General features: G+C 40.5%; 1 protein-coding gene across 1 annotated transcript; it reads right to left on the bottom strand.

The window, feature by feature from the left end:
* Window positions 1–9143: 9143 nt before the first annotated feature.
* On the bottom strand, window positions 9144–41402 carry nkd1 (NKD inhibitor of WNT signaling pathway 1). Its single transcript, XM_031746573.2, has 10 exons — window positions 41227–41402; window positions 41079–41111; window positions 40702–40841; window positions 22178–22235; window positions 17630–17733; window positions 17409–17504; window positions 15630–15777; window positions 14691–14772; window positions 14113–14240; window positions 9144–13345 (listed from the first exon to the last, which is right to left on the bottom strand). Exons 1-10 carry the CDS (start codon window positions 41249–41251, stop codon window positions 12813–12815), a joined length of 1347 nt encoding a protein of 448 aa, XP_031602433.1. The 5' UTR covers window positions 41252–41402; the 3' UTR covers window positions 9144–12812.
* Between the last annotated feature and the right edge of the window lie 9207 nt (window positions 41403–50609).

Raw genomic sequence — 50609 nt, forward strand, 5'->3', positions numbered from 1 at the left:
TCGCAGTTTGGTGTTGTAACCACTTGATGGAACTATTGCATAAGAAAACAACATGGTGTCGGCAGAGATTTTCCACTTTTAACAGTTTCTTTTAGTATCACTAAAGCTGTCTTCTTCGAATCAATTCAATCAGAGCTCTAACTGTGTCTGTGGGCACAAGATACTGCGGTTTAATTAGAAATCAAGCAGAAAACCCCAGCAGATTCATAAAGAGGTTGTAGGGAATCATTTTGCTACGGTATCAGTTTTACAATGTTAGAACAGAAACTGAGAACCTGCAGTCTAGGCGTCATGCTGTGCATCTGATCTAAACTTCAAAAAAACCCAACCCTAAAACCGCACATAATGCTCCTTACTCCCTCTGCATTCTTTGAAGCTGAGATAAAATAGGTGCGAGAGTGGCTTTTCGGGCAGTCATATATTTATCATTTTCATTATTACAGCTCCCTCCTGAGTAACATGATTAGCTTATTGTGTGTGTTCGCTGTGCCCTGTTCGAGAAAATCCTCAAACACTCAAGGGCAGGAGTAATCAAAGACAAACTGGAGTAAAACTTTCAAACGGGAGTTTCTCTTCTTCTTTTTCTTGTTCTTCTTGTCTGAAAACAGGCAACTCCACCAAGGGGAGTGTAATGCAGAGTGCTCTCTGTCAGGCATCTTACTTGAAGCTTTAAGGTGGAGTTCTGTTATCCAAATCACAGCAGGGGGTCGAGAGAAGTTTCAACACATAAGAAAAAGGGTAAAAAAAATGTCGAAAATAAAAAAATAAAATACACACACGGTCCCAAAAGACATAGCTGTATATTTCTGTGCTCTGTTTGGAGACAGTTCCAAACACTTTTTTTATTGCAGGAAAAATATGTAACTCCACTTCATTTGTTTGGGCTATATAATATTCTTCATTATTATTATTATTTTTATATTATTAGGAACAGTTTTGTTGTTCAATCACTTTAAAGACAACTCTATATATAAAAAAAAATCTCCTTGGGCAGTCTTTATCCTTCGAGCACAGGTCCTCTACCAGAGGCCTGGGAGCTTGATGGTCCTGCGCAGTATCTTAGCTGTTCCTGGGACTGCGCTCTTCTGGACAGAGATGTTGTTCCTGGGATCTGCTGGAGCCACTCACCTAGCTTGGTGGTCATGCCACCAAATGCTGGGATTGCCACTAAGACTACTGTTGCCTTCATCCTCCACATCTTCTCGAGTTCTTCTCTTAGCCCTTGGTACTTCTTCAGCTTCACATGTTCTTTCTTCCTGATGTCGCTATCATTCAGTATAGCTACATCTATCACTCTGGCTGTCTTCCTCTGTATGTGTGTGTGTGTGTTTGTGTATGTTATTTATTTATTGATTTTTCATGACAAGCCTGAAATCGCAAATTACATCAAATTACCCTTGAACCACAGGATCTAATCCCTATCTTGGACTTTATTGGACATGAATGTTAAGTCTTGATCCACCCAGCACTAAATAACCTCATCCAGTAAATCAGCTTTAAACTGTATGTCTATGAGTAAGAGTGCAGCTCAGGGCTGGATCCTTCTCACTCTCGTAACAGAGATGGAATACTTTGGCTGCAGCCATTTTATCACTGTGCATTCTTTCTGTGCAGATATCAAAAGCACATGTTGTGAGCTCAGTGTTAAGCCAGGTGCACTGATGGGCTGTTTGTGTACTGATTGCTTTACCAGAGATTCAGAACTCCCAGAAGCAAGCCGTCATGTCTCATTTTAGTGTAGTCTTACAGTTACACAAAGTGTGCTTGTTTTTAGAACATATGTAGTGAACTTTGAAAGAACTATATTGCAAAAAAAAATAACATAACATGATATGATATGACAAAATCAAACAGTCAAATAATCAGAAGCTGTAATTGATCACTGTCAGGGAAATTCGGTACAATGACACCACAAACATGAGCACACCGATTTGCATTATTGTTAAAAACTACATGTATTGACTTAAATTCAATCAGCTAACAGTTTATGTGTTTGTATCAGATAGTGCTTCCTTAGCAGGTTAGTAAAATTATAGTGGCACTTTGTCAAAAAGACTTTGAAAAACAGTCATATCTCTTTTATAATTAAAATTTTAATAGTTGTTTCAGAGATCAGTTCCCATAACTCCTAAGCATAATTCTCTAGGAAACATAAATAAGATGGAATATTAGAGATGTTTTAATAAAAATACAGAGAACTCCAAACCAGTGATGCAAAAAAAAGCATTCTTCCCAGTGTGCTTGTTTACACAAGCAGTAAAACCTTTATTTTAACAGGTTGCAAACTAAAAAAACAAGGCAGCCATATTATCTGTGGTATTGCAGGTTAAAAAGCTGAGTGTATGGTATATTGACATGCTGTAATATTGCTTTCCACTGAGAGAATGGCTGAGTGAATTACCTCATTCAGTTTATAAAGTTAAAGTTGGAGGACAACTACTGCAGCATGGATGGATATAAGACAAAAAATGCCTTTTATATTGGAAGGATTTATGTATAATTAGAAATAGCCTCTTCAAGCCAGAAAGACAAGTATTCAGCAGAGGAAGTGGATGGCGTCGCTTTCAGAGCTGACTGGTTAAAAGGAGCATGTGTCCATGATGATGTGTGTATGGGTGTGTGTGTCAATCAGGATTTAATTGACAGGAAGATTAAAGCTCACATCTGAGAGCTCCCTTTTTGCAGGAGCAGCCAAGTTGAAGGAGTCTGGTCTCCGGCATCTGCCCGAGGTTTAGGGTGCTGCGCTCAAGGTTAGCGCAAGCACCCTGCTGAGTGTGCGCTGTCTGAGATGGGTCCTACTTGTTGGACATTCATTATCAAACTCTGTTTGCGCCTTTCATCTGCAGCTCTCTGCAGCACTCAACGTAAACTACAGAGGCACCTTGCAGCTTGACACCTCTCCATTCAGTCTGTACCTTAAACAGCATGCTGCCACATCAAAGAGCTGCGTCTGCCTTTGATGTTGCAAAAAGAAAGAGCTCCAATGATCTACTAAAAACCAATGCAACTTTCTGGAGCCTTGTTTTATTCATTTGCTATCTCGAGAAGTCTGGAGTCAGCCTCTGGAAGTCCAGACAGCAGATTTGGACTTTGAAAAAGTTGGACAGTGCAATTTGCAGAATGTACTGAAAAGGAACACGCTGCTGCCTTTTATGTTGTTGTGGCGGGGTTTATATCTTATGGTGAGCTATTTAATTCATAAGTTAAAGCTGATAAAGACTGAGTTTGGATATAAATGTATGTAAAATGGCCAAACTTTGCTCTCTGCGTTATTACATCAGTTCATGCAGTGAAACTGCAAAGATCAGGCTACATATCCATATCCTGGATCCTCTTCCTAAATTAAACCTCTCATGCATATTATAGATTGCTGTAGATGCAAAACAATCTATTTTAACTTTTCAAAAATGGACTCACTGTATAGCCTCACAATCTCTTTTACCTTGCAAAGGAAAAATAAAGGATGTATTGTTCTTTACTTACCATTCATTTGACCAAGTTTTTAAAAAACATAGGGATCAGAATATACAAGACAAAATTAAACTGTGATCCTTGTTTGTTGATGTTTTATTTTTTTATACCCAATACTAAATAACATAATAGTAACTTAATAAACAGATTGTGTTTGCTTAAAATGCTCACATTGTTCTGGAGGTATGATATATAAGAAGTGGAAAATATTGGACTAGTGGAAAAATAACTTTCAGTCCTATATATACCAGCCACCACAGCACCAGAGCTAAACAAAGTCATTGCCATCTTAGTAATTATAGGGTGAATTAAATCCTTCTAATTATGATTTCATCAGCTATAACAAAGGAATTGTCCAAAATGAAAAGTGGCATTTAATGAAAATGAGTTCTGGGTCAGTCACACTGAACTTTAACACTTTGTCAGCTTGTTTCCTAATTGAATGAACTTGACAATAATTGAAGTGTTTTATTTTTGCCCTTCTTTAGACACATAAAAGACTGCCATGGCAATTAGCTTTAATTCTCTATTTCCTCTTTTTCTTTTCATGCTCTTGAGGAGGCTGGGACCGGCATATTCCGATCATTTGCATTATCCAAAGCAAATCTGCTTTGAAGTTCTGAGATTCTGTAAGAAAAAGGATCCACTTATCCCACATGAAAAAATGTTCAAAGCTCATAAATTCACTGGAACAGATGTACATTATCATTGGATTTGCCTTTTCCCCCCTCTTTGCTCCTTTATTGGTAATAGACTACCTCATGTCCTTCTCATCCTTTAGCGTTTAGCATCTTCCCTTTACAGAAGCTAGCACCCTGCTGTGCCAATCCACACTTCAAAGCTTTTTGCCTATCTGCTGGAAACAAAGCACAGAGGACATATTATGGCAGCCTCTCATTTCCCCATATTTAAGTCAATATCATTGCGTCTTGCCAGTGGTATCACAGAGATGGGGTTTATTTCTATCCAAAAAGACCATTCCTTGTAACCCATGTCTCCCAACAACTCAAATATAACACAGTACACATTCACAGCAGCTGTTTATCCTATTATAGTCCCAGCTAATGTGGATTTTTTTCCATGACAATCACCAGACTCTTCATAGCCTTAAATATGGAATAACCACACACATGGTTATTATCTCAGTAATGACATTAAACTAAACATAAAAAATAATCAAGGTTTAGAAAAGTCACTGTGTCACTATTAGGAAGTATACTCTACTGTGCTGAGCTCCTCACCTTTAATTACACTAAGCAACTGTCACTTTGAATAATATCCTCTTAGCCAACAGCACACTTAAATACCTCTATGATGTGCAGTGCTGAGAGAGTGCAGCTCTTTATTTTCTTCTGTAAGCTGCTTTTCTTGGTAATTGTTAACTGTAATTGCTGTTAGTAGAATGTATGTATAACTGACACTGTGCCACATGCTCAGACTTTCTATATATGGTGTAAACCAGAAGCTGACCTTCCATCCATCAGTACCTCTACATCACTTGCACGTATTTATATCGACTATTTATATTAACTGGACTTTAAACTCATATCAGCACACGAGTTTGCACAGCATATGGCAAGTCAGATCTTTGTCATTCAAGGATAGAGAAGACCTGATTGTAACTGTAGCAATTAGTAAAATGCTACTACTATTACTATTAACAATAATAATAATAATAACTGATTTATAACATTATGGTTTCACAGCACAAAACAAACTTTTCAGGTGGATGAAAATGTAATGAATCTGGTTGTTAGACTTTCCTATCCTTTACTGTAATTTATCTTAATTTACCCAACAGCCAGACTTTTTAAAGCACCTCATAAGCTCAGCAGTTACTCATCCAAAAAAGGACAACTAGAGTTCATTACAACTTGCCAATTAGTATTAATGGAAATCAATACTGATATCGCCTGACACCTTGCATAATTTTTGCTATGACTGCTTGCAGACAATAACAAGTTGCTAGTTGTTTAAAAAAAACTGTTAGCAAACTAGACATCTGGATTGCATCTCACAATGGAAAAAGTCTTATATTTCCTATTGTCATATGACACAAAGCCCATATCGGCCAAGCTAAGAATAATGATATAATGATATCTGTTTCAAGTTTGGCTTTTTTGGAAGTCACATGATAGTAGCCCAGCACATGTGAGTGAATCCAAAACCTTTTTTTAACAGCAGGGCAATTATTGCGCTCAACAGAAGAAGTAAGAGTTTCATAAAAAGCACAGTGGGCAGCACTGTAAAATGAAAAAAAATAATGTATTAACGAGCTTATAAATAAAGAAAGAAAGAAAAAGAAAAAGAACTGCAAAAGAACAAAGGTGGCAAATGTAAGACCACATATTTATTTTGCTTGGCTGGATGATAAATCAGTTGAAGAAGAACAATGAGAGCGCAATAAAAAGGGGAAGTCATTGCATGTCGAAAAGCATATCTATAGATATGCTTGTCAACTATAACTGAGCTGAGAAATGGTGATAGCCCTCACTGCAATGACACTGCAATTTCAAGTTTTAACAACCTTCATTTGTTGTATTTTTATATACTTGGACAGGTGGTGGTGCTTTTTTGGGGGGGTGGGGGTGGGGGTGTCTTTGAAAATGTTTTATTGTTTATATAACATAATACACAGAGGTATTAATTCAGTTCATTTCAGTTACATTTCTTTATCAAGTGGCAAAAAATCATGGATGTTCAGATCTGTAGAGGTTAACAAAGTTGAAATGAACAGACAGTAGTAGATCACCTTTCTTAAGACCTCCAAAGCAAACTTTATTTGGAACTTGTAAAGCATGTTCTACATCCTTAACACTTTTACCTGCCACACTTATGAAGTGTCCTGAACCAAAGAGATTGAGCAGCAGAGACAGGCTTACAGATGGGAAGAAGGACACTGTCTCAGTGCCGTCATTTCAAAAGGCGTGAATGCATTATCCAACCGTTGCTCTGCACTGGAGGAGAAAATCTCCATGAACACCAAGGCTATTACCAACATATGTGAAGAGTTGAAAGGAGTGGAGATCAAAGTCAGTAAAAAAAAAAAAGAAGAAGAAGAAAATGTCAGAATAAAAGAAGAAGCAGCCTCATGCCAGGCTACAGAGAAAAGATGATGCAGTAGGATACAGTAAGAAATGGCCCTTTCAGCTATGTGGCATCTGAGACTCGCAATGTAGATGTATGGACTGTAAGTTTTTGAACACTTCTTCTTCTTCTTCTTTTGAGATTGCTGCAAAAAGGACGAAAAGAATTTCAGGGTTCATGTAACGAAACATCCATCTATGAACCCAGTCTGAAATTCACATGTTTAGATTAAATTGCAGTTGGTGGTTTGTGAATTTTAATAAAGGGCCTGAAAGCTTCAGTCAAAAATGGTCAGCTGGTGTTTCTTTTGCTGATTCCTCTTCTCTCTTGGTTTTCATTAGTTATGGACAATACAGCAAGACATCTTTACACAGAGCAATTATGGCATTCATTAGCTTTGCCAGGATCTCACAAAAGATTTCTGTTTATGATGAGCGATGCTGTCCGTGATGCTCACTTACATAATCTTTAAATCACTTCAGAAATTTTTATCTGTATACAATGTGATTAAAAGCTTGTGGCTAACAAACTACAGCTCTGCAGGAACTATTAAGCTCTTTATTATACTTCAGAATTGATTTCAGAGGATGACCGCTTTGAGTTCGAGAGAGTTTCTTTAGTTTGTATGCACCTAATGATACACCTCAGGCCAGGACTATACTTTCCCTTCCATCTTTGAATTTTAAAAATCACTAGAATAAGTACAAGTAAGCCTGTCTTATCTCAGGTGGTGACTTTAAAAGTGCATCTGATATAAATGGATGACCATGTGGAGATTTCTCAAAATCTTAACACTTGGAAGGTTAAAACTTTTCGTGTGATCTGTTGATGGCTGCAAACATCTGAGTTCAAAATATAAAAGAAAAAAAAAATCAGTTCATTAACTGATAGAACAAAGCAAAAAAAACAAATACTGTTATGTATATGTTCCTATGTATGTTTTTCCTCCTTAACCTTACGCAGGAAACATGTTAAACATAAGCCGAAAATTAGCTTCATAATTCATAACATAACTAAATATATATGTTTCCATCTAAAAACAAAAAGTATTTCTGTTGTATGTTTTATGTAGTTAAAGCTAGACATAGCTCACTCTTTACTGAAAATATTTAAGTGATCACACTGTAACCACTTACTACTTACCTCTGATTGGATGTCTGATGCTTTTAATAGCCAATCTTTGAAGCAGTAGTAACAGTAACCTGGTAAGCCGTTTTAGGATAGAAACCATTTGTAATGATGATACATACAAGTTCTGCGGGTTACACTGGCTCGCTCACACAAATAGCCATGTTCGTGAGAGGAAGCCGTATCACATTGCCAAGAGGCAGACTCTCTGCAGTTGCCACGACCAGAGATAAGCTGCTAAGCTGCAGATGAAAGTGCGTGTACATGTCGAGAGTGTGGCATGGTGAGCAGCTGTCTGTGGTCAGCCTGATTTGGGAGCCCTCTGTGACACCACCAGTTAAGATACAGTGGAGTGGAGGATTTACTGTATACATTTCACCCACACCCTTTTTCATCAGTCCAGTTTAATTCTTGGAAAATAAAAAAAAAAAGTCAATCCACCAAAAAGAAGAGCAAATTACAGGAGATATTGAATTAATTAGAAGCAGTCTATTGAGACAATATGGAACTGAGCGCTTTAAGATGTGATGGGGCCTGATTATTCAAGACTTTGAATGTGAGCAGAGGGATTTAAAATTCAATTCTGAATTTAACAGGGCTGCATGGTGGTGTGGTGCTAACCACCACACCACAGAAGATCCTGAGTTCAGCCCTGGCTGTGGCCTTTCTGTGTGGAGTTTTCATGTTCTCCCTGTGTTTGTGTGGGTTCTCACTAAAAGTAAGGAAACTGTAGAACCTAAAATTAGAGTAACATTAAATCATTCGACTATTTTGTTTTTGTATATGCGCATTATGGCGCCTTGGTAATATATGCATTTTACCTTTTCTGAACATGGATAGAGGGCTGGTGATTATATTGTGCTTTTTCATTCTCATTGACCATTCAACACACTATTTACTCCAACCCTCATTCACCCAATTACACGCACACACTCTCATACAAGCGCTTTTAAAAAATCTAGTATTCACACTACTTCAGACACACTTTGATGGATATACTGGGGGTAACTCAGGGTTTAGTATTTTGACCATAGATATTTTGACATGCAGTTACCTTGAGGTCCAGTAATTTCCCCTAGGAGGTACACAGTTATGTAGATTGTATCTATAGGGATATAGATACAATCTACAGTTTTTACAGTCTACAGAAATTGTGTATCACTATGGAGGAGGAAGAGTAGTAGCAATCTATATACACTGAGAAAAAGAACAAACAAAAAAAACATATCTATACATCCCAACTGGTTTCTTACATTTCAATGCACAAAGTGTACATAAGACAAAGTGTTAAGTTTTTATGAGTGCTTAATGACTACTTAATGAAGACATTGGTATAGTTTCAACGGAATCTGACATGTAGTCAAAAAAAGAGGAAATTGACACAGCTTTCCATACTGTCCTGTGCATAATTTTAAAAACATTAAACAGAAAATATTCTTAAGTAACTCCAGAAGTCATGCAGTTTAATAGGAACAGGTTCATACTTTAATAAAAGGGTATTTTCCCTTGGCACAGATCTGCTATCAAATAAATAAAGCAATTAATCAAATACAATCTAATATGAACTAAATGTCATGAAAATGGAAAAAAAAAACATTAGATGACCATGGAAGATGGGAGAAGACAGCTAGAGCTAAACAGGTTTACAGCAAACAGCAAGTGAAAGTGTATATCTCTGTGGGTGAAGAGACAGATTTCCTTCCAGATATGTGGGACGGTCACTGTGGATACTATGGGACACCAGGAAAGTGAAATAGCTTGATAGTTATTTAACTATAAATAAACCCTATCTTTCTATATGATGCTGGTTTAACCTTTCTGCAGTCCAATATATACATCAGGTTAAAAACAATGATGATACATAAATCTTATAAAGCAAATTACTGGTGCATTAGATACTACTGTGACTCAGAATACTGACAGTTCAACAGGATCAAAGTGGGTGCATCAAAAGCAGTTTGTGTGACGCAGATTAAAATGTTATGTCTGAGAAGCGGCATTCATACATTGAAATTCATGTTACACTCATGCCCACATAACAATCTGCCAAACAGAGCAATAAAAAATACATTTTGTTAGATTTTGAGGAACAGCTGAGGACTTGGCTGCTAAAAAAAAACAAAAAACAACAACAACAACAAAAAAATCTGAGTTTTCTTCCTCACAAAATATAACTCTGTTACCTTGGTGTGATACAAGAAACCAAGAAACAATAGAGATAGCAACAGTGCTGGTTAGAGAGGGAGGTTGTGAGAACACAAGGTTTTCTTAGAAGTTGAGGTACGCTCCCTCTAAGAAAGTCTGCTCAACAAACCAGAAAAGCAATTGCTTTCCCAACCCTTAACAAATGCTGTTGAGGCACACGCTATCAAGAACATTTGAGGTTTTTAGTGAAGGTTAGTCTATGAATGTGAATCAGGGCATTAAAAACATTCAAATGAAGGGAGAGCTCTGTGTGTTCAGTCAAACACTCTCTGGGTTAAAAGAAATTTAAAAACTCCAACCTGGCTTTGGGTCTGACTCAAATTCCTTCAGAAGCCCTCGTCCACCATGACAAATTAGACCACCCTACAGTCGCCTGCTCACAGTCCATTACCACAGGAGAACCATTTTCACACTCGTATTTGGAAACTAGTATCTACAAACCTACAGTGTTGAGAGGGCTCCAGTAAAAGTGACTTTTTATCTGGGAAAAACAGTAAGAGGTGAGGAAGCTAAGGCATGGAGCACAGCTGTGACCCCCGCCTGAAAATGAGGCCGTCATTGCCACCAGGTCCCACGAGATGGCCCGCCTGACCGGTGCCTCTGCTGAAGACAGGCTACAGCTGTGAGGCAACAACACAGGGCTAAGGGCAAGACTGGCATACGCTGCATTCCTGTGTATTACAATCACACACACACCCTTACAACAAACTAAGACAATCAAACACAATCCTTTCAGTGTACTTCAAGTGGATACAGTGTGGACAATTATGAGCCCTGAAGCCTGATTTGCAAAAGCCATATGGTGAAAACTCACTTCCTCTGAATGGAGTAGATTTCCTTTGCACAAGGCACTTAAACACAGAAAACTACAGCTGCACAGAGGCAAACATTTTTCAGTGTGACACTGAAAAGTGCTTACCTAGAATTAAGGAAATCAACACCCTCATACCAGCAGCTAGTAGTTCACTGCTTCTGTCAGAGCTGAGATGGCACAGGTATGGTGATGCTAGTCCCCTCGGGCATCCGGGGACAATATGAATAGACAGTCCCCGGTGCTGGCAGGACAGCAGCAGTGAGCGGTGAGTTATGGCTCCAGTTGAGACTGCAGGGCCCTGTGTTATCCAGCACCAGAGGAATGAGACAGCTGAAAGAGCACCACAAACAGAGCCTTGTTGGCTGAGCGCTGAGGCCACATGGCGGCACGGTGAAAGACCTGCTGACAGCTGAGGGACAGGAAGATGCCATGGAAACAGAAGGAGAAGCCGTGTGACCCTGGGTAAGGATGACAAAGCTGCTACCAATTGGGGAAAGAACTAGACTTGGAGACAGAAAACCAGAGTGCGCAAAACTGTGGACAAATTCTGGAAGTGTGAATATGTGTCTCTGCTAATAGCTAAAACACAATACTTCGGAAATATTACATGCATGCTCAGCAAAGCATTTTTGCTGCATAAATAATAAACTGCAAAAAAGTCTTGTTAAAGGCCACACTGCACAGTGATGAATGAACACACCCACCTCATGCTGGTAACAAGGTTTCAATTTATGCAAACATGCCACTATGTGATTTATCTCTAACATTTTGAATATTTAAATAAAGAAAGAGCTTCTTGGAGTGCATCGAGATCTTTACACCAGATATATTCTAAAAGCTAACTGCCGTCTGAAAAAATCACAAGACATAACATAAAACAAGATAAAATTTTAAAAACACTGGCAACTCAGTTTTGCTTGTGTCATGAGTACGAGCTTCTGAACAGCACTGTTGAGGGTTGGGATTTTAGTCACTTGCCATAATTACAGGTTACATTTGGGTGAGAGTTGAAAGTCAGTGTGAAGGAGTGTGTGACGCTGGATCACTAACAGAGTTTAATAGAAAAAATGAGGCTGCTAGTGGTCTTAATAAAAATGCAGTTGTGAAGGAAAACACAGAGCTTCAGATAGTGAATACAAAGATATCACATTATCAATAAAGCTTATAAAATTGACAACAATATTTACTTTATGTACAGAAAATGTTAGTTAATAAATGTAAGGAGCTATTCGACATTTCAGTACTGCAGATTGTGACAAAAATGTTTAAGTACATTGAAAATAACCTCTGAATACTTAGTCAAAGTCACCTTTACAACAACAATTAGGATAAAATTAGAGGTAGCAGCGGATTTAGGATCGCTCTTCTTTTTCACTTTAGAACATTTCAACATTTTCTTTCCCATTTTTGCTGACGGGGCGTTGTATGCTTAAATCAGAATCTTCATAATCATCTCTACAGCCTACATTAAATACTCACACACAAACGAGTGCACTTCAAGTGGTTTTCAGCAGACACCAGTGTTGTGACACTCAGACACACACACGCAGACCTTTGTTTACCCACGCATTCACACAAAATTTCGCTCTCACACACACACACACACACACTGCGCCCTGCTCTGCAATCACTTAAATTCCTTCATATGTTTTCATCTTAATGTCACTCTTCCTCTTGTCCCTCTTTTCCTTGAAAACCTTTTGGCTTAGTGGTCTGGAAGGATTGTGGTGCTGGTTTGGAGTTGTACAGTTCATCCAGTAGAGGAGCAGAGAACCAGGGCAAGAGCAACAAGTGAGCAGCTCCTCTTTGCTTCCTCTCAACCCCCCACCCTCAAGCTCCTTAGTCTTATATTACTGTACTGTGGCCTCCTGCTGCATACCCAACCTTCTCCATGTTTGGCAACCTCTTTAATAATACTGATTAACAACATGTCAGCATGTGCACCTGTCCCATGATCCTCCTCTCCACCTCAATGTCTATCAGCATGCCACTGCATGGGTAACTGCCCAGAATCTTAGGAGGGAGCAGCCTGCACTCTGTGTCTGCTGACCGGGATGGGTTTTGTGGCCTTACAGGAGTGCTGAGCTGTTCCAGGCAGGATGGAAATTCAGGACTGGTAAAAATGGTGGTAGTGGTGATGGTGTTCATGGTGATGGTGATGCTCATGCCGCTGCACAACTTGTGCCAGACCCCCCTCATAGAGCAGCACGCTAGGTAGGTCCCTCACCTGCTCCTTCTCCACCACTGGCCCAGGTGCTGGCAGAGGGCCTAAGGCTCGGTAGCCCTGGCTCTCTTTGGACCGTTGCTTGTGTTTGCGGTACGGAGCTGTAGACTGATGAGGAGGAGTCTGACTGGGTAGAGCTGGAGGAGGGGGAATACCTCGGCTCCTCATGACTCTGCCATTGATCTGCGCAGGAGGTGTACGGCTGTGTGTCTTTGGAGAACGGAGGGCATGTTTCCCTGAGTCTTGGCCTCGCGGCCGGGCAGAGTGGAGGTTGTCTGGAGCAACGGTGTCCACAACAGTCTGTAAGCGGCGGTGATGGGAATGGGAGTGACCGTTTTCTGGTTCATGGGAGCGAGAACGAGTCTGGTTAGATGACCTGGCCTGAGGCTCTGCTTTAGTCATCTCTGCAGCAGGGGCTGTGAAGGAGAGACAAAAATGTTTATTTTAAACAACTGCAAACAACTAAAAACTATGATAGGGTCACAGAACTGACATTCAAAGTGAAACAGGCCCTTTAAACTCAGTAATAAAAAATCAGAGAAACTGGAGCAACTCAACGACCGAGTGCTTAGAAAGCATATTGTGTGGCAGAGAATGGTATAACTTCCCAGTCTGTGGCATCTCATTCCCCTGCTCTCTTTACCCAAATTTCCCATCTATTCCAACTCTGCTATCTTAACAATGGCAAATGGCAAAAGAAGAATTTGATAAAAGTAAAGTGAACCACAGTGTAAAAAATGCTGTGTGACCAGCTTTCTAATAAATTTTGACTTAAGGTTTGACAGTAGGATTCTGGCAGCCACGTGTCAGGTTCTTTCTCCATGCAGATAACCCTGAAACAACTTGACAGAGAGCAGATCTCTGTTAGCACTTTCCTGACAGAGCTAACATTAAAATAATCACATGTCATCACTAACCATCAGATCAAGGCTGTTGCTCATTACGCCTAATACTTCACTTAACAACAGCCCACTCTGTTGATGGGCTTTAGCCTTGAACACTTGATGTATTGTGCTTGCCTGAGCCCAGATGTTTGTACTGGCGAGGAGCGCAGTGGGCTGGTAGTTCCGTCTAATGGCTCCAAGCAGGTGCCGCAGTAATGAGGGCCCCTGGATGCAGCTTCAAAGGGCCACCGTCTGCATTTCTCCCTCCCCTCCCCTTCCACTGGCCCCTGTCCACTCACCGGCTCCGAAGCGGGACGTGTAGTTTTCGATGCCTGCCAGGTCCAAGTAGTGGTTCCTGCGTTCCAGGTTCTCATCCACACAGTGGCGCTGGCAGCCAGGCTGGGTGTGGTGGTCACTGTGGTGGCGCCTGTGGACACAAGCGGCACCGCTCATTAGGTAGCAGTTTGGGCCACTGAGGTTCACTATGGTAATGTTTGGAGAAAGTAAAACAAGTGTTCCTTATGATCAGGCTGTGGCACGGTAATTGTTAGAGAAGTGAGATTGTGATAGGAAAATCACTGGTTTGAATGTCAACTGGGAGTACTTGAACAGCACAGAGAGTGAAGTGTCTCTGCTGTTTATTCTTCCTCATTGCAATGCACTGGGCACAGCTAATTAGAGAGTAAAGGAATATTACAGAACCCATGTAAGAAGTCCTCCTAAAACAAACTCTGCCCCTAGATGTGTTTTGTAGGAATGTCTCTACTTTTAGATTAAAAAATCAGTGGCACAAGACTTAATATGCTATTTCTTCATATACAACTGTATACACTACAACCAGCAGACACCGAGACACGTACAAGAGAGATGGGTTTACCTTAGGAGTGCTCGAGACTTCTTCTCTGCACTCTTGGGGTCTTCAATGCACTTGTCATTTTTCTCTCTTGGGTGGGGTAAGTCTGAGTATGTGTGAAAGACAGGAGGCTATTATCAAAGAGAGCAACACAGAGCTACCACACGCACACACACGCACGCAAGCACGAACGACAACAGTCACACAAGCCTCAGAAGAAAGCAACCTTTGTTTTGGGGTTTTACTTTGAAGATCTATAGAAAAGGAAAAACAACAGTGCTTCATTTATTCTATTTTCAACTCCTAGTCTTTTATAAGGCGTGGAATAAAAAAAAAACATGCAGACTTCAGAAATAGTTTATTAAGGACGTGAGATCTGATGCGGTTTGAAATTAGCATGAAGTCAACCAGCAATCTTTTCAAAGCATGCTCTGCCTCAATCTCTTGACAGATATTTATAGCTGAAACAATAGGACGCAAACACACAGGAATATATACTTTTTGAGATATTTCTCCCTGACGACTTGTTTACCAAGTCGTCAGTGAGAAAAGTTAAGTTGAACGCAGCTATATTTTCCCAGCAGCTCTGAGAAGGGGGGACGAAGAGAGGGGGAGCAGGGGGGAAAAAAGGGAACTTTGGAGAAAAGAAAAATGGCTGTGGTTATCAAAAGGACTCAGCACATCTCTTAAGGTTTCTTTCAGAGTATTTGAAGGCGCTGAGGGAGGGGGCTCTCTCTTGGCTCTGTCACTCCCCCCATCATTAAAAATGAACCCCATTGAGTGGGAGAGATGGAGCGACGCCGAAACTGCAAGGAACAAAGCGCTGACAGGCCTGAAGAAGCCGCCTTTCTGCATGACAACAAACACATGTCTGGATGAGCTGACAGCATGCAACACAAGGGGGACCCCGAAATGCCCTCTCTTCTCCGCTGCTCCCACCCACCGCGTTAATGCGAGCTTTACCTGTGGCACCCTGCGTGCAGCTCCTCCACCGCTGGCTGGAGTCAGGAGCCACAGAGAGCTTGACACGTAATGTCTTGCTGCTGCCAGGAGAATGGTTGACTGAAGCGTCTACAACCTCGTAGATGGTGTGCAGCAGGCTGGTGATATCCTGCAGGAAACAGAAGATGAGAATTTGTTAAATTCGAGAGGGTTTTTTAAATCTTTCATTAATTAAATGTTCAATCTTGCAGATTCTTAGTCACACTGGTACAAATACAAATTTTCAAGAGAAATGGAACATGGGAGAGTATTCTGATGCCGACACTCTGAATCCAAGAATCTTAAGCTTTAAGCATTTAGACCATGCATAATAAATATCATGCTAGCGAAGAATTTACAGAAGTGTCTTAGACAACACTGAACAGAGAAACTGACATCAGTTACTTTTGCTTTCCAAGTGAAGCGATCAAGTTGGGTGTAAAGACAAGTTATAAATTCATAAAAACAAATGTCTTGTCAGTGGCACGGAAGCCTGTCAGGCCTGATATGAGTTGTATTAAGCTGTGAGCGCCGCACTTTCTATATTTGCTAAATTTGTTGAAGATACATCTACAGTAGCGGCAACGTCTAGGCATAGTAACACATACAAACAAGGATCAGATAAATACTATGCTGAAAAGTGGAAAAGCTAAAACTGTTAATACAAATTAATAACTTTTGTTGTCAATGCTGTAAAATTAAAAATGTTCACAGAGCAGTAAGCCGAGTGACCACACATTGTAACACAGTGCTAGCTCTTGTGGCTCGTTAATCGGTATATTTTGCACTGAACTAATGACTCCCGCTTAAGTATCGGAAACTATGATGAATCCTTTCCTAGGTATAGAAGTAAAATGTCCAGAATCGTATCATGTGCTGCATCGCAGATGTCTTTAGGAAGTAAACAGAGTTTCACTATAACTGCTAAGAATCAAGACAGAACCACACAAGACTGCAAAAGCATGATTTTTACTCACTATACCACTATGACTCATAAAAAGGACTATTATAAATTCTACAGGGATCAGTTCCACATACTGGTTTCAGACACAGACAAAATGTAAAAAATTTCAATTAAAATAAAATAAAAGCTTCCCGTGTCATTTTTGGGTTTCCTTTTCTTTGTATTTGTGTGAATGGATTACAAAAGAAGAGAGAGAGAGAGAGCTGGAGAAGAAAGCTTTTCTTTCCCCCCTCCAAGCCGCTGTCTCATGAGCCGTGGAGCCACAGGCAATGCCAAAAAAGCTGCACAGCCAACCACACAGAGGACAGCTCCAGTCTCTTTGCGCTGTTTCAAGTTGTTCTCAAAAAACACGGGCCTTTCTGGATGTTCTCTCAGATCTGTACCAGGCAGACGCAAGCCACAAGGTGCCTCACAGGAGCGGAAACACATAGACTTTGCTGGATTCAGTTCTTACAAGTAAGACTGGGTTAGAGGCTTTTTCTATCCACGCTTCCCTTTCGGGTGTGGTGATACCAAAAAGAAGTGAACAGGGAAGTTATTGATTTTGATTCCAACCTAAGGTGGGACATGATTCAGGATAAGCAAACTGCCGGCCAGGCTTTTTCTGTGCAAATCTCTTTAATGTGTGAAACATGAAGGAGAATAAACAAATACGGATTTCACGTTTTAAGGATTTCAATTTAAATTTAGTGCATGTTTTTGGCAGTTATTTGGATGTATTCACTGTCTTATTATCACGTCTTCTTTTATTTATTCATTAAGCAATTAAAGGCTTTTCCACTGAAGCAGACGATTACCTCTCGCGTTACTTTGCCGCTGTTGTCAAAGTCGTAGAGGGTGAAGGTCCACTCCTGCCTGTTATCCTCCTCCACAGACACAGCGCACTCCAACTCCTGAAACAGCCCAGCACTGAATCAGTAACATACAGTGTGTGAGTGTGTATTTGTGTGTCCTGCTATTGCCCTAGTTTCATCCAGAGGGGGAAGTAATAAACGTCCTGTTTTGTGTTGACACTCACTTCAAACTGGAGCTGTTTCTGTGGCCCTGCGGGAGATTGGCTGTCCCTCTCCTGCATCTTCTCCTCCACACAGCAGCTGTCTGTCTTCTCCGGGGGTAAAGCCACTGCAATGGCACACACACAGACACACACGCACACAAAGATAAAAGAGAGAGCCTGAGGATGGCAGCATCGGGTGCAGCCACAACCTGAGGATATGTAGTCGCAATCAAGTGCGCCTTGTAAGCTCTGACTTCCGAGTTTGGCAGCCACAATTAAGACATGTCACCCATTCAAGCGCTCCTGGATGTAAAAACACAGCCAAACTCTTAACCGTTTTTGCCTTACAGTTTTTATCATGAAATTGTATTTTTATTTATTTGATCCCAGTTATATATTTTGCAAGCAGAACAGCACTTTGATGAGCTTAGGAACAACTTGCAAATTAGGTTGGGTTTTTTTTGTTTGGTTGTGTTTTTTTAGGATTTCACTGGGCTGCTGAGATGCACTGAACTTGTAGGTTTTATTTACACTGTTTGTGATCATGCTCAAAGGCTGCAGAAAATCAAAGCACAGTTTGGTTCTCACAGTTCAAAAATGCTTTTTGGAACATTTCATGTTAGCAATCAGAGCAAACTGATCTGTGACAGTGTGGGGTCAAGTCCCTACAGTGATAAAAAAACAAGGATGTGATTCTTGTTTTTTAAAACACATTTAAAGGAGCCTCTACCAGAAACTGAAAATACACTTTTGTATTTTTCTGCAGTTAGTTAGGCAAAGAGTTCATTACTTCATCATTCCATTGAGCAGAAGTACTACAGAATCAAAACAATAAAATCAAGGCTGGAAGATGAAACGTTGAAACTGTGACAGCCCTAATTCTCTAGTGGCAAAAGCTCTTCCATCATCCACACACATAGTAATAGTTTTAAGCTGTTAGCTACAATATACTGCATATCATCTCAGTGGGTTCACCCTGAGAGGGGATGTTAAACATGAAACTGAATGGCATAACATGCCTAAAACATGATAGAATATGGCAACCAGCATTTGAATATAAATGGTGAAAGTGAAAGAGCTGAAGGTCTCCAAGAGGCCCCCGAGCCCAGCTCAGTGCAGCAGAGCTCACCATTTTATTGGAAAGATATATACCGTACATCACCATCCAGGCTCACAGTTAGACAGTCTGTGGAAAATGCTAATCTGTCGCATACATTTTACCAATTAATCTGACATCGTTATTCACCTCTTCACTGTACTATTCTTTAGTGAACACAGAGTCACCTGGACAGGGTTCAAAGTAACAGTGCTGTGCTAATACAAACCACGAGACCTAAACTTTCTTTCAACCTCAAATCAGTGAGCACAGGTAAGGCTATGTCCTGCTGTTTGATCAGAGGTGCTCAAAGTGAACACTGTGTGTGAAAGCAAATCTACCACTGATGTGAATGCATCTGCACTGGCTCCATGACTCTGCCTTTTGATGAATCAGTTGGCACAAATGTCTGTATAGAGTGCTTCAGGGATGATGTGTTTTTGTAGGCCAACCAGGAAGAAAGCATCGCCATGGTTACCTGGTAAAAAAATCCATTGAGATTTTTCAAAGATTTTTGGTTTACTGGAGAAAATTTGTTTATGATCTTAAACATATTCTCCTCAATCTAATTCAGCTGTGACAGTTGTGACATTATATGCAATCACCAAAAGTCACAATGCATTATTAGCTTATGAAGAAACAACATGACAACGTCAGCATCACCACCACCACTAATCTCTAATCTCATTTGGTATGATGATGTTAAATGTCTCCAACAACTTGTTTAGTTTCATTTAACCCTGTATTATCAAGCGCCTTTTCTGGGATACATAAAAGCTCTGAAATTCACCAGTAGAGTATTTAAATGATCAAAGAGTTATGTTAACCACTCTTTGTATGTTTTGGCATCTAAAGAAACACAAATTCATAAACCTTGACTTTGAAATGAGTAAAGTGGAAGTGCCTTTAAACATGAGGTCAAAGTTGAGGAAGGAGTTTTTTGTTTTTTTACTATATTACAAGGTTCAACTGTCGCTGTTCAGTTCAAAGTCTAACTTTCAGTGTTGGGTGTTAGCCCGGATGCAACCAAAATTTTTTTCTATGCTTTGAAATCAAGCATTTGTTTAGAACACGAGGCCACAGACACAAACAGCATGTAACTGAGATTCGGGAGGTGTATCTGTCAGGATATTTACAACTATGAATTACCCAGACACATCATTACCTTATTCTCACAGATGTATTCAGCCGTAACCCCTAGTATGTTTCACCTCTGGTCATTTCGGTTTCCTCCCCCACCATCCCCATCATCCAATCACAGCCACGAAGGCTGTATCCACCCATAAAGCCACACCCCTCTCCCCCACCCTCCCCAAACCCCTCCCACCACACTTTGAAGTTCCATTCTCAAACCTTCTGGAAGAGGATCAGACCGGCTGTAAAACAGAATCACTAATTAATTAAGCCAAGTCAAATCTGAAACACTGTTTGTTTGCTCGCCAACAGAGCAGACACAACAGCCCAATTTCTTTCCTCCTGATCCAAAGCAGATCAAAGCAGACCTGTCTCATCCCTGGGTAGGGGAAAATGCCAGAAATGAAAGGCATCATCCCAGGGAGCTTTTACCAACTTTTTGGAGAGAAGCAGCATTTGGGGTCCTGCTGTTTGATCATCTGAGGTGCTCAAAGGGAACATTGTGTGCGAAGGCAAATCTGTTCCGAAGCAGGCTCAATATGGTGGTGAGATGCTTATCTCGCGGCTAATGAAATGCCGGGAGGAGTAACAGTAATCTGCTATCACCCTCCTCCCCCCTCTGACCCCTTCCCAATCACAGACATAAGCCCACTCTTTATGAGTGAAGCTGCCGCTAAGGGATTGGCTGCACATCAGATCTGAGGGGCAAGATGAGGGCAGTCGAGTCTGGCACCCTCCATGCCAAGGCCGTTCCAGTAACTGCGTTACACTTGTGCATGCATACGCGTTACGCACACACACACAGAGAGAGTCACAGGCAGGTTGGGAAAGCTGCCACACACTGTGAGCAATCACACTCAGTCGGCTTAGCTAAAATACTGTATTACACATAGCAGCCCCCCACCCCCTCCCCTATATGTACAGGCAGAACCAGGGTGATTTCAGGAAGGCCTGGATGGGATGCTTCTTGTATTGAAAGGTAACTTCTTCTCCAGCTTCGACTCAAACACTCACCTACTGATAAAAAAGGCGTGTAATAGTCCAGCAGTTTTGTGACCAGCTGTAATCGCTTTGTATCCCACACGTGAGCCAGATGTGAAAGGAGGTGATGATGGAAAGGATTGTTTCTCTTTTTTAACAAAAGGTTAAGGAGTATATTAAAAAGTTTGCAACGGTAGGTTTTCTTGAATCCTAGCAGAACAGATGTAAATAATCCTTAAGCTAATTTCATCACTGAGCTTTTTTTCCTCTTCTCAATTTTTGCTGCAAGTTTTCTTTAACTTACTTCCTTCAGACAAAAGAAGCCATTTCTCTTTGTTGTTTGTGCTGTCATTTCTTCTCTCTCTGTTCCCATTTTATCTGTATTCATCTTTGTGAAATTTATACATACTGGATCTGATCAAACTAAATGGAGTTAATGCTATAAAACCTCCACAGCTACTTGCATTAGGGACCTAGTAGTGTCTTTTAATGTGTACAAAAGGTCAATTTATTCCAGACTGAAAAAAGACAACATGAACATATCAAATGCCTATAGAAATATTTTAACAATTCAAGTTATAATCAGCTTTGCCCAACCTGAGATCTAAGTAAGATCTGTAACTGCTCTGTTTCTCAAACAAAAACAACATTTTTTAGAGGTCAGTACTACGTAGATATTCACACATAAACTATGAACTCTTTTATTAAGCTGTCTTGAACTGTGGCTATTAATCAAAGTGAATGAAGAGAGCAGCATAGTCTAATTAGCAACATCTGTCTTGAAGGGAGGACAGGCTTGGCCCATACACAGTTTAGCCCAATCGCTAAAAATCATTTCAAACTCCATTTATCAGTCACATTATCTCTAGTCTCTCTGCTATTATCCACTGAAGTGAAACTGAAGTAAAACGGAATTTTCTGACATGCCTCCAGATTCTGGCTTGGTCTCGTTCGACCCTACATTTTTGCCTGCACCTCACGTCCAATCGTGTCTTTAAATGGGAGGGAGAGACTTTCTCCTCCCAGAGCTCTTAATCCAGGATCACATCACATCAGGGAAAAAACATGGGGGAATGGAGGCACTTTGCAGTGCACCGCTGGGGAGGGGCGGATGAGAGATGGAGGAGGTGAAAAGGCAGGAGGGAAAGTAAAAGGGACTTCATCAGCACATTGCTGGGGCTTAGAGAATGGGCGTGGAGCAGAGGAGGAAGGGATGAAGCACTGGATCAAAGAGCCACACAAATACCTGAAGTTCAATTCCAAATAGTGTTTTGGGGATAGGGTTTTTTTTCCATTGAACTCAAACAGTACTCCAACTAATTTCACCACAGAGAGGAAAAAGATTGGGAGTGACCTACCTTCTAAACGATAGTGTTCATTACCAATCCCCTCAGCACATGCTTCATCCATGGAGTCCTGAGCAGAGAAAGAAAAAGACGCATAGATCATTGTTTTAAGTCACATAAAGCAAAAGTCGTCATATTTTTGTCACATAAAAACAAACATCTTTAACGATGCAAATCCACACCACTGCTTTTCAACGCAGAGTGACATGGCCGAATCGAAATTACAGCTTTTATATATCTATATATGAACAAAGTTTGACAAGTGTGCGCTGAGCTTAAACAGCAGCGGAAAGTTTAAGAGGTTGGTAATTGCAGGACTGAAACAAACTAAGCAAAAGACTGGCAGTCAGATTTGAGACTATGAAAGAAATTTTTAAATTACTACCACTGACCCTGCAGCGGGTTCTGAGACAGAGGATTGGCTATTTCAGTGTCAGACTCTCACTACAGCAGTAGGCTTGGGGATTTCTTTTTATCCTGGGACATTTTCACCTGGGATCCCTCTTCTGGAAGCTCAAAATGTTAGTGCATACCACAGAGGCGGGAGGGACATGTGATCCTTAGATTTTACTATGGAAAAGTCTGGCTCAGGTATCTATGTGGCAACACATTCATTCAGCTGAAAACCATTACTCACAGGCTGACAAATGCATATAAATGCATGAATGTTTTTCATTGCACATAAACTCCTGCAAAAGAAAATCTGCTCGATTGTTAAAACACAAAATGTGTTAAAAAGCAGACTTATCACTGGCGATGATTAACCCAGACAACTGTTAACAAACTTTATTAAAAAACGTGCATGTTTATTGTGCCTTCTGTGATCATAAATGTGAGAAAGACAGGTGTGTTACAGGGTGAGAGCAGATTTCTGAGTACTTCAGTGTAGTAAAGGGTCAAATTGGCTGATCCTACTCTCCTCAGTCTACTACTGGCTAGGTTACAACACTGTGGGTGGCCTGAGGAAGAGAAAACAGCCAACCACAGGACTAGGGCTGATAGACTAACCCAAAGCAGAGACCTGGGAAAAATCTGTTTGTTATTGGTATGAATAGGTCAACACACATTCCAACTTGGCTTCATGACCCTTCTCTACAGAAGATGTCTGCAAAACTGGGCAACTCACACCTGGCTGATTCACAGGAGAATCAGCCAGAGGAAAATTATACGAATTTGATTTTGAGGTTACTTATCCCTGGGATTTCCAGTAAATGTTCTAGTAAGCTGCAGTTATCTTAAATAAAGTATCATTATAGGTCTGATAATACTAGTGTTTACTAGTGGAAGTTTTAATTTCTTATACAAAGTCTCTTGTTTTAAAGAAAATTATTCAGCCTGAGTTAGGTTAATCACTACTTTCCCCCGTCACAGAGACTCCCTTCCACAGTACACATATCTCACTACTAAACTGCTAAAATAATACAGAATAACATTGCATGATTACTAGATAAAGTATTGACTTCTCTTTTTATATCAGTATACATAATTCCACCTCATTTTTAAACTCAGATAGTGAAAAAGCCACAAAGGAGTGAGCCTGTTGATGTGCGCGAACCCATTCAGATGGTTTACAGACACTGTCACAGTCACTTAACCCCAGAAAAACAAAATCAATCCACAACAAACATTCCTTTAATTCCTTACGCACCAAAAAACAGACCCTCACGCATGCACACAAACAGCATCTTGAATGTGTTTCAGTTTTTTGATGAATGATCCAGAATTATTGAGGGGTTAGCCAAGAACATGAGAAAAAGGGGGAAGAGGAATGTACTAATTGGTTGTTGTCTGTGGTGATGGATGGGAGCTATATTATTAGCATGCTGGGGTTACTCTCTGGGATTTGCTCTGGTCAGTGTTAAGAAGAAAATATCCCAGGATTTTTTTTCTTTTTTTTATAATTTCACATACACACATCTACACACAAGCAGATCCAAACACATTCGCCTTCTCCCCTGATCAAAACTCTCTAACCACAAATAGATGTGAAAATACCAAAAGACCAAACAGAAATAATTTTAAAACTAGAACAGAACAACCTTCTTTCTCCTCTTATGTGCATTTCCCTTTTCCATGTAGCATGTCAATGATTATTTTTGACAGTCTAATTAAAAACTTCATGTTGTAAAGCTGTCAAGTATAAAGATATAAAGGTTAAATCTGAATTACAGAAGTACTTTGCCTTGAAGCATAACTTCTCTCTTTGGCAATGATGGATCAAATCACCAAAATGCCATTTAGTTCTAAAAATAAACATTGTTTGCTTCAAGGTTTCCCACCACTCAATCGGTCACAAGAACAATAAAGCAAATCTTTTTTGTTTAGCAACAGAAAAGGGAAGATTTTTACTGCAAAACTAAGATTCTTGGATTATCTGTGCGTTTTATGTGACCTATTTATATAATATGGAGTCAAAGTTTCCAAATAATGAGGTCAGCATATGTACAACTAATTCTCACAAGCCAAAACCTCAGTAGACTCTGCTCTTCAGTCTTTATAAGGTCATCTCAAACATACTGCTATGGATGTAACAACCAAAGCCCCACCCACCTGCTGTTTAAACCTTCTGTTTGCAACAGGCGGCCAATTAGAAGAAAGTTGGCTTTATGAGAGGGTGGCCTTAAAATGGAGAGAGTGAGCTGAGGGAATTCACAAACGGCCAATATGAGATAGCCAAGATTATTCTGAATAATTGAAGGAAAAAAGGTGGAGCTGGAAATGGAGCCTGTTTAACGTCCTCAACACAACCGTTATGTCATTCCAAATAAAAGATGATTGTTTCTAGTTATCTTTTCTTTTCAGCTAGACAAATGTCCTTTTTTGTTACTTTGTCACCCAATTCTAGATGCAATACGAGTCAAAAACTCCACCAAAAAACACCTGAAATAGAAACAACAAATACTCATTTGCACACAATAAATAAATAAAAAAATACAATTAAAACCACATACTACCAGCTATAGTTGATCTTAAATATAAAAGTCACATTTTTCAAAACCACAGAAAATAAAAGTTTGAACTCATTCGTGCTGGTTGGATTTGAAATGAAAAAGCTCAACATGGATTTGCCCTAAACTGCGATGCTGGTCATCCTCTTGAAATGTATTTCTGAACTAATGAGTGGAGACGAGGCTCGACTGATGCAACATTTACAAACACGTAATGAGTCTGAATGCTCAGGGCTATCAAACGAGAAGACCGTGTCTCATTAAATTCACACACGGTGCGTGTCCGCAATAATCTTGAAAATGCGTGTAAAACAGTAACCACAACAGAGCCATCAATCTTATTTGGACAAGAAATGAGGCAGTAATGGGCTTCTATGGGACTCTTGTAAATTCAGAGGGCAGAGGTCACTGTGACAGAGCGCTTCAAAGAGAAGAAGCCCTTTCACCCCTCTCATCTACAGTAGCACAACCTCAGCTTAGACAAAATTTAAACCTCCATAGTGCCATAAAATCCACACTGACGCACTGTTGATCTGACTCTGTTACACAATAGGTGTTACAGCGTTAGGTGTTTGCACTCCTGTTTCTCATTGAGGCGGTTTTATGAAAACTCAATCATGGAGTTACTTCCCAGTGTCTCTGTGGGATTCAGCCCAAACTGCAGCCTCCAGGGCACAAACAAGCATTTTTCTTCTCGACTTGGGACCAGCTAAAACAATTTCCTGACATGATGTTAAATGTTCTGTGGAAACCAGAGCATAAAGCATTTCGCTTTCAATAGCAGCCCGTTCTTTCAGAGCTTCTTCAAGCGTTTTAGTACAAGCGTACACGTGTGAATCCTGTGTGCTTTAAAGTTGTTCAATCCCCTTCACCAGAAAGTGATTTATTACTGGACTGTAACACAGAACACAGTGTGCCGGTCCCATTACAACATCCCATCTACATTGCTCGCTGGTCTGAAGGCCTGTTTAGTTTGGCCATTGGAACAGTTTTGAAAACCTCATCAACGGTACACTTTATAAATATGGATTTGGAAGTGCCAAAGACGGATGAAATGTTTAATAATATTTACTGTGCTAACATCATATACAGTGTTACTACTTTAACTCTCCTTAATATGTTTTATTTATTAACAAAAATGTCAGCTGTAAGATGTTAAAGAAAGGAACGCCAAATTAACATCAGCTGTTTCATTGATTAAGGTTACATTAGTATAAAGCAAACTAAAAATAAAATATTATCTGGAGCTAAAACTGTGTTGAAAAGATTTCAACCTTCCAAAACCTATTAGTCAGAAAATGTGTGTTTAGACAGTCTAGACATAGACGGCAGGTTTACACACCTGCTTGTTCATGTTTAACTCTTTATCAAAGATGTTTTATATTTTACTACTTATTTTGTGATTCTGGCTGTTAAATTACAATATAAGAGAGAGAGGGTCAATGGTAAAAACAGGTTAACGTCACGCTATTTTATTTAAATTGGCAATATATGTAAGATGGCAAAGTCCAAGTTCAAAGGTAGCAAGCTACAAAAAAAGGATGACTGATAGAAATTTCCAATATTTATGTGTTAACTAAAGGGAAAATGATGAGGTCACTGTTTAGTAACTTCATAGCAATGTACCTCAACTACCTTACAACTTACCACGAAGACAGCACTTGATTCAGCAGCACCTTCTGTTCAGCTGTGATGTGTACTCGGCTTCATATACTGCAAACAGTGCTTAAGTCTGTTGTAAACAAAGCTGCCTGGGTAGCCTTCGCAGGAGGCAACACACATGAAACCACTAGCTCCCTGTGAGTTCACCAGACAGTTCCCACACAGATGCAATCAGACATCTTTGTACAATGGAGCTGGCAGGCTAAAGACTGTTTAAAGTTTTTATAGCAGTGTGCATGAGACAGAATCAAAGCTAATATGGATATATTTGTCAAAGCCCAACCTGATACGAAGCCAATTTAATTCTAAATAATTTGTTGTAGCGCATTCTGAAGGAAATTAAATAAAAATGCCACAGTCCTATAAACACATTTTCCACATTATTTTCATCTTGCTTCGGGTAGACAACCTCACGGTACTAAAACGTTAGCTTTGTTGGCAGTTAAAATAATATTTTCTGAGATTAATGTCAGTGCGGGGTGAGACACATGGATTGTGTTTTGGCTAGACCCAAACGTGGCAAAGACCTGACAATGGGTAGGAAGGGGCACACAGTTTACTTTAGTAACACCCGGAGCGCTAAAGGCGGATTTGGAAAGGAATCTGCGTTACGAACGGACCAGGACGTCAGAGTGAAATGAGAGACAGCAGTGATGGAACCAACGGAGGCAAACGAAGGCTGAAGATCAGAAGGTATCGGAGTTCCTGACGTGAAAGGAACGATATCTGAGTAGAAAGCAGGTGAGGGATCTTCCTTTTGAAGCCATCCCCATGGTCACCTGACCACTACCTGAAAATTAAAAAAAAATAAATGAGTCAAAGGATCCCTTATTTGATTCCTGAAATAATCAGATAAGTCCCTAATGCAGCGCGTGATGTCTGGGCAGACCTTTTATCCAGCCTAACCCGGATAAAAGGTCTTAAAATACCTACTGGAGGTTCTGTACCACCAGATTCATATCCACCATGCAAAATCATCGGGAAGTCTGACTGGCAACAGTTTTATTTTTCAGCATGAGACTAATCCCAAACATATATCAAGGCAGTAAAGGCATATCCAGATATGCTTTTACTGCACTGGCAGTAAAAGCATACCTGGATAGAGAAACACACAGTGGAACACTATCACTCATGGATTGGCCTCCCCAGAGCCTGGACCTCAACATTATTGATGTAGTGCGCAATCATCTTGACAGAAAATGAAGGAATAGGCAGCCACATCCAAAGAAGAGCTTTGAATGTCTTTCAAGAAGCCTGTAAACATATTCCAGAAGACCACTTAAAGAATTTAGAAGAAAACTTGTCTGAGTTCAAAATAATAACAACGGTGGTCATATCAAATATTGACTTTCTAACTTGTTACAATCATACAAACTCTTTTTTTGCCTCATATTCTGTTTTTCCGTGTTGTTTTCAATCATTTTTGCAGTAACTGAATGGATTTGGTCTTGCCTCCCTGGATAGAGCAAGGAGACAGCGAAAGTCAAAAGGTGAGCACATGTCAGCACAGAACTTGCAGAGTTAAGTTAGAAAGTTGCCTCTAGTGTCATTCTTACACGGGCACTGCAGACATGGACCCCACTGGGCCACTTTTTCTGCAAGTCTGTGTTTGAAGCAAAAGTGTACATTAAAGTGCAAGTAATATGTACTTGTATGTGATTGTGGGGAAAGTCCCACAAGGCTTCTTGGACTCTATGCTGTCTGCCTTCATGACCCACCACACAGGCTGACAATTTATGCGGCTGACGACAGCTCTCCCTGATCGCGCGCCAGGGCTCAGTGGAGTCAGGCCTCTAGAGCAATGGCAGCACTACTGGCACTCCATCAAAACCCAGGAAAAATCTCATTAGAACTGCGGCCTGGTGCCTCCTCTCTGCCCTCCCTCCGTTCCAAGAAAACACCTTCAGAGCTGCACAGTTCTGAGCAACGGTGCAGACTTGAAGTGGCGAGCAATGCACACAGACAGCCATTTAGCCAAACAGGCAAGACAGGCAAAAAGTGGAAATAGCAGCGATGCTTCTCCAAGTATGGCTGCTTCCCCTGAGTCTTTCAAACACGGGAGGGCTGAGGTCACTGACACACACTTACATAAAAGCCACCAGGCACTGGAGGGGGTGAAAAAGAGTACTGCAGGAAGTGAGAAGTGATTACTCTCACTTGTAAAAGATTCGTTATAACCACAACATGTTCAATATTTGCATTTATATATGTTAATTCACAGGCCGTATCATAGAATACAAACATATGACTTGCGCGTCCTCATACCAGGTATGTGAAGACACACTGAAGTTGTCACCATATATTTATACTTATTTCCATAAATCTAGTCCACTTGGCAACCGGAATGATTTTGACTGATTCCGACTAACCTGGACTGAAGCCATTAGGAAAGTTCATGAATTACTAATGGAGAAAACAGCTGTATAGCATGGGGATTTTTCCGAAGCTCCAAAGCACACACACACAGCCCCAGTGCTGAAAACCAAGAGTAAAACAACCACAAAAAAATCTTATTAGTTTTAGAGCTGCAAATTAGCTTATAGGTGTAGTGTTACCTCAAGAGAGGAAATACCCATCCCCCCCTCACCATCCTAAAAAGTAAAGTGAGGCAATTTCAAAGGACTGAGCTACACACCTCTTGGAATCTGGAGCAGAACCTATCCTGCAATGTATGCTAAGCGTCATGGTGGTGCCGCTGAAGAGAAAAAAATGGACCACCAATCATCATCAAAAAACAGTTTAGACCTGGATTCAGGCTTCTTTTTCAGCTCTTTATGCTGGAGTGCTCCTCACCTTCCAGCAACATTAAACAGCCTCATTCAAAACACCACATAGCAGTAAAACATGACGCTCTGAGATGGAGCCAAGATAGAGGGTGTTGATGTGAGGTAGTGAAGCAATGCACTGCCTCTGAGTGAGGCTTCAAAGGGGATCAGTTTTCACACATGAAATAAAGATCTCAGATAATCATATAGCATAGCAAAGCTGACGTGAGACGGTCCCATTTATGAAGGGTAGGAAGATGGGGCCAATTTTTAAACCACCTACAGCCTGAGAGCCATGGCAAATTAATGTCTCTGCATTTCTCTCCAGCCAAACATGATAAATCTGTTTTTTTGTTTTTACAAAGAGACTACCAGGCTTATCGTGATATGACGAAGTAGTTTACTGAAATCACTCCAGTAGAACAGATGCTTAGGCTGTCTAAAATTTCAGAGCACTACAGCACTCTGAACAAATGCGTAAAACACATTTCATGAGTACTCTGCAATGCCAAAAGGAAGTCATATCTGCTCTGTTTTACAATGCAATTTTATGCCTTTGATAAGAAACTCAATGCCTTTCCAAGGGGTCACAGTCTGCAAATCTTTTGATGCTGAGCCTTTCACATGCACCCTTTCACAAAATAACTGCTATCTGGTGGATGCTTTTAATCTGAAGCACCTTACGGTACATCTAGCGTATGCTAGACGTACTGTATAGTAAACATACTACACAGCTGACCAACACTGTTACCAGTTTAGTGAGAAACAAAAACACAGCAGAAGGCTTATAATCAGATTAGACAATGTGAAAAAGTGTTTCCTCTCCTTCGTCTCAACCACTTTGTCTGCGTTGATTTTTCACCCCCTCTACAGAAAGTGCAACACTTAAGTTGAGTGGATAACAAACCTAAAGAATAATTGAGCAATTGCACCTTCTTAAACTTTGTCGACTAAAGAGGGCTAACGTGTAATTTGACGTCTCAGAGGGAGCTTCAAAGACATACACACTCTCTGCAGACTCGGCAGCCCCATGCCTGACACCCCCTCAGTCACGGCACACCCACCTCTCTTCCTGCACCCCAGGAAGGAAATTATAGCCACAGAGTTTGGATCCATCACCAGGCAGGTTGGAGGAAGCAGCTCTATGATTAAAGTGTGCATGGTCAGCAATACACAAAGCTGGAAGGGTTTGAGGAGGCTGCACATGCCGGAGGGCTTACCGTGTTAACTCCAGTTCACAACACAGGTCATGGAGAGATTCTCCACACACAAACATACACCCACACACACCAGGCTAAAAAAAAAAATCCTTGCATATGGTGTGTGTTGTATGTTAAATTAAATTATATGTATGAGTAAATGAACCCTCTGACATTGCTGAATAAGAGTTTGGAAAGCCACGTGTCTGTGCGGTGAAAGTGCAAATTTTGCACACGTGTTGGCTTTCTCTTCAAATTCATTTGTTGTTATTGCTTTTTTGTTTTTGTTTTTTACACCAGCATCAAGGGCAGCGATTGGATGCCTTTCCTTTGTGGAGCGATAGTGCACAGCCACCAGTCATTTCTCCACGTCAGATTAACATTGCAAACACTGCTGGTCACATTACCTCACCCACATCAAAGGCTGCCTCCTGAAAGGCTCAGTGGAATATTAGCAGAGATTTACAGCCCTCATCTCTATGCTTCAGAAACATGCTGATCCAAAGTAATCTCCCTCCCCCTCTCGCTTTTTTTGTGTTCTATGTGTGAAGTTGGCCAACACTTTAATGACCCATTTACAAAACTTTTACACCTGCAAAGATAAGCTTTTACAACTCAGCCAGCCCCTCGGGCAGTAAACCCTGCGTGTTACTTGAGGTAACAACCTTTATTAGCTTTTGAAAAATATGTAACCACTGCAATTAACATTTATCACAGTGTTTATCAAAGCCACATCTTGCCAGAGAGGAGGAGAGGGGGTAAGCATGGTGTCAAGATCAAGAGTCTAACGGCATGATCGCCCCTACAGCAATTTAGACAACTCATCACGTTTGTTTCATTTCCTACAACGGAAGAATTATTGGGCTTCATCTAGGAAACTTTTCTTACTTTGCTCAAACTCTATTTGAGATACTGAAGACAAAATAGTATTAAAAAAATAACAGAGCCAGCTCTGCCAGGATTAGATATACTTTGCCAAAGCTGTAAACAAAACTATTACCACACATGCTTTACAGCAGTTACCACTCCAACATGTTAACCGTAGTCATTCTGCGTCTTCTTTTACTGAGCTGTCTACAGTTGAACTTCTAGTTAACAGAGTTCATAGAAAACAGTTACAGACAGACATAAAGATTACATGTGAACAGAAAGCAAGGTTTTTATTTTGCATTTTCTTTGGGAGTCAAGAGAGTTAAATGGGAATCTGAGCAAGAGGTTAATCCTTATAACATGTTCTCATCCAGCCAATGAACTGCACTTTGGGAACTTCAATTCTCAAGTGAAAGCTACAGTTTGGAAGAGAATGGAGACGGCCTGTCGCTTGGCCTTGATTTACAGGTGGTTCCCATCTGCCAAAAGTAACAAATCACAACATTATGGCCCTCTGAATTCAGAGCCAAGCCCAGTTCCAAAGAATAGGGAAAAGAGAATAGGAGCAGATTAAAAGAGAAGAGAGGGTGTCTTGCACAAAATGACACACCTCATCCCTAAAAGCTTATGTGGTTAGATATCTCATGAAATCTGTTCCATTTTGAACCTTTCTTGGCAAAAAGGGCAGAGCAGTTCTTCTGGAGTTACAGAGTGCATGCATGCACTATGGTTGGGTAATTTGCCAAATATACTGGCACAACTACTTCCAAGGTGTAAAGAAGAGGTCAAAACTTCAGCAACACTTGTATAAAGAACAACTTCATTGCTAGGCTGAAGCAGCTTCTGAGTATATGGGCACTGGCATAGGTCATCATCTGGTGGAGGTAGTGGTTTTTCTTGTTTTGTTTTATTTTGTTTTATTTACTGATCTGACTTAAGGGCTTACCTACTGACGTGTAAATATCTCAATAGTTATTGTGTTGCACTAGAGCTAAGAGTTGTACACTGACAGAGATTCTCATCATGTAAGACTGGCAAATCTAGTGATGTGAAGATCTGTATGATTGAGGTTAAGTACGGTGGAGGAAAGCACCAATGTGAAGGTCTTTCTGTGTCCATCAAATTTTTAACTAACACGTTATTTCAGACACCATTCTAGGTTAGCTAGTTTACTTTTAGTAGCTCTCCAGGAGAACCAGGTTGTGCATTTTAACAGAATATGGTATTTGCCAAATGAACAGCCATGTGTCAGTCATTACTGCAAAATAGGATGGATTATATATTTAAGACAAATGCTTGGAAACACTCTTGCTTCCGTGTCTGAGTGCAAGACTCAATGTGTTACATTGTGTCTAGAGGGTCTTAGTAATTAGTCAAAGCTCTCTTTGAGGAGAGACAGTCCTTCAGTCGTCTCGGTGGCTTCAGACGCCAGTCTCAAGTACTGCAAAGTGTGGGAGGAAAAGGGTTTTAGTCAAGAAGTCTACCTCGAGGGCAGCAAGACAGTGACAGGCACTTCAGCCTTTTACCAAAGACAAATGAGAAGATCCACCCCAGTAACTTCACATGCCAGTGGCTACAGTTTAAAGTTTTTGCTCCAAAATAGCATAAAATGCATGATGATGATGATGTTTCCACAATGTTTTAAAATCTTACATTTTCTGAATAAAATCATAATTTGTATGTAAGTTTGTAATGTTTTAAGAAAGGACTCTTTTTGAGCAATTTTTCATTATTGGATATACTACGTGTTAGATTAAAAGCTGGCACGCACCAAATATCTCATCTACTAAGCTAGTTTTGTAAGATCTCTTTTAGGACTGCATTCTGGGCTCAATCCAGCCACCACACACAAGAAAACAACCTGTAGATTAAATGCCATAAAATCTGATCTTTGTAATCAAATCTCTCCAAATGACAGTTGCTGGTGCATCTATTCAAAGCCAAATACTAAACCTTGTCACTGTAATAAACAGTGGGACTCCACGTGGTAGGTGGCAGTTATGAAAACCTCTAACGTGTGCATGCTGACCAGATGGGACTGACCTCAACACCAAGGTGGCCAAATTCTTCCTTTCTGCCTGTGCACACTCATGCCCATGCACTCACACACACACGCGCATGTTTGGAGCAGCCATCTTGCCAGCCACAAGCCACCACCTCAAAACATCCCTCACATCTGACCTTTTAACTGTGGACTTATAATCTCTGTAATTACAGAGAGTGTTTCAACTTAGCAAGTAAACATAGCAGCAGAAATAGACACTTCAACTACTATATACAAGCGTGCTGGTGCCAGACGCACGTTTCTATTCATAGCTGACTGGAATTAGTGGCTTGTGTCACTGCTCACCATAATCAACTTGCAGTGGAGTAGTTACACAAATGCAAACTGCTTCCAAATTCTACTAACATTGTTCATATTAAAACATAGATAAAATTAAAAATAAAATTCCTATTGTTTTAATAGACCAGCTGCATTGTGTCAGAATCGTAATTGCCATAAATAGCATACAGGAAGCATTAACATCCTTTATGAATAATGACAATGAGAAGATCAGAGTAATATACACAAATGTAGGTTTCAATTTAGACAGAAGGGGATTTAATTTAATGTTGTTTGAATTGGGTTCCAAATATAAAGTTGTCTAAATGAAGAGGAAATATTTGATGGTAAAAAATAGGACACTTTAACACTCTAAATACACACCTATGGTAATAAGACTGGCAAATCATCTCTCATAAACCCACAGCCAAACCTATATTTACATTTCACACCATGTTGTAAGTCTAAAGAGCTTTAAAATTAGACTACAGTCCCTAAAGACGTACAAATCCTACATTTAAGAATGTTTTTTTTACATGTGAGTAGGACATTTCTGTTGCTATGAAAAAGTTAAGTGAAGAAGTTGTGAGTTTGAAAGACAGGGTAAATGGCTCTTTGGGGAGCAGAGGGCTGATCTTCTCCATTCAGTGCCTACAGGGTGAGGTCCTCCTTGGATTTTGGCACCTGTGGAGAATAAACACACCGGGGGTGGACAGCTTTCCTTTCAGCAGGGTTGATCTTCTGTTTAACTTTCCTTCCACTAAAAACATCCCCTAACAGACAATCCAGACCTCCTCCATCCCTGGCGCCACAGGAAAAGCTGAAGAGCCCTGGAACCTCTGTCAGTGAGAGGCACAATGCTCTCCCACCTCTGTTTACCTAAACCCACTTCCTCCATTCCCTCCACCTCAGGTGGCCTTAGAGCCCTGGTCACCAAAGAGCACAAACACAAGGAGGATAAATACACCAGCAGGGTTCATGGAAGCTGTGAACTCCATCAGTGGCATTTCCCTAGGTCCAGTTTGTAAGACAAAGATGCGGAAGAGAATCACACTGAGACTCTATTAGCTGTGATAAATAGATTCACATAACAGGATAAACACATGGATAGTGTGTGTATGTATATCAGTGAGTGCTTCTGCATTTCATGGCCCACAAGTGTGGATGTTCACTACACACTCATGACAGCTTGATCGCAGTTTTATGCAGATGTTGATCTTGTCCTATATGAGAGTCACTTTGAGTGCTCAGTCAAATTATTCAGCACTTACTGCATGGGCCACAGCGCAACCCGCAGGGGAACCCGATAAACAAACAACAGAGAATTATTCAGGGTTTAAACACTTAAACACCCACTTCAGCTGAGCCTTTTAAGTGGGTGATTAAATTGAGCACTGAGCTCCCACAGAAACCCCAGGACCACCGCAGGGTCCCCAGTCACCTAGAGTTTTCTCCCAGACCTACGCGCACTACGCCGCCTGTCCGGGAAGTATGAAAGACTATTTTTACAGTTGCTTTACACAAGAAAAACAATGAAAAATAACAACAACATATCAGACCACAGCTTTCTCATCCTCTCAATCTTCAAAATTTTGCAATTCGCTCCAAGAAACCTCTAGTTATCTATTATCTCCATGTTTTACATTTTATTACTCTTATTTATAACTTCATGTTGTCCAAAAATTAAAAAGCAAAACGTTTATAAATATTAGCATGTCCCATGCATAAACACATCAAAACAGATAATGACGTCAGTTAAATAAACTCTGTAATTAGATTCGAACCATCCATACTGTTTACTACTTATCAGCCATTTCAATCCACAGGGAGACTAAAGAGGAGAACATCCTCTATCCATTCTTTCGAGTCGTGAAATAAATGCCACCCTCAAGTGCGGAACAAAACTCTCCAGCCAGAAAGACACTTTGATCAACAGCTATCCGTTGCTCCATACTGAGCATATATTTGGGAAAACAAAGCACAATCTCAGCTGCTAATCCCCTGAGATTCACAGCACATTCCCGTGGAAGCCTTTGATCTCTGAAGTGCATCCGGACAGCTGACTCCAGACACACTGGACACTTACACGCACACGCTTGAACAGATATGCACATACATGAGCATTTCACTCTGGCTAATAACATGTTAATAATTTTATTTCTACTGAGACCTACAGTGACAGTTCCTTCACAAAGAATATGTTAAAGACTTCTACGTCTTAATAAATTCAGTCTTAGGTATAATATGGTGAAATATATTGATTCATCAGATTTAACAAAAAAGAAACACAAGTAACCCTGATCAAGTATCTAAATGCTACTAGAGCTCAATCTTACACAAAACCACAACATTCTTTGACATAAACCCTTTACAGAAGACACCATTCACAACAGCTGAGAGTTATCCACTCTGCTTTGTCACACAGGAGAAACTCTTCCAGCTTTCAGGAACCTTTTTGACATATGATGCCTGATGTGACATTAAAGCCACGTCCACTTCCTTGAACCTCCCAGTCCCCCAGCTACGCTGATGTCAGCCCAAGACTTCCACAGCATCTTCTCATGGGAAAATAAGAAGAAAATCGCCGAGCCCCTCCATGGCCAGGTGGTACCCCTCCTCCCAAAGGCCAGGGCTTTTCTTCTCTTTAGAGTGTGGCTCCAAACTTTTCTCCCAGCCTCTTCAAAGAGCAACAACAGGCCCTTGGTCCCTTGGGAGCACAGAGGGGGTAGAGCCCAGTGGGAGAGGGGCATACGTCACACAGCACGCACAAGAGGGCAGCCGGTGGGAAAAGAAAACGCACAGGGAGAAAACAGAAAGAAGGAGAGAAAGAGGAAGAGGAGTCTGCATTTGAAAGGTGCTTTCAGCTTCTAGACAAGGGCCCTTGCTTTGTGAAAACGACAAGGAAAGAAAAAGCACAACAGCAGAAGCGAAAAACGAAAAACGAAGGGGGCGCAAAACCTGCCATGTCTTTTATCAGACTTGGAGGCTGAGGGAATGCGTTTAAAAGCTTTAGGCCTATTTCCAAAAAAACCTTTCTACTTTCAAAAAAACAAAACAAAAACAAATCAAAGACCTAGCAACCAACTGTGAGACAGGAGGAGTTGGGGGCAGAAGTTCCACTGTGATTCACTTCTGAGTTGCATTTGTCGTCTGATGTACCTTTGCTTTTTGTCTACGCTCCTCACAAACTGATGGAAGTTCAGCTGAAGAAAAAAACTAATCCAGGCTTTGGAGAGTGGTAGCTTGGCAAGACTGGACATGGAGGGGTTTTTTTCTATACAGAGGGTAGGGCTTTAGGGCGGAGTGGCCATCAGTGTCACTAAAAACACCCCCCGGCGTGGCCCACTTCAAATGCAGCCTCATTTCATCAGCCGCAACTGACACAAGGCCACAGGGTGAGCACAACAAACAGATGGAGGATAGGAAGGGAGAAAGGAGGAGAAGGGAGAAGCAAAAGAGGGGGAAGGGGATTTCAAAATCGAAAGGGAGAACTTGTGAAGAAGGCAAGTGACAAGTGGCACTCAGTTCCAAATGAGGTAAGCTCATAAAGTAGTCACCAGAAACTTGAACTTCCAATTCCGAAAGTTGTGAAAATCTTCAGTCGCTATCAGTGTCTCTGTCAGCAAAAGAATTTTACAGGCTGCACATAACATATCAGATTTATTGGTGGGTGCAGACACCATGCTGTGCACTCAGGCTAAAGTGTGCCAAGGCTCACATGACCTGGATCTCGTGTGTTGAGGACCAACAGGTCCACCTGCCCACACCACTCACTCACTGTATGCCAAGCTCCCGCAGCCTTATATCTGACAACACAAATCATGAATGGGTGTAGAGCCTGCATGGAATCATCATTAAGTCTTCAAGTGCTTTCAAGTACAAGCCTTAGTCTGTCCGTGTGTGCTCGAACACAATTTCAATCTAAAACCATTAAATAAAGAAAAAATTTGCTAATGTGAGGCACTCTACTCAACAATGACCACTTTAAAATCTGCAGTGTTCTGATGGGGAATATGGTTTGAAAAAAAAAATGGTTCAAAAGAATTCCAGGCGTGGACTCCCCACTGTTGACACCCGACCCACATTCTGCTGGACCCTGTTTCAGCATGGAGAGGGGGCTTAAAGAATAATGGGTACAAATAACTATCTCACCAGGTATTCTACGCAATATAGACAACTTTCAAAGCAAAGAGAGCAGACTTGTATTCTCGCATAAAAGATTAGCTCCCATTTTTGTTTTATTGTATTTTAAGCTTAAAGCACCGCAGGGCCAGGCTCTTAAACTTCTTCTCACACATCATTAAGTCTTTCAATTCAGTTAAAACTAATGATATGGTAAGCATTTTCTTTAATAGAGGCAAACCTACTTCATTTTAACAACAATTCATGATCACTGAGATAATGCATTATTTATGGAGTCAATGAAACAGGTTTGGAATGACCTCCACTCGTGGAATTTTTCAGTAAATCCACTGGAAAGGTTGAGACTTGGTATGGTTTGTGTAACTCTTCTTAACAACTACTGTGAAGAAAAGCAACACACCGTGCTTATGCCACACAACCCAAACATAAAAAGTATGACTATGCAGTTATATAAGACTGTAGGGAAATTACCGAAAGCTATTTCACATCACGACACAGCTTGTAAACCACGTTGCTTCTGATTAATGATTAGCTTAATGTGAATGTTTATTCAAAGGCTACATTCAACCGCTCCCTTATTCACAAGCGGCTAGATTGGCATATTTTTACGCCAAATGCCCTTCCTGACGCAACTCCCGCGGGATTTGTGTCTCCTCCCGGAATCAAACTGGGTATCTTTTGCTTATTAGGCAAATGTGTAACTCAGTACACTACAGAGCATGAGGGATTGCGAAGTCTTGTCTTTATAAAAATGTAAAATATGCTTCATGCCCTGGCACAGAATGGAGGAAAAAAACATAAATGCTTTAAACTTTAATAATTATTACAGATTTAGAATCCACTTTATAATCACAAAACAAAAGAGAAAAGTGCCCAAATAAATATTGATGTGGAAACAACTTTTCTTCTTTTATTCATTTTCCTTCTGAGTTATAAAATAAGCTATTAGACACCGAGACTTGAATTGTTTATACAAGCTGAACTCTAAATTGTTCAAAAACATCCAACCCTTTTGGCGGGGGCCTCATCCATCCTGAGCCAAAACTTCACACATGACTGTTGCTGGGAAAAGCAGCATGTGAATATGTCGAGGAAAAAAGTAACGAATGTTTGTTTTTGCAGTAATAATTTATGGTAATTGCATGATAATAATGTGGTTTTAAATGCTTAAATTGCCCAAAGCATATGAACCCCGCTGAACATATAAACAGCTAAATAAATGGAATGGATTTTTGCTGCAGCAGCGGCTACATGCTCTGAAAAAGAAACATGGGATTCAGATTGTTTTTCCTCCATAAAACCCCTCTTCAAAATACATCCCAGCGCCTGCTGTGAGTGTGATCCTGTTACCATATGAAGAAGTTTGCTGCAGCTCTGGGCACATGTCAGGATGAACAATTTTTTCTGTAGATGCCAAGCTCCCTAGACTTTATTCTACAGCTCCGCTAACCAAATCTACCAAACACCTCTTGCAGCAGAAGACAAAACAACAGCGGACTTTGTCTTTGGCTTCAGTGGGAATCAGCAGACCATTTTGTTGCCTTACACTTTCTCGGGTTGTATGCCAATGACTTCTTATACTAGTGGTTAATTAAGGAATTCTAATCTGCATGTGTATTTCTGTCTCACTTGTGTTATTTACAGTTTAAAAGCATGGGCATGACATGGTTTCAGCTTGCTGCATGAAAATGATGCCACGGAGCTGCATGTTGCTGATGATAGGATTCTAGTCTTTAAGAACAGTGAACACTAAAGGATCTGTTGAGTATTTTAAAAAGGAAAATCATGCCATGCAGTAACACAACAGAATATTACAGTGGGTGTGATATATCCTGGATTGTGGGATGCATTTAATAAATTGATGTATTTCTTCTCAAACTGTCTGGATTGTGAGTGGAGGGACTGATTTTCCTTTTCTTTTCTTTTTTTGGTTGTTGTTGTTGTTTTTTTAATTCTTGATGGGCTCCAATTCCTCAAACATGCTGCCTTTGAGGAAGGCATGGCTAACCAAAGAGGCTTAACGCTCCTCTGAAGCAATTCCAAAGGATTTCCCCGCTTGACAATAAGCACCGTGTTTACGGCAATGCCAAAATACAAAACAAGCGTGACCTCCAACATTTCTCTCTCCAGCCCTTACGATCCACACTTGTCACCGGACTGTCACACTGAACTGCTTTCAAGGCTTGATCTATTGTTACCTGAAAAATAATCCCTCAGATCAAGTGCATACGGCTGCGCATTTGTTCCCTACAACAGTGAGCTCAACGGTCTTATTTTGTCACAGGGAAAACAAAAGTAAGATTGTGATTGGTTTACTTTAATTACTTTTTTTCTCGTCATGAGCGACATTTAACTCACTGTGAAGAGCCACTGTTAAAAGTTTATCCACCAAAGAGTCAAAAAAAGACTGACAACACTTGAGGTTAAATGTAGCTTCTCGTGCTATCGTAGAAATGACATAAAAAAAATATGAAATGAAATGTTTTTTAAAAAACTGCTTAAGGTGTGAAACATATACGAGGAGACACGCAATACTTGAGTTACAAGACAAACTTTACAAATAAAAGAAGTCGTGGAGCAAAACTTCATTATGAATACCCGAGTGTATGTATACAGTCACACTCACCCGTGCAGTTAACCCGCAGTTATTCTTGTGGTGACAGTCCTGTTGCTCGAGGCGCGAGCTCGTGCAGTAGTATTTCTGCTTCACGAGCCAGTCATCGATTCCCTTCCTCGCCAAACAGGCATTCACTACAAAACTGTCGCCTGAAACACAAAAGCAGCAGTATTAGCAGTGACTACAAACCGTTTTCTTCCTCTCTCTCTAATGTGTTCACACTACAAGCGCGTTAATCTTCAAAGACTCTCGGAGCCTTCGCGCTGCAATACGCTGAGGCTGATACGGACTCTGGAAACTGCTCCGCTGTTCACAAACTGACCGAAATGCTCAGAAAATGTTTGAGTGCATCATGTAGGAGAGAGGGGGGGAATAAGTGCGCTTACCTTCTGGACTCTCCCGCGGTTTACAAATAGCAGCTTTTGAGAAGGAGATAGAAAAAGAAAAAGAAAGACAAGAGACAATGAATGTGTTACTCGAAAGTAACCCAGCAACTACAGCTGTGATATTTCTCTCGGGAATAAGACGTCTTACCATGTTTCGAGTGCAGTTTACCCATTTCTATGCATCGAGTTGGAGTTGAAAACCATCAGATGAATATAATCCAAAGAAGGAATAACAAAAAAAACAGAGACGCGCTACGATATCCAGACAGAGGAGCGTCCGTGGAGACCGAGAGCAGACTGCGCTCAGAACTGGACCATAAGACCAGGGAGCCAAACGAGCCTTTGATCCAGAGCGCCGCCACTGACGAGACGCACGAAAGACAATAGGCTGTGCGACTTCCTTCCACCGATTTCAGATTAAAGCACAAGCGACTGACGATAGCTCAAGTAATAATGGACCGAGAGAAGGGCATGTCATTCTGACTTTGAAAATAACAAATATTTACAATGCGGCGCACTCTTAGAGTCTTAAACACGTAGAGCCAGAAACCAAACCTAGTCTGGTTACAGGTGCACCACGGGTTAAAACACACACACACACACACACACACACACACATACAACAGAACCCCTCAGTGACCCATGTTCGTGCTTTACAATGCTTTTATTATGAAAATTATATCTCAGGTTTTCCGGAGCGTCGTGCCTTTTTCTGTCTGCCTTTACGCATCTAGTTCGGCTCTGGCGTTCAAGCGCGCACGAGGTGACGCCAAAATATTCATTTCTCTGTTTCATTTTTGCCAGTTGGGGTCTGGTGGCATCCTAAATGATCCCAAGCCAGCGACCTCAGCTGTTATTTCAAATCCAAGCGTGTATGAAACGTCTGTTTGTTGTAGGGTTTTTTGTTTGCTTGCTTGCTTGCTTGCTTGCTTGCTTTCATATTAAAATGAAATACAAATAAGCAAAACATAAATTCACTGGAAAGCTGTGAAACATTTCCCTCGGTTTGGGGTTTGGGTTGCTGACTCGGGCTGATTAATTTCTCTGCGTCTTACATCGCAAAGTATGCAAAATCTTTTTTCCCATTATTTTTGATTGAATTACCTTTGACGAAGCGTGCAATCATTAAATAAAAATTCTCTTTGCATTCTCTTTTGACCTCTGACTACTTTTTCACTTTTTATCAACATTATCCTCTCAGATGGGCTTCCCGGGGGTAAAAGTCATTTCATACGGGGCTCCGTGGTCAGTGCCCGCCTGTCTTTTTGGGGTCTCTAACATGAAAATAAGGGTCTTAGTGGACTGAGGCAGCAGATGAAAGCGGGCTAAGATTCTTTTGATGTCTTCAGATATAAGACAGAAGCCACTGTGCCATTTCATGCCAGGCTGCCAGTAGCTCAGTGTGAAAGTAATATAACGCACAGTGGGCACATCTTTTGAGAAAACACTGCAAAGTCGATACTCTAATCATCACCAGTGAAAGACAGCTTGAACAGGAATTGAATATTAGAATTTTTTTTTTTGGCACAAATTTTAGCAGCATTATAATTAGCGTTTATTCACAGTGTTCTTTTCGTCTGAAACACATCAAATCCAACCTGATCCATAATATGAAGTAGAATTTTTTTTTTAGAGTTTTTGGTTCAAGAAATAGATAAAAGAAATCTTTTGCTATCACTTGTACAACATTTTCTTCCGCAGATTCTTTTATGATTTAATCTCAAAGAACTCACACTGTACAAAAAACTAATTAAAGTATTAAGTTTAATTATTATTGCTAAATGCAAAGGTTTTCTCAATTCAATCAAACCATTATGTGCTTTTTGATCTGAATTAATCCGATCAGTCATGTGTCCTTTATTTGGTGTAGCTAGGTTTCATGAACAAATGTTTCACCTGACACTTCACATCACATTTAAACACATATTATAAATAACAGGAGAATTTGAATCAAGTTTTCTGAGGACTGTCACCTGAATAGCGCAAGTCATGAGGATTGCATAAAAAGTAATGTTTCATGTGTGTTTTCAATCAAACAGCAAAATGCTGGCATGGTTTTTCTAGAGCTGGATGTCTAAATTTAGTCTTCTTTTGTCATTTCTGTGTCATGGAAATTTTTCCTTCTCCCTTTATATCTTAAAACAGAAGAGTCTTTGTTCAATTTTAAGACATAATTTTAATATTTGATGTCCTTGGATGCAATCCATGTTGTTACAGTGCTGCTAATCACTCCTATACTATCACTGGGTCCTGCTGTCAAGAAGTCAACACTGTGTTTTTATGTTTACATACTTCCTCTACCCGTGTGCCTCCAGCATACCAGCATGTGAAGCACACATGCTGGCAGCCTACAAACTGTTGTTTATTTGTTTAAATTAGAAGGCGAGCTGATTTTCATTTTTTGTGCATATTTTATGTGATCTGTATTCACCTGAGGACTATTCCCATTTAAAAAGCACAGTTGTTGATAGCTTTACATTTTTGAGATAGGACCTCAAAAAACTTGCATGTAACATGCAAAATGTAATGAAGCCTTCAAATGCTCAGCATTGCTGATTTACAGTTTTAGAAAGCTACCTGCGATTCCATCTGTCACAAATTTCACAAAAAGTTTGGTACTTTTGTTCAGCCATTCCTTTTGGTACATGTCACCATGCCCAAGGTTTCGATCATATAAGCACCAAAAAAATTAATTGGGGTATACAGGGTGACCTCTGCATTAATTTTCACGCAGTGATATATCAACATTATTATTGTTATTTTTGTAATAATGTATTGTTCTCTGTAACAGGTAATTTTTATTAGCGTAGCCCAAAAAGCTAATGACGATATTGTAGTGTCGGGCAAACTTGAGAAAATCAGCGCTGTACTGGTTAAACTTTACACCATGAAGTCTGAGTTTTTCTCTAAAGTGGACAAAATTAGTGTAGCCATAACAGAGATGAGGTGAGTGATAGGGGACTGTGCCGAAGGGGTGTCACAGGCTGAGCTTCAGTTATGGCCTGTTACAGCATAGGAAGAGTTAAAGACACATTCTAAAACTTTGGAGGATAAACTACACTTGGAGAAAAGATTCTGAGTGAACAACCTGAGGCTAGTACACCTGCCACATGGATGCTAGAGGATCAAACTCAAGCTTTATAAGGGAAATGTGGATACCACAGATATTTAAAGCTAACAGTGAGATTCTTCTAGAGAGATGAAAGAGAGTCTGGAAGTGATCAGTAGAAGGTTTAAATGGAGATGTTACTACCTTCACGCCTGGCAATCTCCACTCACACTGAAACATACAGAAGTGACCAGTCTAGATGTTTTGTATGGTTTAAATATTTTGGAGACAAATATCAACCACATATTCTACATTCACAGGTTTAACTTTCACTGAAGTCTAACCAGCATGGGAGTTTAATACTACAGAAGAAGTTATAACTTGTGTAGTTAAGCAGCTAATAACCACTTGTGCCTGGAGGTGAGTTGTTAATATCAAAACTCTAATCCTGCCTCAGACCCGATTTTTTTGAGGAAGGACACATCTTTCAGGATGTGGCTGTACAGTAGACACATGTCCTTAGGCTGGTCCACATGCACAATGTTTTCCGCATCATGACTCCATCATCACGTGTTGTACTAAGAGGAATCAGACTCCCCTTTGAACTAGTCTGCCACAGACACAGATGAACGTGTTATTATAGCAACTCGTCTGAATTTGGTGGAAAAGAAGGCCTGTCCCTCTGACACACTTCCTGTCCTTTGAAGAGGCCAACGGAGAGATGGCTTTGCAGGCCCTATTTCCTAGCTTTCCCTTTGATGCCTGTGAGAGAGGAGGAGGTGGAGGGGGCGTTTAGAGCCATCTCCCGAACGTGAACCCCCAAACCTCCAATCAATCCCCATTATCAGGGGTACAGTTTATTTTTGCCTGACACACAATCAAATCAGAGAATAAATGGAGTAAATATTTCGCTTTTATTGAGGCATTTGTCAAATGGAGTTGGAATCAGTCTCTTGATTATTGTTCCGTTTTTCCATTATGGCAAAAAATGCTTCATAAGAACAAAGCTAAATTCTCTGGACACCTGTCTGATTGATGTAAGTATTTATTTGCCTAGGGGAGCACCTACCTTGGTGGTCAGCTCTGGCTCATTCCATCATAAAACTGGGCATTCTCCAAGGAAACAAGCATAATGGGGGGTATTGAGGCAGCTAAATTCAGGGGCATCTAATGGTTTGTCTGTGTTTATGTCCTTGTAACAATGTTAGGGGCCTGATGCCTGGAGAGCGCACTGGAGGGAATGCTGCCTGGTGGTGAAGAGGGGGATGTGAAGCATATAGAGGGAGAGAAGAGCAGCTGCTGGCCGCTTAAAGCTCAAACATGTGACTGTTGCCTTTATCTTGAGGAACAAAAGGGCGTGGATGTTGTAAAGGGCAGAAGACAATCGAGACTGAAGTACAGTGTTGATTCCTGCAGTGGTGGTGACTCAGCCCATTGTAGTGGCTCAGCGTGTGCTGTGTCAGGCAAAGGGTCTGCAGGGGGGGAACGACAGCCTGGCATGTGTTCGCCTTTCTGCATGGTGGAAGTAATGGAAATAACCTGGATTCTGAATATTTCTAGACTCTTTGGTGTCAGTTGGTCTTTGAGGCAAGTAGAGTAAAAGTGTGTTAAATCACATGAAGCTACACACTGCAACACTGCACCATGTAGTAAAACAAGTTTCTTTAAGAGCATTTTAAGCACACCATGAAAATAAGCACTGAAAAGAGAAAAAAGATAACAAATTACCAGCATTTGAAATTATTAACACCCCCACCCCCTACCCCCCAAAAAACACATTTACTACTTAAAATCATGGGTTGTGTACATGTTAAGCAATGGGAGTATTTGTAGTTTATATATGTAGATTATCCAAAATATTAGAAGACTTAAAGCAACACTCCTAGGCTTGTTTTGGTCCTAACTAGCTTTGTTATAGCAGCATAAAATATACAAAACACAGAAAATAAGTATTGGGTAGTGAGACAATAAATTTGAAAAAGTGCATGTTGCAAACAGCACATTCTAATACTAAGACTGCTGATCCTGTACTTAACATTATTGGTTTGTAGTGTAAAGTAGGGGAATCCTTATCATCCCGCTTAAAAATTCCTTTTTATCTTAACAGCAGCACATAAAACACCTCTAACGGGGCCTGAAGCTCGCTGACATTTCTTTTTAGTAAAATGTGTCTACATAAAGCGAGCAATGAAGAGAGCAAGTGGCGTGCAAAGCAACACACAGAAGCAGACCTTTTTTTAAGGAGCACTGCTGAATGACTACTAATTCTTCTGACGTCAAAAAGTCTCCAAATTTAGGCCAATATAATCAATACTTTCTGCTTCTGTACTTCTCTTTACTATCTGTACTAGACACTGGCTGCTTTTTTGAAGCGGTGGGGGTGTGCCCCCATCCAGAACGAGGACACAATTAGTGTATTCAGCCGAAAACAGTGGGGTTCCCCCTTTGATGTGGGGATCAAATGAAGGAGCTGTGTGTTTTTGTCCAAAATGACAGGCTTGCCAGGTTTACTAATGGGTAGCTAATAGAAAGAGAGGTTTATGATGCTCATTAATTACACAGTCTGTCATGTGTTGGAAAGCTAGAATAGAGGAGACGGGGAAAAGAGAAAGAGAGTCGGGTGAAACAGAGGAAGCAAAAGGAAGAGAGTGGGGGTAGTAGTGGTGGAAAGCAGGCTGGGTGTACCCTGAAAGGGGGAAATTATAAATGAATGGAGGGAAAGAGCAAGGGCACGGAGAAGATCTCCTAAAAGATCCATACAAAACCTGTCTTTATGGAAAGCAAGGAGAAGATGAAGAAGAAGAAAAAGAAAGGAACAGGAGGAGATAAAATAATCCGTTCCTAAAGATAAGAGCAGCCACCAAGACAGGAGCTTCAAAGAGCAGGAGACACTCTCATGGGAGCGTGCCATAAACCTTTTCCTCATCTTCAGAGGAAAATTCAGTCCCTGATCCAAACACGCCCAAGCTCTCAGCACCCACCACTCTGCAGGCGTCCAAGGCCCAGCGACTCCTGGGGTGGCGTGCACACTTCCAAGCAACTCTGCCTTTGAACTCCTTGGACTCATGTCGAGTGGTGATGGTGATCTGCACATAAGGTGCAAATGTGAATAGTTAATGAAGAGAGAAGAAAAAAATCAGAGCCTGTCACTTCCACCACAGGAGAGGCTAGTGATCTCTGCTATCAGCTTCAACCAGCACAACTCCTATGAACCCTCTGGAGACACAGTTTGTCATCTCAAGCTGATCCACTAACAAAAGCCTTGCCAACAGTAACCTATCCTTAGAGACATAAGCCCCTTTTCCATTAGTACCTCCTCGGATCAACTCGCCACGGATCGCCACTACTCGACTAAGAACAACTGGTTTTACATTACAATCCTGTACCACTTAACCTGCGTGGTTGTCATCACAGCAATGCGTTTGAGCGTCTGGCGATGTAATTAAAATGTGACACGAGCGCTAAAAAAGATGGACGTTGAGGCAAGAATATACCTGCTGCCCGGCTGTGGCTTTTTAGCAGACCCTCGTTGCCAGGTTTTAATTTTCGTGAACGAGACGCTGTCATGACTCATTGAATGACGAGCAGGTACACATTGATCCAAGTAGGTAGTAATGGAAAAGGGGCTAAAGTGGAGGTGTGACTTGTGGGAGGTTGCTAGCAGTTGTCACGGTAACTTTAGGTTAAATGAGGCTGTCCTTATGACTGAGCCCAGTCATTGACCTGTGAGAAACCAAGCAGCTCTTGTCCACGTAGGGCTAGGCACCAGTGGGGCCACTCAGTCAGACAAGGTTTATTTAGCTAAGCTTGAAGTCTCCCACACATAGAGGCTTGTGGTGCTATGGAATTCATTATCCTGGGCTGTTAACAGGCCATTGGTGTTTTGAAAAGTTTCAGCAGCCTTTGAAATTGCTCTCTCTGCTTGGGTTCAATCATGGAAGCCACGATCAAATTCCACTGACTGTTATATCATCTTCAAGGCATTCAGCTCAAGAACTGAGGTCCACACAGGAAAACAGTTGTAGGATAATGCCCAAATATTTAGCAGCACTTTCTCCCATGGTTTGGCACAGTGACGCTCTTTCTGCAGAAAGGCTTCCTGTCCAAAGACTTGTAACCTTTCACACTGAGATCCCCTATCCAACCACTGCAACTCAGAGTTGTAAATCCTGCAAATACGAACTGAGTCACTGTAATGCAAGTGTTGAAAACACACAGTCTGACAAACAAAATACTGAGTCCTGCTGAGAGAAGCACTAAAGGCACCAGAAGTCATTAAATTTGCACATTAGTACCGTGTTGTGAAACACAGGAGCGAACACAGGTCCTTTGAATAAATTAAGGTACTCCACACAGCTGTAGGAACCATCAAAGTCAATCATTCGACCATTTTGTCCTTCACCAGTGTATTCCATTGTAAACAATTAAAAAAGTATTAGAATTGCTGCATGGTGTTAGATTTAGTGGATGCCTATCTTTTCCTAACTATATGCAGTAACACTTCATATCAGTCTCCAGCCACTGAGTTGTAATCTGGACTGTTGTGCTGTGCAAACCACACTCAAACAGTTAAACACTGTTTATCGTTGTGCAGTACATGATTGCTCTGTATTAAAAGGTTAGATGGCCTTACAGTCCAGGGTCATCTTGTCATGGTTATCACATAGTTTTCTGCCAAACACTTACCCTGACTAATAGCCACTTTTGCACTAGAAAGCATATGTTGCACATGTACAAATATATACAAGTTAATAACTCAGGTGCTCTATAGTGTTGTATTGTATTGCAGTATTATTGTACGTATTATTGTATTTATGTCTGTTATACATGTGCCTTTGGGACTGCTACAAATGTTGTTGTATTCAAAACTGATATTTCTCATGCTATTCATTTATGAAGCTCTATTGTTTAAACTTCTGAACTACCTCTCTTCTATTCTCATTTAAATCTTGTTAAATGCACATGATTAATTGAATCCTTAGATATTCATGCACAAACTAAGCTTGGTAGAAATTGTTTCAGGCACTGTCTCCCTTTAAAATTCTTTGGGGGTTGTTTTGTTTTGTTTTATCATTTTTGCATCTCTTCTGTTGCTTCTACCTGATGATTTTCTTTTCAATGTTTAAAATCTCACTTGTAAGGGAGAGTTTAATCTCAATAAAAACTATTCTATGAATAATTTAAAGGAGATTATCTTATATGCTTTAGTTTTTTCAACCTTTTTTTCTGCTATACAAGATAATGTTTGTGAGCTAAAAGTTCAGATTTCAGGCTGTTAAATATTCTCTTTCATATGGTCTTTTGTTTATTTGTTGGCATTTATATTAGATAGATATTCTTAATATGGACATCTCAGGCACACAGCTCCAGCTGTGAGTGTTGATAGTGTTTAAAACTGTTGTTTCAAACCTTTGTTTTTCAAGAGGCAGCCAATCAAAAGAAAGCTGGATTAAAGTAGAATGGAATGGATCTAAAACAGCTTGTTTCGGGTAGTGGATAGATGGACCTGTGGGATATGTATAAATAAAGACTATTTATTTAAAAAATGAGAGCAAAGCTGTCTTTTAATTAATTATTTTCTTTGCAGATGTAGATTTACTACGGAGGAAAAGTTAGAGAATCTGACTTTTATAATATGTTCCTGACAAAGACAAACCATAATGGCAACATCTTAATTAACAATCTAAAAATACTAAAAAACTTATACATGGCTGTGGTTCAGGAGATAGAGTGGATCCTAGCTGAATGATAAAGTGTTCTCAGGGGTCAGTAAAGCCATAAGTGCTATGTAAATACAGGTCCAGTGAACATTTAATTATTCACATTCACTGAATGATCAATTTATTAAGCTGGAGAATAATACAATAAAATTTTATGAAATGCTTTATGGAAGAACTATCAGGAGGATTTTGCAGCAAAGTATTTTGTAAGTATTCTTTTAATGTCCTTACTTAAAAACAATCTCATAAAGCATATCATTTAACCAGACAAAAGCTGCAGAGTGCTGTCAGCAGAAACGGGCATGCCTCATCAGCTTTGTAAGCAAGTACTTAAAATTATTTTTCCACAGCAATAAAACATTTCTCAACTGGCTCACAGCTAACACCACAGAAATCTGCCTGTAGATCCTTAGCAAGAAAGCAATTAGGAAATGTTAGAAGAAAAACAATAAAAGCAACACTAATTCCTCACTGGTTGGTTTCTACCTCCATAAAATGTTTCAACCACTGTACAATACAGTGAACAAATAAATAATAAAGCATACTGATTCTTTTTATAGCCCTATTTCAGTCACAAGCCAAACCAATTTAAATTGTAAGTGGTAGCCTCCAAACTTGAATACTGTATGGTTACAATGTGGAGACAGAACAAAGTTAGACATCAAGTCTAAGCAGAGTTCTTTTTTCAAAACAACATTCATGGTTTTTATCAATTATGTGATGAGGAAAAAGAATGCAGGGTCCCGGCTTTTTCACAAAATA

This window comes from Oreochromis aureus, linkage group 1 (genome assembly GCF_013358895.1).
Source record: "Oreochromis aureus strain Israel breed Guangdong linkage group 1, ZZ_aureus, whole genome shotgun sequence".
Taxonomy (NCBI): domain Eukaryota; kingdom Metazoa; phylum Chordata; class Actinopteri; order Cichliformes; family Cichlidae; genus Oreochromis; species Oreochromis aureus.

Bases quoted from the DNA above. Each gene is read 5' to 3' on its own strand.
- nkd1 (XM_031746573.2), bottom strand. From the start codon at position 41,251: ATGGGTAAACTGCACTCGAAACATG. The intron at 15,778-17,408 runs GTAATCGTCTGC...TGTTTCCTGCAG, and splicing joins GCGGCAAAGTAACGCGAGAG to GATATCACCAGCCTGCTGCA. The intron at 14,241-14,690 runs GTAAACCCATCT...TTGTGTCCACAG, and splicing joins AAGTCTCGAGCACTCCTAAG to GCGCCACCACAGTGACCACC.